Source organism: Musca domestica, unplaced genomic scaffold, assembly GCF_030504385.1.
Source record: "Musca domestica strain aabys unplaced genomic scaffold, Musca_domestica.polishedcontigs.V.1.1 7, whole genome shotgun sequence".
Classification (NCBI taxonomy): domain Eukaryota; kingdom Metazoa; phylum Arthropoda; class Insecta; order Diptera; family Muscidae; genus Musca; species Musca domestica.
In genome coordinates this window covers 10,088,873-10,160,961 of record NW_026712383.1, presented here as the reverse complement: position 1 = coordinate 10,160,961, position 72,089 = coordinate 10,088,873, and the positions used below count along the sequence as shown (strand labels likewise).

General features: G+C 34.0%; 1 protein-coding gene and 1 long non-coding RNA gene across 2 annotated transcripts; one reads left to right on the top strand and one right to left on the bottom strand.

Annotated features, from left to right (window-relative positions):
• The first annotated feature begins 10,327 nt into the window (after positions 1–10,327).
• LOC131806276 (uncharacterized) lies at positions 10,328–18,840 on the top strand. The gene is made up of 4 exons (XR_009343990.1): positions 10,328–10,667; positions 11,673–11,814; positions 18,472–18,547; positions 18,633–18,840. It is a non-coding gene; the product is annotated as an uncharacterized LOC131806276 (long non-coding RNA).
• A 24,783-nt stretch (positions 18,841–43,623) lies between these two features.
• LOC131806262 (uncharacterized) lies at positions 43,624–65,410 on the bottom strand. The gene is made up of 7 exons (XM_059130225.1): positions 63,905–65,410; positions 48,826–49,161; positions 48,658–48,738; positions 46,319–46,654; positions 46,151–46,231; positions 43,807–44,142; positions 43,624–43,719 (listed from the first exon to the last, which is right to left on the bottom strand). Exons 1-7 carry the CDS (start codon positions 65,408–65,410, stop codon positions 43,624–43,626), a joined length of 2,772 nt encoding a protein of 923 aa, XP_058986208.1.
• Between the last annotated feature and the right edge of the window lie 6,679 nt (positions 65,411–72,089).

Below are 72,089 nucleotides of genomic sequence, written 5' to 3'. Positions count from 1 at the left end.
AATTTGAGCTTGGGAGAGAGTTACCTTAGAAAATCTTCCAACCCCCATGTACAATTCACAAGGAAATGTAAAAGAGATCAAATACTGCACTACAAGTACTGGATGGGGCTGCGAATGTCATAATCCCCATGGACATATTTCCCATTACAATTATGGGGATTATGACCGTTTTTTCGGGCATAACTCTCACAATTGAGTAGGTATTATGTCAAAAAAAAAAGGTCATAATCCCCAAACAGTAGCGTATCGATTGCAGATATAAACCCTATTATGGGGTAGGTACTTTCAGCGTGGTTACAGCAAAGTTATTTTTAAGTGGGGATAATAGCCGGTTATTCGACCCGAAAGCACGGATACAAAATCCGGGTAGTACCCGGTTCTATGAAACTGATAGATAAATTTATCATTTGAAAGCATATGGAAATACATATCCAACAAGTGGTCATATAATGGGGATGTTTCCGAACAATACAAGAAAATTTATACTTTTGTATGTTTATACCAAAACGTAGACGAATATAGCCAATTTTCAGTCACATCAGTTCACATCTGAATGAAATTTTGTTCGAAAGTTAGAGTGAATTCCATGTATGTATATTTCGAGGTGTTACAAGCGGAATGACAAATTTTATATAACCTCCGTGTTATGGTGGCGGGTATACAAAAGCTTTTTTTGATAACTGCTCCTTTGGTTAAAGAAATCAAAGAAAATACTTCATACTACATAATTCGATCGATATATAGGTATGAACGTAGCAAACTAACCACAAGAAAAGTGACAAACTATCCTATGCAAATAAAATCGAAATAAAAAACCAGTTAAGAAAGTCCTAAAGTCGGGCGGGGCCGATTTTATGATACACTACAGCACTTTGCTAATTTAGTTGAGCTCCACATAACAATTAAAAGTTTTTATGGGAGAATGCAATCATGCACCCTATGATTATAATTATAATTTAAAATTCAAAGGACTAAATATGCCGAAAAATTTGTATCTTTTAAATTCGGACTTGTATTGCCCATTTGGTGAAAAATTAATTTGAAATCACATAAAGATATATATGGGAGCTATATCCAAATCTGAACCGATCTCGATAAAATTTGGCAAAGATATTTCTGAATATCGTTGTTACGGAGTGCATATTACGGTTGTGGGTAACAAATACAACAAATCGGATGAACAATATATATGGGAGCTATAGCTATATCTGAACCGATCTTCGCCAAATTTGATATACTACCTTCTAGACTCAATTCGGTAGTATGTGCCAAATTCCTTCCTAATTCGGGCTGATATTACACGTTTGGTGCACAATAAAAGGCAAATCGGACGAAGATATATATGGAAGCTTTATCTAAATTTTTACCGATTATCTCCTATTTCAATAGGGTTCGTCCTTGTGCCAAACAAATGTTGTTTGGAAAATTTCATCTCAATCGGATAATAAATGCGACCTGCATTTTGTTCACAAGAATACATGGACAGACGGATGGACGGACGGACAGACGGGCTGACATGCATAAATCAACTCAGAAAGTGATTCTATGTAGATCATCAAAAGGAACTATGGGTCTATCTTGTTTCCTTTTGCCTGTTACAAACAAATGCACAAAGACATAATACCCTGACCACCTTGTGGTGTAGGTTATAATGAAAGCATTTAAATGTAAGTTTGTGCAAAATTTTTTTCCGATTTCATTGACATTGAGTTAACCAAGGCTTAGGTTAGAAATGAACATTCCGTCTAACACAATGTGATTAGAACCACGCAGTGCTGATGGTGGTTTTGGTAACATAGAAAACCATTAGCTCTTTGCTCGACTACCATTGCTTCCTTCTATGGTTGGTGGATAATCGCCAAGTGTCGGCCACACTGTTGTTTTCCAGGAATGTTGTTGTTTTTTCTTTATTCTATTTCTTTTTTTAATATTTCCTTACACAATTTTCAATTTCCAATGTTATGGCCATAGCATGCCGTATGCAAATAATGTAATGAATTTGTTTTTCTTTTTGCTACACTGCAAATATTTCTTACAATTCTTAGCAGAAGTTGGCACTTTTGTGCCAACTTCTTTTATATTTACCACAGGAAAGTGGGGGCATTGTGAATGACATTTAATTGTTTGCAATAAATGCTCCTCATGCTGATTAGTATTCACAATGAGCATAAACACAACATAAAGGTACCTCCTGATTTTGCGTAGTCTTAATTTCTAACTGAATTAGCTGCAATTTTACATTTCGGGTTCCTATTAGGTATACCTTCTTTTCCTTGTATACAGGTTAATCTTTTTGAGTAAATCCAATATAACACTATCTCTCGATTTAGGCCATTTTTAAAGCAGAAGCCTCAAAAGTTAACAAAATATGCTGTGAATTCGAGTTCTCATAAAATATATTTATACCCTCCAACTACGGAGGTTATATTAACTTTCTCATTCTTTTTGTAACTCCCCTAAATACTTATGATAGACCCTACAAGGTCTGTATAATCTGGATGATTATACAATTTTAACTTTTTTAACGATTTGAATATATGTGTTTTTGTCAGTGGGCTGGGTAATATCGTAAATGGGTCATATTGGTCCACGTTTCATAAAGCCTCTGATGATTAGAGTCAAATATTTCCACAGAATTGTTAAACTTCGGTACCTAGAGTTTTTAATGTGTTCTGTTTCCAATGGCAGAAAAATTTGGTATATTTTGAGATTTTAGCAAATGTTTAACTGATTTTTCTTTTATATTTGGTATTTGCAAGTTAAAAAGTATCAATCGGTTCTGCCGACAGACGTATAACCTTAGCCAATGTTCGATTATTTAAATACTTGTTGACTTCTGTCATGATTATTTAAACGGATGACCCTCTATGGATGGATGGATGGAGTGGATCGTATTGGACCTAAATAAATACTATATATATATTGCGACGTGCCAGGTTTGGAGTAAATTGGTAATTTCCTTCACTTTACATAACATATGTGATAATTTTAAGAAAATGGTTACATGTGCGTGAGGTACAAGAAGTATTCCATTTTCAATTCGCAATTTTGAGCCTTTGTGAAGGAGGTGCCAGAAGAAGTGCGCCGATCTATCCCATCTTCACAACAGATCTTGTGTGCCAAGTCTAAATGGAATCCGATGTTAATTTCGCATTTTATGAGCTTAATGGATATTCAAAATTTCGACCTTTGTGGGTGAGGTACCAGAAGGAATGGACCGATATATTCCATCTTAACACCAGACCTTGGGTTAATAAAAATATAAGGATTTGTGAAATTTGAAGACAATCGGACTGCTACACCACATTATAAAAGGGTTGTAATTATTAAAATTTTTGACTCTTTGTGGGGAAGTACTTGATGGAGTGGACCGATATTGTCCATTTTCACACCTGACCTAGCACTGATGAAAATATTTGGAATTGCAAAGTTGGATTAAATAATTTTTTTGAAAATTTCGAACTATTGTGGGAGAGGTACCAGAAGGAGTGGACCGATATTGCCCCTCTCCGAACTCGATCTAAAATATAACTATGTACCAAGTTTGGACCAAATCGGATACTTCCTTCGATAGTTATCGTGCGCTTCAGCCAGCCAGACGGACGGACGGACGGACATCGCTGGATTGACTTCAAATATCCTGAAACGGATTTGGTCAAAAAAGAGATTTAGGGTCTAAAACTGTTATTTTAGACTAGGCACGTTTTGACCGCTTTAAATGATATATACCCTCTGTAGCCATATGACAGGGTATAGAAACTCGCAATAGATAATATCCACATTGATGTGGTCTCAATATTCACCGCCGATATATTATGATGGAGGGTATTAAATTTGGTAATGATTAACTGCCAAATAAATTTGATAAGTGTTTACTCATTTTGTAGATTTTGTTTTTATAAAAAAAATTGTACCGGTGCTAGACTCATATAAAAATAAACTCTGATTTAGAATTGCGTGGAAGTGTCACCCTCAATTGAAATGAGGGTATACTAAATTTGTATCGCGTTGAAATATTTTATTTGCAGTTTCAAGTTTTTAGCATCCAAATAATGGTACCTTACAATTGTTGGTATATTGGAATGGAATATTGAATCTCATTTATTTATAAAGGTGTACTTAACCTCATGCTGAAATCTAATACTTGTTAAGTATTTTTAGAGTCTTGGAGTAGCCCCCTATCTTCAGGTGTTTTGAAAGTCCCAAAAACATTTTTCAAATCAGCAGACAACAATTCAGAACTTTCACATGCTGTGGGATATAGTTAGACACCAAATTTTAGGGTCTTTAAAATTGATTACATTTTCGCATTGTGGGTAGTAAAACATGCCTGACAGACCGAACATAATGCTCTTTTTACATTCTTCATTATATCAAACTGAATAATATTGTCAAAATTCCAAAGCTACAATAAATATTGGTCTGAAATTTAATCTTATGCCCATTATAGTCACAATTTGTCATTTTTATTGCGTTTCAGCAAAGTAAGGAATGATTGTAATTTTTATATTGGTTTTCTGGCGGAACATTGCGACATTTGACAAACAAACATGACATGCGGAAAAATCATACACACAGAATGATTAATGATTTTAACTTTTGGGGTAAGTAAAGTAGCAAATAGACCCACTTATGCTAGGCAATATAATATTCATCAAAAAAAGAAAACAATTTGAATTTAAAATTGTTGCTTTTTATTTGCTTGCATTATTTATCACTAATGCAAAAATTAATGTAAAGGAAAAATTGATGTAAATTAATGTAAAATATGTATTTTTCTTATGTTTTAAAATAGTAGATGGAGAGTATACCATAACTTGGGGTGATATTACATATTACAACACATGCTGTAAATTGTGACTAAAACAAAAAAAAAAAAAAAAAACTGTAAAGGAAACCTTAAAGTCCGTCGGGTCCGACTTGATGATACCCTACACCACTTTGCATATTTAGTATAGAATCACATAACAAATTGAAGTTTTTACGGGGAACAAATCGGATGAATATACTATGGGAGCTATAGATAATTAGATTTTCACTAAATTTGATGCACTTTCTTCTAGACTGAATTCGGTCGAATGTGCCAAGATTTATGTGATTTGAACTGATATATGATTTGGTGCACAATTCACCCGAAATCGGTTGAAGATATGTATGAGAGCTATGTCCAAATATGATTCAATCTTGATAAAATTTTGCACAGGTATTTTTACTGGTTTTCTTTTGACATTCGTTTTTCTGTAACATTTTGTACAAAATGTGAAATATAATTTGGGGAAACCTTAATTGCAATATCGGATATATATGGTAGCAATATCTTATTCCGAACTGATCTCGACAACATTATCTGAACAGATTTTCAAGAAATTTGACATATTTACTTCTAGACTGAATGTGGTCTTATATACCACAATCCATCTTATCTGGGCTAATATAGTGCACAAAAAAATTGAACTTGAAATTTTTGATACATTTTGCACCGGAATGGTATAAAATTTGGCATTTGGAGTTTGTATCCATTATTTTGTATTTTCCTCTGATATAAAATTTATTATAGAGATCTACGTCTTTTCATAACCCACATGAAATTATATTCATATTCGGTGTTTTGATGATTTTAGGTACACTTTTACTCGAATTATTTAAAATATCGTTCATTTTCCAGCGCTTCTTTTTATACGCAACACCACACTGTGGTCTGGGTATTACATCTTTGTGCTTGTGTTGTAACATATAGAAGGAAGCGAGACAGACTCATAGTTACTTTTGATAGTTACATCGGAGTCGATTTATGCATGTCCGTCCGTCTGTCCATGTACTCTTGTAAACAAAGTACAGGTCCCGTCTATTGCCCCCCCGTCTATTGCCAATATATATATTATCCATATCCGATTTTGCATTTATGTCCCCCACACCCGAAAAATGCTCTACACAATAACAAATACCGTTATTATCAAATATAAGATTCAGCAGAGAAATATCTCTGCTTAATTTTATAGAGATCGGTTCAGATTTGGATATACCAGCTATATATATCTTCAACCCGACTTGACGTTTACTATGCCTATAAAGTATAATATCAGCTTAAATAGGGTGTATTTTGATTTTTATTGGTTCCGACACATATCCCTCCGACAAATTTAGTAGAAATCGATTCAGAGGAGGATATATCAAAGTGGTGTATGGTATCATAAAATCGGGTCCGCCCGACTTTTAGCCTTTCTTTATAGGTTCCTACTGGGAATATACAGATTGTAATACTCATTCATATGCAAAATCATTTTTCGACAATATCCATATTATGTTTTGCATAAATAATGCCTAAAGTATTAAAAATTGCAAACATTACAATGTATTGCATTGGTACGGTGAACAATATGATGACGAAACATCAAAAATGTTAACGATTTTTACATGCCGTCATAATTAAATATTTGACATAGCAAGAACGCAGTCCATGACTCAAAGGATAAAGACTACATAATTAAAATCGTCAAGCATCAGGTGTTTTTGAATGCAGCAGAAACCTACAATGAGCTTAATGAAAAATAACTATATTGTATTTGTATACAGATGTAGGTACGTATACACGACAGTACGTCTTGCGGAATTGATTATGTTCTTTTGGTACAGAAACACGATGAATACATACAGGCATGACAATAATTATTGCAGCTATTGCTTTATGAGTATAAGTACAAAAAAGACTTTAAACGATCGAAATGTTAATGGTTCTTTGCGTGTTTTTGATAGAAATAGACAAACATTTTCGTTCATTCGTAACTATTTTTAATACCAAAAGACAAATTCGGTCGAAATCACATGATTAGAACTCGGACACATTTTTTATGTATGCTTTGAATACGCTCCACTATTTGGTAGGTATGAGCAAATTTCACAGGAAAAAAATCCGTTGAAAATTACTGCTATAAACATAACAAGTAAAAATAGAATACCCTCCAACATTTAAAACAAATTAGGAAATGTTCAAAAAAAAATAAAATCCATTAAAAATTCTGTTAAAGTCTTAAAAACACCGAATATCGGAACGTTATGATTTATAGGGGATATACGATATTGCGGACCTATATATCAAAATACCGAATATCGGGGGGTACCGGTATATGGGGGCTATACGATATCGTGGACCTATAAATACAATTCTCTTTTAAGGACTAAAGTACTCACAAGGAACTCCTTGTGTGGAATTTCAGACAATTCCATTGAAAAATGTGGTTGAAATTAACAAAATATCGAAAATCGGGGATACCGTTATATGGGAGCTACACGATATCGTGGGCCGATATAGCCCATGTTCGAACTTGACATGCCTGCTGACAAAAGACAGATCTGTGCAAAATTTTAGATTCTTATCTTTATTCGTTTTGACTGTAGCGTGATTACTACAGACGGACTGATAAGGCTAAATCGTCTTAGAATTTACGCTGATCAAGAATATATGTACTTTGTTGGGTCTAAAATGGTTATTTCGATGAGTTACAAGCGGAATGACGAATGTATGGTGGACGGTATAAAAATACCGAATATACCGGTATATCCAATTTTTGTCATTGACCATTACGATATTGAAATACAAAACTTTAAATCGGTGAATAAAGTGGCTGAAATCATCAAAAACACTGACAATTGGGAAGTACCGTTTTTTGGGACCTACAAAAAATCGTGGACCGTCATAGGTAATTTCCGGTCACAGGCTGTAGCAGCTATTACGAACTTACAATACGAAATTTAAAACAACTCTGGTGGATATGTTCGTAAAACTTCAAAATACCGAATGTACGGAGTTGCCGTTGTATGGGGTCTATACGAAGACCTGGACCTGCATATGCAATTTGCTATGATAGACTGTATTACCTGTTTGGAACTTCAAATACGAAATAAAATCATCAAACTATCGATTATAGGGAGGTACCTTTTATTAGGGCCTATACGAAGATGTGGACAATTTTGTGTCACAGACTATATTAAATCTTAGACTTATATTGACAGTTCTATAAAAGGAGTTTTCTTCCATTATGAAAACACGTGCTTTCAACCAAATTCGGGTTAAAATTATGACTGAAACCAAAAAAATGTAACTATAATAAAGGGTGGCCCTAATTTTTCTCAATACCAAAAATCCTGCGAATCTGAGGCACATCTGACTGAAATTGTATCAACCTACTTTATTTCGTTCGGAAGCTAGAGTGATTTTCACAGACAGACAGACATAGAATTCGATGCTGATCAAGTATATATATATACTTTGTGAGATCCAAAACTTCTGATTATTAAGCTGGAAAGACCCGAAGTAGAAATAAAGAGACAACGGATTTTAGTTTGACCTAGTTTAAATTCGACTTACAATTTAAATTCGGTCATCGTATAGTACTTTGTTATTTTACGAGAAAATAGTTATGCGAGAAAATAAATTTTTTAAAACCATGGTACAATGAAGACAAGGTGGGGCATAATAATCACCAGTTGTGCAATTCTCTAACTGAGTTACCGACAAATGTCGGTCGGAAAGTTAGTGACGAAATAAAGTGGTCGCTATGGAGATTATCTGAACATGATAGATACCATCTTATCTTCTTTTTCAACCCTACACCACATAGCGGTAAGGGCATTATGTCTTTCTGCAATGATTTGCAACGTGGAGAAGGAGGCAAGATAGGACCATAGTTAGTTTTGAGGATCTTGATTGAATCACTTTCTGAGTCGATTTATGCATGTCTGTCGGTCTGTATGTGACCTGTATTTTTGTGAATAAAATTCAGGTCGCATATATTATTCGATTGAAATAAAATTTTCATAAATGTGTTTGGTCCAAGGACTAACCGTATTGAAATTGATGAGAACTGGTTCAAATTTAGATATAGATCCCATATATATTTTCAACCGGGTTAATTGTTCACCACTATCAGTCCAAATGACCTGAATTTCGGCAATTCCCACTGAATTCATCCTTGAAAATATTACTTCAAATCTGGTGAAAATCTTATTAGATCGGGGTTTTAAGCCCCTCACATGCGTAATATGCTCTATACAACGATAACTCTTGGTATCAGATATCAGATACATCTCATAAATAAGTGTTAAATTTTTTTTGAAGATTGGCTCACATTTGGATATAGCTCCCGTATATGCTCACCATATACATGTTGTCCGTGGTATGAGGCCAATAGGGAGAGGCTAAATGAGAAGCAGGTGAGTATGTTCCAACTACGCACTGATGGAGCAGAAAAACCCAAACTTCTTCCTAGAAGTTAAATGGTGCATTTATATTGTGTAGAGAGAGTTAAACACAACACTCTCACAAACCACATAAAAAAATAAGGGAAAGGGAAAAAGCTAAATATCTGATGAATATACGCTACGCTTAAAAAGGACACAATTCCTTTGTCCATTAAATGCCGGTATGTGATAGCAGCTAAACACAATAACAACAAAAATTACAAAAAAAGAGGAAAGGAATGAAAAGAGACATCCTTGTTAAATTTGCAAAATCTCAGTCCACTCTCTGTTTTTGTTTAAACTTTGGAATGAGTTTCACAGACTGAATAACAATAGGAGGAATTTCTTGTTTTTCTTTGCAGATAATCTCTTTAAACTGGGAGATGATTAATAAGTAGTTGTGAGTATATTATTGAAGAGTACAGAAGCAATAATGTTGAGAGAGAGTACCACATGGTACTGCCAGGTGTAAGCATGTAATGTAGACAATGTAATCAAGGACATCGACATAAATATCATGGAAAGAGGTAAGAGAGAATCAAAAGAGAATGCAAACTTTCTGAGCAACAAATGTGAACAAAAAGTGTGCGCAAACAGGGGTGTTTGTCTATGAACTATTAATATAAGAAATCACAAATATTTCACATTTTGCTCTGGTAAGAGACAAATAAACATGTGTCTGCCACTGGTACAAGGCAATAGGAGGAAAACAAATTTAATGTGGCTATTTGTGTATTTTGTGATTTTAGCTAGGTTAGAGAGAAATTATAGTTCTGGCGACAGTAGGCAAGGCACTCGAGAATATCGTGCAAAAAACACCTGCTGGAATTGTGAACTTTGGAAATTTCACGTGGAGACTGATATCACATGTTAATTGAGGCAAGGAAAGCTTTCTTTTATACAGCTGACTGTGGGAAGCTCTCTTCTGGATGGAAAATGTTACTTATAACGCATGACGCACATCAACAACTGTACACATTTGCAGAAAACAGCTGAAATGTAACTCTGCAAAGATTGTTTAAGTTTCATCGACAAAAGTAGGTTGAATTACAACTAACTAATTTCCGTACATTCAGTCACTTGATTCTAGTCGTCGGGTGAATTAGAAACATTGCATATAAATGCTGAAGCCCTTGGCGCTTTGTATGCCAAATAAGTCTTCTACCTCGAACAAGGCAAAAGCATTGAATAAACCGAATAAAATCTCGAACCCGCAATATTTGCTTTCGCAGCGTAAACAAATGAAATTATACAAAAGAAAACATAAAAGAAGAAGAAATAAAAAAGACAACAGAAAATTTCTTTGGAATACACAGCAATAAACAGTTGAAAACAGAATTGTGCAAACAAGAGAAAATAAAAATAAAGACCAGAAGGCCAAGACTAAAAATTTACATACAATTTAGGATACCCATCGAATCCTGCCTTTGGTTTGGAATTAATAGAAATTATTGTTATATTATCATTATCTATTTCTTCCGATTCTTTATGGATTTCTGTTTTTCTTTGGTTTGTTTTTATACCCTCCACCATACATGGAGGGTATATTAACTTTGTCATTCCGTTTGTAACTCCTCGAAATACTCATATCAGACCCAAAAAAGTATATATATTCTTGATCAGCGTAAAATTCTAAGTCGATTTAACGATGTCCGTCTGTCTGTCTGTCTGTCCGTCTGTCTGTCTATCTGTTGTAATCACGCTATCTTTCGAATGAATTGAGATAGGTGGCTAAAATTTTGCACACATGTTTATTTTTCCAGTAGGCAGGTTAAGTTCGTAAATGGGCCATGAAGGTCCACGTTTTCATATAGCCCCCATATAACGGTACCTCCCTATATTCGGTATTTTGATGATTTTAGCGACATTATTCACGGGAATTGTTTCAAATTTGGTATTTGAAGTTCAAAATGGATACTACACCCTAAGACGGAAAATTATCCGTGCAGTCCACGTCTTGGTATAGCCCCCATATAACGGTACCTCCCGATATTCGGTATTTTGATGATTTTAGCGACATTATTCACGGGAATTGTTTCAAATTTGGTATTTGTAGTTCGTTATGGGAACTACTGTCTGTGGCAGAAAATTGTCTGTGCGGGTCCAGGTCTTCGTATAGCCCCCATATAACGGTACCTCCCTATATTCGGTATTTTGATGATTTTAGCTACATTATTCACCGTTTATTTCAAGTTTCGAATTTGAATATGGTAATGGCTTATGACAAACAATGCCTATGTATGTCCACGTCGTATAGACCCCAAAACAACGGCTATATTCGGTATTTTTAAAATTTTAACAGAATTTTTTAAGGATTTTATTTTTTGAAAATTTCCAAATTCGTTGCAAATGGTGGAGGGTATTAAAAGTTCGGCCCGGCCGAACTTACTGCTTTTTAACTTGTTTAGTTTCTTGTTGTCCCGTTGATTTCAAAGCTACTCGCATTTTTGGTTTCTGCCGCTTGTTTATTGTTGTTTGTGATTCCCGATTTTACGAAAGGATACGAACGAAGAATCAAAACAAAAAACCATTTAATCACACCCTCTCAACAACTGAGGGGATGAATGAGTGTCTAAGGTAATATAATTTTTGACAATGATGAGAACAACAAACATAAGCAAGAAATGCTTTTGATGTTGTGTTACCAAGCGCCACTTAAGGACATTCGGCAATTATACTCTACTCCTGAAAATGTAATTTGCAAAAATTTGAAACATGCATTATAAACTAAAAATAAGGAACATATTTTTGACCAGCATAAAAAAGTGTATTTAAAAATGTCCGTCTGTCTTATCGAAAATGTTGGGTTACAAAGCAAAAAAAAAAATTCCTTTCTCATTACAAGTAACATGTAAACTGGGCACAAAGCCGACGGCAAAATCTCTTTGTAAAAACAAGTTGAATGTTTGATTTGCAAGTAGTTTCAATTGCCAAAAAAGTATTAAAAATTCACTATAAAAATTCACTATTCAAAAGCAAAAATAGAAAACAAAAATACACCCAAACACGTATTATGGTGCAAAGTTTCCTCGCATACTCTTAAACGTTTACCAATATCACATTATGTTAATATCATAAATATTATAAACAATATAATTTTGGGCCCGCCTGGCTACGTCGGTGCCTCCGCTACAGAATGGATGGTATACAGGGTGAGATGAAAAATCTGCAACCAACTTCAGACTGCTACCATTTCTAAACCACTCGTCTGACAACTGTTATTAATATTCCAGTGACAGCTCATTATATTGTTTACAAGCGTACAAAAGCATTTTGTGATTTTTTTATATTTGACTGGAAAACCACAAGTGGCTATCGTCAAAGCACTCCAGCATTTAAAATTTAATAATTCTATGGGTCTCGTACCATCGCTCGTTACCGTGATACTGGTAGCGTAGCCCGAAATAGTTTTAAAAAAATAAATAAAAATATTCCATTTTGCAAATATTGAAAAAATTGGCTGGGGGTAAAGCCATTGAAATTCCAAAAAGTGCAAGAACTTATGCCGCAACAGAAAGAAAATAGACTCAGAAGAGCTATGGAGTTCCTTCGCTTGACCGAAAGTGGCAAACTGCCGAATTTCTCCGATGAGAAAACATTTGTTTTACAGCAGTTTTGTAAACAAACAAAATGAATGATGATGGTGCTTACTTGCCAAAGAGGTCAGCTGAAAAAGGTTGGCCACCAGAACTCAAGCGCCAGCCATGGTGATGATGTAGGCCGTATTAATCGACCGTGACATCAGAATAAATGGCGAATATTATCGCGAAAATATTCTGGAAGGTGTAATAAAGCCATAAAATTTTGTGTCGATTTAACGATGTCTTGTTCCATAAAAAGGAAGAAATTTCTTTAATTTCGACTTTGACTTTTGCTTATCAAATGACTTAGGAAACATATATGTGTGTGTGTCTTAACTACCGGACAGTTTGTTTTACTTCGAGTTTTTCTTCTTATTAATTTTTGTCATTCGTATTCAAATTTTCTTATGTCTTGTTTTGTTCATTCTGTTTGCCAATATTGTTCAATGGTATGGGAAACGTACAAACATGTTGGAAAACTTTTATTGTTAGGACTGAGGTTACTTTCGATATTGAACTTCTGTGTTTTCAACTTGTTCTGAATTTTGGTGTGCTTATGAGATTTTTTTTAAGTTTTCTGTTTTGCAATAAGACCTTAAATAATTTTTTTTGAAGAATCGGAGATTTTTTTTTTTTTTTTGAAAAGAGGTTTAAAATTGACACACAATTAAGTCGGTGGTCAATGTCATGACAGTTTTTCCTCCATAGGCTCCAATTAAATTATTCGTCTCCGACTCCTGCATTGCATTCTTTTCGTCATTAATACAAATAAAAAACTATGTCGTTTTCTTTTGTAATAAAACATGTGTAAAATTAGTATGTTTATCGTAGTACCCAACATATCTAGATTGAGTACAAACAATGAGGTAAAAATGGAAAAAAAAAAGATTAACCTGCCGATACCTTTTATTACAAAGGTATACCAGCTGTTATGAATATAATATAAATTACTTAATATTTTTTTGTTTTGTTGTCCAACATTTTTGGGACATCATCTAGACTGTTTCTTACTTGGCAATTTGGGTAAATATTTATGGTTTATTGTGTTAAATACAACTTACATAAAAACCGTGGGGTACAATTATATGGGGGATACACGATATCGCGGGTCTATATAGAAAATTCTCTTCCAAACTTCTCAGAAGGAACTCTTGGTGTTTATTTTCAGACAATTTCATTCAAAAATTTAGCTACACGATATCGTATATCCCCCATATTACAGTAATTCCCAATATTCGGTATTTTATTGATTAGCGAATATTGGGAAGTACCGTAATATGGGGGATATACGATATCGTGGACCAATATAGACAATTCTCTTTCAGGGTTGAGTACTCAGAAGGAACTCGCTATGCGGATTTTCAGACAATAATACCAAATATCGGAATGTACCGTTATATGGTACCCCCAAAAGAACTCCTGGTGTAGAATTTTAGACATTTCCATTTAAAAACGTGCCTAAAATCATCAAAATATCGCATATCAAGGAGACCGTTATATAAGGTGTCATACGATAGTGGACCGATGTAACTCATCTTCGAACTTGACCTGACTGCAAAAGACTGATCTGTGCAAAATTGTAGTGATGTAAACGTAATGATGTAAACGTAACAGTTGCAATCATTGAGAAGCATATATATATGCTGAGCTCAACAAACCTCAAAGACTTACAAGTCAGTGCTCTACACTATTGTAGACTACAAAATTGTATCTCTCTGTGATACATACATCAACACACAAGCACCATGGCTATTGATGTTACCCTTGGATTAATAAAGTAGACAGAAGCGTAATTGTGTCGTATTTATTATCCGATTGAGATGAAATTTTCCAAACAATATTTGTTTCGGAAATACCTTTGCCAAATTTTATAAAGATCGGGTCAGTATTGGATATAGGTCCCATATATATATTCAACCGATTTCGGGATAATTGTGCACTAAGTGGCCACTATCTGTCAAAAAGTCCTGAATTTTGGTACATCCGATCGAATTCATCAAATTCGACAACAATGATATTTGGTACCAGATATCTTATAAAGCTCGGAAATACTTCCGGCAAATTTTATCTAGAACGGCTAAGATTTGGATATATCTCCCATACATATCCTTAATCCGATATTAGGTATATTGTGCAAATAGTGTCTAATATCAGCCCAAATGGAGTGAATTTCGGGACATATGTTTCCATTTTGTCCTACTTGATTCCGATATATATTTTTTTAATATGATCCTTCTCCATGCGATATCATGCACCCTATATCAAACTATTACTGCTCTAAAGTCAAGTGTTGATAGGTGGTATGATCTACTTCATATAAATTCATTGTTACGGGAGCTCTACTAAATATGCATAGTGGTGTAAGGTAACATAAAATCGGCCCCGCCCGACTTTTGATCTCTCCTTACTGATTCCTGTATGAAAACATTTTCAAGCTCGTTATTCTCTTCAACAGTTGGTGTAAAAAAAATTTTTAACATTTCAATTTCTTCACATTTTTTAGTTGACATTGACTCCATTGGAATTTATTTCTATTCTTATCTACGCAAATGACATTAAACTGTAGTATCAAAACGGGTAATATTTTCATGGCAAATTACTTTCGTTCCGAGAATAGATTTCCTCATTCTAAGAAAATATACAAAATTGTTATAATACTTAACATTCTTAAAAAGGAAAAACAGATAACGAAAGAGGCAAAAATAAACGATGAAAAATTTATTTTGTAACACATTGGATTTTATGATATAAAATAACTCTAAACTAAGAAAAGGTCAAATTGGAATTGCAAAATATTTTTTGTTTTCTTTCAGACTCACTGACCCTCTTCATATTAATGATCCTGAAATGACAGTGTATTAGTCAAAAGTCAATAAAATTAAGGGAATGCATTTTAATTTAAAGAAAGGGATTTCATCTTAGCTTCAAGACAAAAAACTATCCTGTAAGTAAATCGAATGCAATTTAAAGATAAAGTAATAAATACCATTTCACTTTTACGTATTATTTTTATACCCTACACCACATAGTGATAAGTATATTATGTCTTTGTACATTCGTTTGTAACAAGGAAAAGGAAGCGAGATAGACCCATAGTTACTTTTGAGGATCTTCATAGAATTATTTTCTGAGTCGATTTGACCCGAATTTTGACACATCCGACAGAATTCAGTCCAGAAAACAAGTAAGGAAAAGTTAAAAGTCAGGCGGGGCCGACAATATGATACCCTACAACACTATGCATATTTAGAAGAGCACCCGTAACAAAGGAATTTATTTGAAGTAGGTCATACCAACATTCAAAATTTGGCTTTAGAGCAGTTATAGTTTGGTTTCCAAGGGTAGTAATATATGGGAGGCATATCCAATTCTGAATCGATTTTCAATAAATTTGACCGACAGATTTTAATCCTTTATATCATATAACGTTGCTATAATGTACATGATAGCACTTCGAGTTCCAGAAAATGAAAACGTATGGGCTGATATTTGTCATAATTTGCACAATAAACCTGAAATCGGATTAAGAATATATTTGGGAGCTGTATCCAAATCCTAGCCGTTCTCGATAAAATTTGACAAAGGTTTTTCCGGGCTCTATATGTTATCTGGTACCAAATATCACTGTTGTCGAATGCATATTACGAATATATATATGGGAGCTATAGCTATATCTGAACCGATTTTCTCCAAATTTAATGTTCTTGCCTCTAGACCGACTTCGGTCGGGTGTACCAAAATTTAGGACTTTTTGACATATATTGGCCATTTGGCGCACAATTAACCCGAAATCGGTTGATGATATATATTGGAGCTATTTCCAAATCTGAACCGATCTTGATAAAATTTGGTAGAGGTATTTCTGGGCTGTATCTGATACCAAACATTATTCTTGAGGGGTGCATAGTACGAATGTGGGGGGACTTAAACACCAAATCGGGTGTAACCTATATAAGGTAGCTATAGCTATATCTGAATTGATTTTTATACCCTACTGCACATAGTGATACGGTTATTTTGCCTGTTTGGATTTGTTTGTAACAGGGAGAAGGAAGCGAGATAGACCCATAGCTACTTTTGAGGATCTTCATAGCATTTATTATACGATTGAAATGACATTTTACACACAAGATTTTTGTTTGGTCCAAGGACGAACCCTATTGAAATTGGTGATAATCGGATCAAATTTAGATATAGCTTCCATAAATCTTCAACCGATTTCAGGGTAATTGTGCACCAAATGGCCAATATAAGTCGTAATGACCTGAATTTAGGTGCATCCCACCGAATTCAATATAGAAGCAAGTACATCACATTTGGAGAGAATCGGTTAAGACATAGCTCCCATATATATGTTTCATCCCATTTTGGTGTTTTAAGTCCCCCAAGTGCGTTATATGCACTCCACGCGAATTTTATTTGGTACCGGACATCAGATACTGCTCGAAAATACCTCGGTCTAATTTTATCGAGTTCAGTTCAGATTAGGATATAGCTCCCATATACATCTTTATCCTATATCAGGTTTATGGTGCATCAAATGGCTAATATCAGCCCAAAAGGACTGAATTTTGGCCATTACGACTGAATTCATCCTAGAAACAAGTACCTCAAATTTGGTGTAAATCGGTTCAGAAAAAGCTGTAGCTCCAATATATATGTTTTATTCGATTTTGGGTTTTAAATCCTTTACATGGGTAATATGCATTCCTCAACAATGATCTTTTGTACCAGATATTAGATACAGCTCTGAAATAATGTATTAAATTTTGTCAAGATCGATTCAGATTTGGATATAGCTCCCATATATATCTTCAAACGTGTTAATCGGGTTATTTGTGCACCAAATAACCAATATCAGTCCAAATGGTCTGAATTTTGGCATATCCTACAGAATTCAGTCTAGAAGCAAGTACATCAAATTTAGTGAAAACCGGTTCAGATATAGCTAAACCTGTCATAAATATATTTCATCCGATTTTGTTTTTAATTTCCTTGATATTCGTAATATGCATTCAACAACAATGATTTTTGTTACCAGATATCTTGTATCCTCAAACCGATTTCAGGTTTATTGTGCAAATATTTTGATATATATTGATCTATGAGATTGTATAAATTTTGCTATATATACGTTTTCTTGTATATCAGCATCAATGTAACGGTCAGGACTGACATTTCCCCAGAATTAAAAATATTCGTCGTGTAGTGCACATTTTCGTATTTTTTACATAAAAGTTATCGTCTATTTTACCCGCTAAATATAGTCCGATAACCAAACAGAAGGTAGGTAGGCTTCTGGTCAGCCCTAAACTGTACTCCCGTGCTATGACGGACACACAAAGCTAGATGAGCTCAGTTCTGAGGTATAAGACGATCCATATATAATTTCCTATGTCGGGTACCAATAATACTGTTGTAGTCGTATAAAAACCGTATAAATCCAAAACTCAATTTGTATCTACTTTATACCGCACAAGATTGGTTTGAACAGCTTTTTTATATGCCACGGCTATGGCACGTTTAATTGAACCTTAAGAATTGGGAACCGATATTTTCAAACGATTTAATTTAATTTTTAGTTTTTCTTATTTTGATTGCCTTTACGAGTATATGCTGATATACATCTAACTTTAATTACATTTTCTTTTAGATTAGAACCGGCGCTGAAGCTTCATCAAGGTCATATATACATATTTTGGATTTGAAAAGGGTGGCGCAGATATAAGGTATATGTAACAAAAAGATTTATTAATATTCAAATTTATTATTTGTTCATCAGTGTTAATTTTTGCCTTTTTTGTCTCGTTTCAGGCGATATAAATCGGAAATAATAATAGAAAGCAATTGATAATGCTGTCAATTTCCGATTATTCAATGATTTGTGTAATATTTTATATTGAGTCAATGAGAGTTGAAACTTTAGCGTAAAAATTTCATAGTAAGATTATAAATTTGTAGCAATTTACAAATGTTTTTTTGATGCGTTCTATATTTCAAGATTCCAAAATATAAAGTTGCAACTAATTTGTCTGAATAAAACAAATAGGAACTTGAAAAAAAAAACTGTTTGTTTCAATGTGTGAACCGATGTTAAAATATATCGTTGTGTAATGAGAACACAAGATGTCGAACTGCCACGAATTTGTCTTAAAAATTTGGTCTGAAATCCGTAAGGCACCTAGAATGTGGAGTAACCATTATATAGGGTTTATAGTAAATAGTGGGAAAGTTCTTAGTATAGAGAAATTCTACCTAATAAGATGCCAAAACTATAAAGTACAGAAAATTGTATTCAAAATTATGGCAGGAACCTTTAAATGCCGAAAACGTTAATATTCATTGAAGAGGGAAAGATATATACAGGGTGAGATAAAAAACTGCAACAAAATCAAACACAATAATTTTTACATTTTTATACCCTCAGCCATATGGCTACAGAGGGTATATACAATTTGAAACGTTCAGAACGTGCCTAATTGAAATAACGGTTTTAGACCCTAGGTCTCTTTGGACCAAATCAGTTTAAGAACAATTAAAGTCGATCTAGCGATGTCCGTCCGTCCGTCTGTCTGGCTAGCTGATGCGCACGATAACTCTCGGAGGGAGTATCTAATTTGCTCCAAACTGCGTACATCGTAATATTTTTGTCAAACTTAGATCGAGTTCGGAGATGGGCAATATCGGTTCACTCGTTCTGGTACCTCCCCCACAAAACTTCGAAATTTTCAAAAAATATATTTTTCGATCAGAAAGAAAAAGGATAATCCGATTTTGCTCCAACTTTGTATATCCTAATATTTGCGTCAGTGCTAGGCCAGGTGTGAAAATCGACGATATCATTTCACTCCATCAAGTACCTCCCCCACAAATGGTCAAAATTTTGAATAATTACAACTCTCATAAAATGTGATGTAAGAGTCCGATTGTCTTCAAATTACACACATCCTACTATTTTTACATACATTTTCGCTAACATAAGATCTGTTGTGAAGATGCCATATATATGCGAACCCCTGTTGGTACTCACCCACAAAGGGACATTTTTAATACTTTTATCTGTCATAAATTGCGATTCTTTACAACTTGCTATATCTAAATATATGTCTCTCATCCAGAATTCTGAGATGAATATGCCATTTATTATTTCCCATAAATTGGGTATAAATGTTCGATTTTCGTATATATGCAAATACTTTAATGTACTAATGTAAGTTGAAGATTAAAAGTAGTAGTCTACTGTATATTAACAGTAGAGACTATCTTTTTGTTGTTCATTAATTACTGTTAAGGCCCTAATAATTTTTGGGAACATCCCCATTGTTTTTGAAGCAAACATTTAGTAATTGTGTGTTTTCTTCGATTTTTAAATGCGTATGTAAAGTTATTCTGAAACTTAAACTTATTCTAAAATTTAATGCTATTTCCGACATTTTTTGCTTTCATTAACAAAATTTAAAAAACAAGTAAAAAGTATCGGTAGGTTTTGCCGACTGATGTACACCCTCAGCCATTGATCGATTATTTAAAAATATTTTGACTTCTGTTATGAATTTTTTTTTTACTTGTTTTTTAAATTTTGTTAATGAAAGCAAAAAATGTCGGAAATAGCATCAAATTTTAGAATAAGTTTAAGTTTCAGAATAACTTTACATACGCATTTAAAAGTCGAAGAAAACACACAATTACTAAATGTTTGCTTCAAAAACATTGGGGATGTTCCCAAAACTATTAGGGCCTTAACAGTAATTAATGAACAACAAAAAGATAGTCTCTACTGTTAATATACAGTAGACTACTACTTTTAACCTTCAACTTACATTAGTACTTTAAAGTAGTTGCATTTATTATCCGATTTAAATGAAGCTCTTTAAACAATATCTGCTTGTCCCAACAACGAACTCTATTGAAATTGGAAAGAATGGGATCGCATTTAGATATAGCTCCCATATATGTTTGCATCCGTATTAATTGTGTACCAAATGGTCAATGTCAGTGCAAATGATTAAACGTCAAAGTCGAACGCCATAATTTTTTATTTTTTTTATTTTATTGAATGAAAGCAAAAAATGTCGGAGATAGCATCAAATTTTAGAATAATTTATAATTTGTTCGAATTGGTCAACTTTGGCACAAATTATGGCTTTCAAACGGTCAATGGAACCATCACACGCTGCCCGAGTGTTCCGCACCAAACGTCTAATATTTGTCCAAATAGAATGAAATTTGGCACTTACGACCGAATTGAGTCTAGAAGCTAGTATGTCAAATTTGGTGAAGATCGGTTCAAATATAGCTATAGCTCCCATGTACATTGTTCATCCGATTTGTCATACTTGTTACCCACAGCCGTAATATGCACTCCGAAATATATCAAATACAGCTCAGAAATATCTTTGCCAAATTTTATCGAGATCGGTTCCGATTTGGATATAGCTCCCATATATATTTTTAACCGATTTCAAATTAATTGTGCACCAAATGGGCAATATAAGTCCGAATTTAAAAGATACAAATGCTTCGGCATATTTAGTCCTTTGAACTTTAAATTATAATTATAATCATAGCGTGTATGATTGAATTCTCCCATAAAAACTTTTAATTGTTATGCTCAACTCTACTAAATTACCAAAGTGGTGTAGGGTATCATAAAGTCGGCCCCGCCCGACTTTAAGACTTTCTTTACTGGTTTTTCTTTTGCTTTGTCTTAATTTATTTTCTGTTGTATAATTTAAGCATACCAACGAGTAACAGATTAATTGCCGCATGACATCAGGATTCGGATCACTTTTAAAGCTTTTATAATTAATCTGATTACTATGCACATTCTTACCCTCAAAATTATTGCCCACTTCTAAAACAAATAGAAAGACTTTTTTGAAAAACAAAAGCAACAAGAGCGTAAAATATACAATAAAAAGACAAATAATTTGGTAAATTATTGCCAACATTTAAGGGTAATTTAACAAAGGTAATCCCAAAATGACTTCGTGAGACCGAAAACGCTGGGAAATTTATCGTAACAGTTACAATAACAGCAGTAACACACCGTAGCTTAGAGATTAAACATTAAACGATTCCTAATGTATATAAATATGTTTCGTGATGCGAATTTACTTTGACCAAGCGAACAGGGAATATGGTTGACACCACAGTTCCATTGGTTATAAATGACCAGTATTTTGTTTTTTATATTTTTTTTCGGATGTTCCAATATATTTATGTCTTGTCTTAAGATTTTATTAGAAGTCGTTTAGTTTTATTTATTTATGTGCTGGTAATATTTATGGGAATGTTTATCATATAGTGTTTGGGAATATTTCAAAAGTCTTCCTAATAAATTCATTTTTAAACCCCAGTTAGCTTGTAATAACAATACAAAATAAGGTATAAGATAAGGGTCTAGAAAATTTCTTCCATAAATTAAAACTTTTATAAAGGAATGAAGTGTCCATTGAAACAATGTAGAAAGGAACATTTTTTAACTCAAAATGATCATAGAGCCAGAATTCAACCCAAATAAATAATATCTTTTGTTTAGCAAAAAACGCTGTTTCAGATTGCATGTGGGACACCAGCCACATTTTTTCTGGACATTAATTTTCGTTAATAAATATTACAATAATATACGTCGCCCCTGAAATCGAAGGAAATTAGAATTAAAATCTTTACATTGCATTGAACCATGCGAAACTTTTGAGAGGCATTGGAACATGCGACAGCTTTCACATGTGCTATTGACCTGTGTTTGCACGTCATAACAAAAAAAAAAAACATAACCCCCAAAATTGTGCACAGTGTCGAAATTGAGCCAGGTGACCAAATGTATGTCCAAAACGATGTTGATTTTGGATATCGTAATGGTCCTGACCACAATTTCCATCCAATTTGAGGACCACCTCACGAAACCTTTTCCAATCTGTTATCGGAATAGCTGAATTAAAGAAAGAACTGAGCTCAAACATGTAACTTGTAATAGCCTCCACGATTTGGAAAATAAAATATATCTGCAAATACCGAAATTTCAAAATTTCAGTAAATTTTTGTGTCAGAAATTTAAAATCGTCAAAATACGGGAACATAGGGCTATATGAAAACGTGGACCTATAGACAATGTTATGTCACAGTATGTAGAACATACCAAATATAGACGGGTATAATTATATGGGGTCTATATGAAAACATTCACATATACTGCTCATCTTCGGACCTGCAGACAAAAGACAACTCTATACAAAATCTTCCTATCACATGCCATTTGGACCCTCGCGAATAAAAACAAGCATACAGACGGACGAACTCTGATCAAGAATTATACACTTTGTTGGGTCTAAAATGATTATTTCGGTGAATGACAAACTTAATATACCCTCCATATGATATGTGTTGTCTTGGGTATAAAAATTAATTTAATTCGAATTCAAGTATAATTCACTTTTGCCTATGCTATGTTAAGCATATTTATTAAGAGAATGCTTATGTAATACTTTATATAGAATTCTTCAAATTTGTCCAATTTATTTCTTTTAGGCAGCATTTACTGTTGCATTTTTTACACCCTCCGCCATAGTATGGAGGATCAGTATAAAATTCTATGTCGATATAACGATGTCCGTCCGTAAAAATCACTCTAGCTTCCGAACAAAATGAAGTAGCTTGATAAAATTTTACTCAGACGTGTGCTTGTTCTGCATGACTTTTAGTATAGTATATAGTATATATTCGGAAGTTTTACGCTTTTTATAGTATTTTTCAAAGCTTTTCATACCTTCCACCACACATAATTAGGTTCGTCATTTCGTCTGTAACTGCACAAATTTTGCGCAGATCAGTCTTTTGTTTGCAGACATGTCAATAATAGGGAGGGTATATTAAGTTCGTCATTCCGTTTGTAACTTATCGTAATAATCATTTTATACCCAAAAAAAGTATATATATTATAGATCAGGGTAAAATTCTAAGACGATTTAGACTTGTCCGTCCGTCTGTTGTAATCACGCTACAGTCAAAACGAATTAAGATAGGAAGCTAAATTTTGGCACAGATCTGTCTTTTGTCTGCAGGCAGGTCAAGTTCCAAGATGGCTATATCGGTCCACGATATCGTATGTCCCCCATATAACGGTACCCCAGCTATTCGGTATTTTGATGATTTAGCCACATGTTTTGACAGAATTGTCTGAAAATCCACACAAGGAGTTTCTTGTGGGTACTTCATTCCTTGGAAAATAAATATCTATATAGGTCCAGGATATCGTGTAGCCCCCATATAACGATACTTCCCGATATTCGGGAACGGAATTGTCTGAAAATCCCCACGAGGAGTTCCTTGTGAGTACTTTACCCCCTGAAAGAGAATTGTCTGTATAGATCCACGATATCGTATATCCCCCATATAACGGTACCCCCCGATATTCGGTATTTTGATGATTTTAGCCACATTTTTTAACGCAATTGTCGGAAATTCCACACAATGAGTTCTTTGTGAGCACTTTATTCCTTGGAAAAGAATTATCTATATAGGTCCACGATATCGTATAGCCCCCATATAACGATACCCCGCGATATTCGGTATTTTGATCATTTTAGCCACATTTTTCAACGGAATTGCTTGAAATTCTACACAAGGAGTTCTTTGTGAGCACTTTACCCCCTGACAGAGAATTCTCTTTATAGGTTAACGATATCGTAAAGCACCCATATAACGGTACCCTCGATATTCGGTATTTTGATGATTTTAGCCACATTTTCCAATGGTATTGTCTGAAATTCCACACAAGAAGTTCCTTGTGAGTACTTTATCCCCTGGAAGATACTTATCTATATCGGTCCCGATATGGTATAGCCCCAATATAACGGTACCCCTCGATATTCGGTATTTTGATGATTTTAACCACATTTTTTTAAGTAGTTTACCCCCTGAAAGAGAATTGTCTCTATAGATTCACGAGTTGAATTGTCTATATAGATATCCTCATATAACCGTACCTCCCGATATTCGGTATTTTGATGATTTTAGGGACATTATTCACTGAAATTGTTTCAAATTTCATATTTAATGTTCGTAATGCAAACTGTAGCCGCTGACAAAAATTTACTTATGGAGAACCACGTCTTCGTATAGCTCCCATACAATGGTATTTTCGACAGAATTTGTTGGAAATGTTTCAAGTTTCTTCAAAATGGTGAAGGGTATTAAAAGTTTGGCCCGGCATGCCGAGCTTGCTGCATTTTTACTTCTGATACTTACTTCACCAACCCTTTATAATTCTTCCATTTACTAGTCATTTGTTTTGATTAGAAACAATAAAAGAGCTGTCTACTTTTCTCAATATGTGTTCAATGCAGAAGGAAGAAGTGAGGAATATTTCGTGAAAAAAAAAAAATATTATTTAGGTAGACCTAAACCTAATCTGATTAGTTTGACAGTTTCATTATTGTTCGATGATGGTGGTAGTTAAGTTCAATGCTTTTGGTAAAGTATAGTGGAATTAGAAATCGATTTGTATTGGTTTCTTTCTTTAGGAAGTGAATTGAAAATACATCCTTTGTGGAGTTTCTTATGGCTCTGTTATGATTTAAGGGGCAAAAAATGGATACGACACATGTTGATCCGACAAATGTCGTGACACAAATTGAGATCAAAAAGATAAAGGGTGAGATGAAGAAACTGCAACCAATTTCAGACTGCTGTCGTTTCTAAACCACTCTTCCTACAGCTGTTAAAATTATTCCAATGTCAGCTCATTATATTGTTTACAAGCGTACAAAAACATATTGGTGAGCATTTTCCATTAAAAAAAAAAATATTCGTAATGGAATTCAAGCGTGATAGTGGGACTTCTTTATATTTGGCTGGAAAAATTCAAGTGGTTATCGTTAGAGCACTCCAGCATTTAAATGTGAATAAATCTTTTGTGTCTCGTACAATCGTAAGAAGCGACTTGATCGAAACCCGCATCGGAGTGGCCGAAAAATGGCTCGTGAGCTTAACATATCGCAATATTCCATTCGGCAAATACTGAAAAATGAGCTCGAGGTAAATCCATTGAAATTCCAAAAAGTGCAAGAACTTACACCGCCACAAATAGAAAATAGACTCAAAAGAGCTAAAGAGTTGCTTCGCTACCGAATTTGGGTTTTTCCGATGAGAAAACATTCGTTGTCCAGCAGTTTGTAAACAAGCTAAATTATCGTGTTTACTGGCCAAAGTGGTCAGCTGAAAATGAGCACTTTCGGTTACAAAATGAGGTTCCTCGCTTCATTTCCAGCGCACAATGGCCATCAAAATCTCCGTATACCAATCCGTTGGACTGTTGTGTTTGGAATATTTTGGAAAACAAGGTTGGTACTAAAAAGTACATTTATGTATTATTAACTGTAGGTTGTTTATTGTATGGACAACACAAACATTTAACATAATTAATAAATGTAAAATTATTAAAAATTAAATATCACAGTATTTCCTAATTGCTAATATCACAGATTGTTAAGTACGACTAAAATATTGCTAATCTAATATTTATTTTTTAATGATATATATTTTCATACACCATAGTATGGAGGGTATATTAAGTTTGTCATTCCGTTTGTAACACCTCGAAATATACATTTAAGACCCCACAAAGTATATATATATTCTTGAACAGCATAAAATTCTATGTCGATTTATTAATGTCCGTCCTTCGGTCCGTCTGTAGAAATCACTCTAGCTTCTGAACGACATGAAGTAGGTTGATAAAATTTTACTCAAATGTGTATCTTGTCTGCAGGACTTTTGGTATTGAAAATGGGCCATGTAGGTCCACGTCTTCGTTTAGCCGATATGCGGTAATTGTATGACTTTACCGGAATTGTTTCAAATTTAAGATATAAAGTTCGTAATTGATACTTCATCCTAAGACAGAAAATGAGTCATGAAGGTCCACGTCTTCGTATTGCCCCCATATAACATACCACCCGATATTGGGTATTCTGATGATCTTAGAGACATTATTTACCGAAACTATTTCAAATTTTGTATTTGAAGTTCATAATGAATACTACAGCCTATGACAGAAAATTGTCTGTGCAGGTCCACGTCTTCGTATGGCCCCCTTACAACGGTACCACCCCCCCCCCTCCCCCGATATTCCGTTTTTTGATGATTTTAGCGACATTATTTACCGAAATTGTTTCAAATTTGCTATTTAATTTCAAAATGAATAATGCATCCTATGACAGAAAATTGTCTGTGAGGTCCACGTCATCGTATAGCCTCCATATAACGGAACCTCCCGGTATTCGCTATTTTGATGATTTTAGCGACATTATTTGCCGGAATTATTTCTGATTTTGTATTTGAAGTTCGTAATGGACACTACTACCTGTGAGAGAAAATTGTCTGTGCAGGTCTACATTTTATAACCCCAATGGCACTTCCCTATATTCGGTATTTTGATCATTTTAGCTACATATTAAACAATTTTTAAAGTTTCGCATTTGAATATTGTAATAGCTAGTGACAAAAGTTGCCTATGCAGGTTATCGTCGTCGTATAGACCCTAATATACGGCAACATTCGGTATTTTTAAGTTTTTAACAGAATTTTTAACGGATTTTATTTATTTATTTTTTTTTTTTTTTGAAAATTGTTAAATTTGTATTCGGCCCGGCCGAACTTACATCTTTTTTACTTGTTTTATATAATATTTTTGTAATGATTTTTGGAAATATATTCTTTCTGTTTTGTCATTTAGAAAAAAATGTTATTTTTGATAATCACAAAAAAAGCAAGCTGTGGCTACATTCGAATGGGGTCGACCATGTGATATCCTACAACCCTCATGGTGCGTCTTGGATTGGATACAGTTTTAGAAAAAAACAAGTAAGCAAAGGCTACAGTCGAGCGGGGCCGACCGTTGAATACCCTACAACACTATAATAAACGATACAGTTTATATAGGCTAGATACTCGAAAGAATTCCACAAGATATTGTGACAAATAATAAAAGAAAACCATCAGGTTTCGTTCTCTAATTTTCAAATAATAGTAACTTAAACCAATTTGCTCATTTACGTACGTAAATGGTCTTCCCATCTGAAACCAATATTTCCCAAAGACCTATAATCTCTCAGAAGTGGCAAAAGATTAACATTTATTATTGGTTTTTGACTAAAACGCATCTATATGAGATACAGACATTTGACTATATTCTTCAACGAAATCAGCCTTAACGAAATAGTCAGAAGTGCGTCTTTCCTGTATTTGTGAATTCTCCAAAAAGTCACTGGAATGGATATTTTCATATTTTGTCTACAAAAGTTGGCAAACTCCATCACACATTGAATATTTTTGGATGGCCATCCAAAACTATTTGGCTTTTGCAATGTCCGGTAACCTCCATTCAAATGCGCGTGAGGATCGGGCGATAATTACGACTTGCTGACAATTTTGCAGTTTTTTTTTGTCCATTTCAACCCCTAACCTCTAACCTCTGACCCTCATCTTATCCCCATGCAAAATTTCATAAGGATCGGTCCATAAATGCGATCTGTATATGATATCCTGATATCCTAACTACTTAGTTTTGTTAGCTGTAGAAATATTACCAAATGTTTAATTCAAAATGAAAATATGCCAAAAATATGACAAAATTGAAAAAATATGAGAAAATTTTAGAAAATCAATATTTTCATCTTTAGAGAGATATTTTTATGCGATTTTTTAGACGTTTTTTCTTTCCTGCCAAGAGGCCATTCTGAATTAATGAGAACTGTTGAAATCAGTTCAGCCGTGTATATCCGATTTGTTGGATGTTAACATCAATGTAAAGATCAGAAGTAACCTTGTCATGGCTTTGTGATTTCGCCGGGATTTAAAATATTGGCGGTTTTATGAAAAAATTTGAATTTTTTCAACAAAAAAATATGGCCTTATTTTACCCGCTAAATATTATCCGATGACCACCCAAATTGGTAGGCTTCTTCCCCGCGCTAAACTCTAGCTACATGCGAAATTCCGCGTCGATTGTTCTATAATTGCGACCTGTATAGCTACTGCAAAATCCGACATTTTTTCAGTATTTGGTCCATTTTAACCTCTAAACATTTGGCGATCATCTCCAAAAGAAATAGGGTTCTATTCTGACCCACCTACATTCTAAATTTCGTGAAGATCGGGCCATAATTGCGACCTGTAGAGTGATTACAAATTAACATGGACAGACGGACAGACGGACGGACGGACATACATAGCTAGATCGACTCAGCTCGGCGAGCTAGGAAGATCCATATATACTTTCCTATGTGGGAAATCAATATTTCGTGGTGTTACATAATTTTTGGCCCAATCAAACTTATAAAACCCCCAACACATAGTGTTGCAGGGTATAATTATGTTCTTGAGTTCATCGGATGGACCCAGGAGGTCAGACAAGTAGCTACATCAGGAATTTCGTATATGGCAACCTCAAAAAAGTTACTCGATTTTATTCTCTTCAAAATGTTATTCAAAATGAGTAAAGCGTTCTTGACTTAGCAACAAATTTGGCCATTACTAAGTAAATTAGTCTGAATCTTATATCTTTGTATTCATATTGGAAAGGATTACTTCTTCCACTCCTTCAGATTTTTTATGTTTATCTCTATTTTATTGAATTCATTCATTGGCAATTTTAGTGTTGTGTCTACACCTTGGCATAAATTTAGAATCTGTCACCCTTAAAACTAAAAATTAAACCTTTCAATTACACAAACTTTTACTGTTGAGGGAAACGTTCGCATACTCTCTTATATATATATATATATATATATATATATATATATATATATATATATATATATATATATATATACATATATATATGAGCACAACCAGGGGATGGCATATCAAGGAACTAGTAAATGTTTCCAAATGTACTTTATTACGACAAATTAACTCCTCCTTGGCTAAGGAGTTTTCGTTGAAGGGATTAAAATGGAACTCAGAAAAATTTAACGAGACTTTGTGGGATGGTTACTTGGTTGAGTTGGTTTTGTCTCCGAACAACATACATATTTTAATTCATTTCATTTAATTCAAAACATGCTGCTACATTTGTCCTACTTTTTTCTGTTGAAGCACCAAGAAATATTATTTATCAATAAATCACATTCACAGAATTCCAAATATCTCTCTGGTCTAAGCTATGTGCCCAAGGGTATACACATTTCCCATTAACTGCAATGCTTCAATTTTGGTAATTATGGAATTATGTCGATAAGTTGGAGACGAAATTAAACTTGTCGCTAAGATCTGCGCATGGTGCAATAAAAAGGTAAGGTAGAGCTACCAGTTGATTACATTTTTTTTCTAACTGTTCCCGACTTCTGCCAATTTTGTGTATGTATTTATAGTGGAAATGGGACCTTTTTTTCTGTGCCAAAGGACGAATATAGGAGACATGCTTGGAGTCAACTATGTGGATTGAATTGTCAAAAAATCGTATGTATGCGAAGACTATTTCTCCCCCTTTTATATACTAAAAGAAGCTCAAAGGAAATTGTTATTAACTAATGTTGAGCCACGTTCTTATTTCAGTTCGATTAAATTACAAATTGAAGAGCGGGATGTGTGTATGGGTTGACCAATTTGCTATTTGGAACCCAGAAAAAAGTTCGATGACGAAAAAACCCTTCAATCAAAAAAGAGCGTGATGCACAAAGGAAACAATATTTATTGATGATATAGAAAATATGAAACTCGATTAAATTGGAATGCTATAGGCCGAAAATTAAATTTGGACGAATATGAAAGTAAAGAAAGTTAATATACATGGGTGGATCAAACATTTAAAGGATTCCTTAAAAAGCCACCTTCAAACTTTGTTGAACAAATTACAAAACTTGAAAAAGTTTTCATCCGTATGAATTTGCATGATATTTCTGGGATGAGAAATCCCCAAAATGAATTGGTTGATGCGAGTAATTTTGTCTCCCTACCGCAAAATGTCAAACATTTATTTTAAGTTGTATCCATCTTCGAATACGTCAATTAAACGCAACTTTTAAGAATGGAAAAGCAAAACAGAGGGCATTAGCCAATAAGAAATTTGTTAAAATTAATTTATAGTTTTTGTTGTTTGGTTTAAATATGTATCTATTAATACATATTTACGTTGTGTAAGACTTGTTGATTTTTAAACATTTAATATTACCCTCTCAACAAGATTATCTTCGCACCAAAATATATATTTAATACAAACAGAACTAGCATTACCTGAAGTATTAAAAAGGCTGATAGTGGTAGATTTAGGAAATTTGGACCAACTTATTTAAGAATCCTTGATTTTTAGAGTTAAGCATATCAAGTTACAATGATTACGTTCATCACGTCATGAAAATGAATGTTATCGAACACACAACAACAACAATTTAGTTTCCATAAGAACAATGTTGTTCTAATAATGTGTTTTTTGTTGTAGCTGATGCATACACCTTGCCATAAATGACAATCTTGTAACTTTAACTTCTCTTTTATATGAAAAGTTTACTATTGCAAGGGACCGAATTTTGTTATTAGTTGTAAAAACAAATTACGAGTTCATAATTTCGTTGGTTTACAAAACTCATGCCTATGTTTTCCTGGCCCTGATATTATTGTTTCAGTTATTTTAGTTAAGACGAATATCATGAGCCATATATATTGTTATTCTTAACGCTCTTTATTCTTATCAGAATTGACTTCAAAAAAACGTCGGACTTTATCGGTCGGATTTATAAAACTCTTAACACCATGTTTAATGTAGTTTTGTTTCAGTAATAACTGGAGTTTGTAAATTCCAAATTTGACAATAAACTGCCTATGAAGTACAGTTCAATTCCTAATAGAATAAATGTTTAAGTGAATTTCAATCAAATTTAATTTTATTGCTTTAGTTCTTCTGAAGAAAGCTCTTATTTTATTTTTTATATGCCATTATCAAAAACCAAATTAAAGATAATTTTTTTATGAGTAAACTGATCAAAATTAACTTAGTTGCTAAAGCGTGAAAAATCAGACATGTCTTTTACAACGCTTTGCGTGTATTGCCCTCATTACACTTGTTTGTATTTGGTACATTTAAAAAACATGAAATTGATTTGAAATTACCAAAGAATAGTATAACCAATAAAATGTAATAAATTAAATTATATTATCTCCATTTGATAATAGACGAATAAAGTGAATCTTTAGTGTAACAAATTGGATTTGTCACATATTTTTTTTTAGAACTCTAATTATGTTAAGGAGTCTATGGCTAGGTCATGATTATGATGGGGTTTCCACCTGTCAGGAAGATATATGATTAAAAGTTTATGTGGAGCGAGATTTTTTTGGAGCAATATATAATCGAGAGCCAGAACATCCAGTTTTAAAGTATAATCTCTCCTAAAGGTAAGAATACATAAAACGTTCGTAGAGGAACAAATGAGTTTTAGGTTGACTTAGTTCGATTTTGGCCCTTTTTTGGCCTTTGTTTTTTTACAAAGAAGCTAGCCGATGGCTTATGTCAGTCAAAAAAATCTCTTTATGTACTTCGAACTAACTCAAAAAAATTTAATGCAAACCCAAAGCCATGAATTTTTTCTTTTAGCCGCATGTATGATAATGAAGGCATACGTGAGTATATGTGTAATGCAGTATATCCTTTACACACAAACATTCTTAACGATCATAGTCAATGGTAAGGGTGTAATTGAATACACAAACTTATTGAGGAAATAACTACAGAAAATGTATGAAAACGAATATTGTTGGGAATACACTCAAAACTTTGCAAAAAAAAAAAAAAAAACATACAAATTTACAAATTCACGCTTTATTTTTATACCCACCACCGTACTATGGAGGGTATATTAATTTTGTCATTCCGTTTGTAACTCCTCGAAATACTCATGTCAGACCCAACAAAGTATATATATTCTTGATTAGGGTAAAATTTTAAGACGATTTAGCCATGTCCGTCCGTTTGTTTGTGTCTGTCTGACAGTCTGTCTGTTGTAATCACGCTATCTTTCGAACAAATTGAGATAGAAGGCTAAAATTTCGCACACATGTATATTTTGCCAGTAGGCAGGTTATGTTAGTAAATGGGTCATGTAGGTCCAAGTTATCATATAGCCCCCATATAACGGTACCTCCCGATATTTGGTATTTTGATGATTTAAGCGACATTATTCACCGGAATTGTTTCGAATTTGCTATTTGAAGTTCGTAATGGATACTACAGATTAAGACAGAAAATTGTCTGTACAGGTCCACGTATACGTGTAGCCCCCATATAACGGTAACCCCGATATTCAGTATTTTGATTATTTTAGCGACATTATTCACCGGAATTGTTTTAAATTTGGTATTTGAAGTTCGTAACGAATACTACAGTCTATGAGAGAAAATTTTTTTGTGCAGGACCAGGTCTTCGTATAAGCCCCATATATCAGTACCTCTCTAAATTCGGTATTTTGACGATTTTAGGTACAATACCCACCGAAATTGTTTGAGATGTGGTATTTGAAGTTCTTAATGGATGCTACAGCCTGTGACAGAAAATTGTCTATGCAGATCCGGGTCTTCGCACAGCTCCGATATAACAGTACCTCCCTATATACGATATTTTGATGATTTTTGCTACATTATTCACCGTTTATTTCAAGTTTCGAATTTGAATATGGTAATGGCTTATGAAAAACAATGCCTATGTATGTCCAAGCCGTATAGACCGCAATATAACGGCTATATTCGGTAATTTTTAAATTTTAACAGGATTTTTTAAAGATTTTATTATTTGAAAATTTTCAAATTCGTTCCAAATGTTGGTATTCAAGATTCGGCCCGGCCGAACTAACTGCTTTTTAACTTGTTACTATTTATCTACACACAACGTATGAGAATTGAAAAAAAAAAACTAGTCTTATCGTCAATGACAGAATCGAGCAAGAATTGTGTTTCTAATCAATTTAATAACAAATATCTACTTCAAAACCCTTCTGGTTTGGTAAGTTGATGGTAGAATTCACCCTTTTAAACTTCCAAACACTTTTGTGAGTGAGTCTATGCTCAGATAAGAAAAACGGCAAAAATTGTATTTCTCCTGGAAAAATAAAACAAAAAGAAGATTTGTCTTATACATCATTATGTGTTCATCGTTTACAACGGTTGTTGCTAATAAAAAATCAAACTAAGTTTTCACTAACAAATTTACTCCGAACAAAAACATCTTCGTAATAATTTTCGTTCACTATTCATAAAGGCCAACTTTTAACAAACAATAGTAATATATTGAAAATTTTTTTGGATCTATTGCTCACTGTTGAAGACCGGGTCTCTAACACAACAGACCAGCAGAGGCAAAATTGTCAAAAATATTTCTTCCCTACTTAGGCAATTAGTTTGTAGGATTATCCAATATTTTGTACAAAGTGTCTGATAACCCAAAAGTACAGTAAATGAGACTGAGGAAAAAAAAACAATTTTGACAGTTGAATTGCTGACCATTTTCCTACTCTTGATGGAAAAATTTACTCAATAATAATCATCACTTAATATCAGCTGATTGAAAAACAGCTGTATTGCTGCGGATGCAAAAATGTTTACAAATTTCAGCCAAAAATCTATTTATGTTTAGAACTTTTCAGAAAATAAGCTTTCAATCTTGTGTTATAACATTAATTAATCAATTTATCACTGTAAAAATTATGATTTTGATTCAAATTTTAAAAAAATGTAAAGGTGTAACGCTTTCATTTTTTCGAAACGTCTGTTTTCTTGAAAATGTTATTGAATGTTGCTTATTGACATTTTACATATATTAGACGCTAAGGAGAGAGAGAATTCTCTCTGTTAACTTTACTGATCAATTTTTACAATAATAGAAAATATATCGCTCATGCCTAACATAAAAGTACGTAATTCGAATTAATCAATTCTTACTGGTGAGAATATATAGGCGTATTACCAATGTCATTGTAATGTACAAATGTACGCATCACTTATACGCACAGTGTAACCACAACACTAATCACTGCACAATGAACACAGAATATGCAAGAATCATATAATTTAAAAAGATTAAATAGTTCTTAATACTATTTTCCGACTTCATTTTTGTTATTAGTTGTTTAATAACAAAATAACTCAGAAATTCTAATTTATGAACGCTCGGTGTGTAATTTGGGGAACAATGAAATTATTCAATATTTTGTGCAGGAAAACCAGGAATTTCGAAGCATGCGTTTATGCATCTTCAACTGCTGGGTTAAATCAATTCATCTGTCTCCAGATTCAATTTGATTGGTTGATCTATGCTTATAGAAGTGCAAAACTGGCCAAAAACGTACGTTAACGGATCTGGTTACGATAAAATTGTCAGAGGTATGTTCGAGCAGTTTCTGACATTTCTGTTTCTGATATCTGGTATCAAATATCATTGTTGTGGAGTGCATGTGAGGGACTTGAAATCAAAAATTGCCAAAATTCAGTACATTTGGACTGATAATAACCACTTGGTACACAATTCACTCAAAATCGGTTGAAGATATATATGGGAGATATATATAAATTTGAACCGATTCTCACCATTTCCAAAAAGGTTCGTCCTTGGGCCAAACAAAAATGGTTTGGAAAAATTTCATATAAATTGTATAATAAATCCGACCTGAATTTGTTCGCAAAAATACATGGACTGACAGACATACGGACGGACTGACATGAAAGTCCTCAAAAGTAACTATGGGTCTATTTCGCTTCCTTCTCCTTGTCACAAACAAATGCACCAAGATATTATACCCTTACCACTATGTGATGTAGGGTATAATGAAAGATTTTTAGCAACTTGTATGCACACATATACATATATAAAACATATGTTTCTACACCATGCAAAACGTGTAAGAGCTTTACAATATAATACGTGATATTCAGTATAAATATGTAGGTTAAAATGAGAACTCAGTTTCACAAAAAAAGGACCACATATTCAAGAACTTTCCCGCCAATAGAAGAATACAAAATACAACTTGTATTCGAATTGTCTGCAATCCTATGTGTCTTACAATTTCAAGCCAACATTCAAGATATAACTGAAAGCTGAAATGAAAAGAGGGAAAAAACGTTTTGCATTTTTCCAATCAACAACTTTGTAATTTGGATAGTTTAGTCTCTCATATCAGATTTCATTCCAATCCTAGCAAATGTATGCCTAGTTGCAGCAAGCGATTCTCCCAAGTTCTTTTACAAATGCAGGTCTGCTGCATATATGTCTTTAGTTCTCATACATTTGATTCAATATTTTAAAACTCCTTAATGCTTTTCCTTAATAATGTGTCTCACTTTCGTTCTGATGTCGATTTGCATACGGGATTTTGGCAAATCGACATACGAATACCCGCATAGCATTTTCTTAAAAATATTACTATTAAAAATGTACATGTGGTTGATTACATTAAAAAATATATATTTGTGGAGGCAAAAAATTACGAATAAACGAAAATAGAAATTGAATTTCAAAATGAAATCGACGAATTCATTCCAACCAAATTCTCCCATTCTCTATTTAAGTAGCTCAGACCCACATAACGCTGTATACAATAAAACAAAACCAAGGTTTTAAAGATGTTGATTGTACTCATCGCTATTTTAATAGTATGATTAAGAGAACTCCAAATATTTCCGTGGATAGAGCTGGAAAAGGGAAATAGTTTACACCATTCATTAACTGTTTGTTTATTTTATTGTGTTTTATTAACGTTTGCTGTAGTTGCGGAAATAGGCAATGTGTACATGGAGTAGTAGTTAAAGATAACTTCAATAAAAGGGAAATAAAAAGCACTGTATTGTTCATATTTTTAAGGTTAAACATGAAAACAGATTGCAACAAATAAAACAACAAGTAAAAAAGCAGTAAGTTCGGTCCGAACTTTGAATGCTTTACACCATTTGAAACGAACTTTTCAAAAGAATAAAATCCATTAAAAATTCCGTTAAAATCTTTAAAATATCGAATGTAGCAGTTATATTAGGTCTATGCGAGGATGTGGACCTGCATTTGCAACTTTTGTCATAAGCCATTACAATACACAAATGCGAAAATTTAAAAAAAAAATAATTCGGTGAATAAAGGAAGGTACCTTTCTTTGGGGGCTGGGTGGACCTGCACAGACATTTTTCTCTCATGCGATGGAGTATCCGTCACGAACTTCAAATTCTAAATTTGAAACAATTCCGATGAATAATGTCGTTGAAATACCGAATATCGGGAGGCACCGTTCTATGGAGGCTATACGAAGACGTAGGCCTGCGCAGACACAAAGTTTGAAATATTTTCGATGAATAATGTCGCTTAAACCGCCAAAAGACTGAAAATAGTTAGGTACCATTATATGGGGACTATACCAAAACGTGATCCTACATGGCTCATTTTCAATACCAAAAGTCCTGCAGGAATAATATAAATGTCGACATAGAATTTTATGCTGATGAAAAATATATATACACTGTGGGGTCTAAAATGATAAAATTAATATACCCTCCATACTATGGGGGAGGGTATAAAAACAATAGACAAAAAGATGCAAACTGGTGCTGTGGGACGCTATTCTGGAAGGATGTTTCAACCTAGGTAGAACTTTTTTTTAAGGAAAATGTTTTTGGTGTAGTATTACTATTACTTTTGAGGTATATGTTCTCTTTGTGTTCGGGACGCAACTGTGACAGGGTGCCACGGTGCCACGATACAAGGATTGTATTGAAATAAAGTACTGTAGCAGAGATTCAGGTAACGGTTTACCTCTGCAACATCAGCAAACTTTTTGCAGAGAAATCTTTCAGATGGTATAATGATTTTTGTCACATCACTATAATATATCTTTAACAAAATAGAATATGCAACATTTTTTTTTTTTTGCAATGCCTGAGAAAAGTTTAATATTTGTAGTATTGGATACTCATCACTAAAAATTTAGGCTTTAGATAGGATAACGTTTACATGCTTTCTTTATTTGATATGTGTTCTATTTCAAAATTATTTTGTATATAAGTCAAATAATTGCAATGTACAGTTGTAGGTTAATACATAAATTTTAGAAACTCATATTATCACAACATTATTTTTACAGGAATTTTAATATGAGCACAATTTATTAATAAGTCATATTTTTGCGAATATTGCGCGATTTATTAAAAACTTTGTCAATATTCGCTAGCTTAGTTCGATTTGCCCGATTACGCTTGCCTCTACTAGCTGATTTCGAAACAACTTCTCCCTTACCAAGTATTATTTAGTTTGAAAGTAACATTTTAAATTAATTACTACCACAGGTTCTCTTTTCAATTCTTTGAGTGACATTGAAACATCTTTCAAGATCACTTCATTATATCCATCCTTTTTCGCATTCCTAAAATAAGGTCATTGTCAAGATTGTATAGTGAAATCTCATTTAAATAACATTCCGATTGACAAGTAATAATAACTTTGATATAGAAAGTGAGGTATACGCTTTGTAGACCATTGCCTCTTCAGCCTAAAGGATTGTAAACTGTAAACGGAAACACAACCACCAATGTATCGAAAATGCTATTGACATTTCAAGAAAATGGAAAATAAACATTGTGAAAAGTCAAGAGCCAAAAGAGTAATGAATTAAACTGAAGTCCATTAAAAACTCTTGTCAAATGGGAACCACTGCCGACAGTTGTTACTGAGTTTCAAAGAATTGTTGAAAAGGGAAATGACAACAAGAATTTCTTCGGAAATAATAATCGTGTTCGAATGTTGTGTGACAAAAAATTGAAGTTCTTGAAAAAGTTTTGTAAGTCATTTCAATGCAATTCATTCATTCAACACTCCTTTTGACAGTGAAGAAAGTGATTAACGTTGCGGTCCGTTTGCCTTATTTTCATCCAAACTATATTCACAAAAATTAATGACCCAGTTATAATTGGCAATACTTACATTTCGTCTTAATGAATTTGGAATTATTGAAAACATTTATTTATTTTGTCTGCTTGTATTGAAATGAATTGAATGGAAAACTAAATGAATTAATATCGGTTTAACGTGAATATTTTAAGGCTGAAAGAGTAAATATAGTTTGCGACTTGTTCAACTTTCTCCCTAGTTATTATATAATAAGATTGACACTGTCTTCATTAATCTCCATTTGTTTGGGGACTACAGAAAAGTTTTTTTAAAGATTCGTCACTTGCCTTCCTTTTAAATAAAATCACGAAAAAAGAGATATCATTGCAAAAATTCTAAAATCGGGAAAATCGAGAAAAAATTTCAATGAAATCGAATTTTAAAGTAGACAGTAATTCTATTGTCAAACATGGAGAGGCCCTTTAAACATTTTCTGTAAAAAATTAGGGAACCAGATGTTTTTCTTTTTATACCCTCCACCATACTATACTATTCATTTTGTCGTTCCGTTTGTAACTCATCAAAATAATGATCTTAGACCCAACAAAATATATATATTCTTAATCAGCGTAAAATTCTAAGACGATTTAGCTATGTCAGTAGTCAGCTCAAGTTCGTAAATGGGTCATGTAGGTCTACGTTTTCATATAGCCCCCATATATCGGTACCTCACGATATTCGGTATTTTGATGATTTTAGCGACATTATTCACCGGAATTGTTTCAAATTTGGCATTTGAAGTTCGAAATGGATACTACAGCCTGAGACAGAAAATTGTCTGTGCAAGTCCACGTCTTGGTATAGCCCCCATATAACGGTACATCCCAATATTCGGAATTGTTTCAAATTACGTATTTAGAATTCGCAATGGGAACTACAGTCTGTGACAGAAAATTGCCTATGCAGGTCTGATATTACACGTTTGGTGCACAATAAAAAGCAAATCGGACGAAGATATATATGGGAGCTACATCTTAATTTTGACCGATTATCTCCAATTTCAATAGGGTTCGTCCTTGGGCCAAACAAATGATATGTGCATAATTTCATCTGGATAGGGCAATAAATGCGAACTGTACTTGGTTTACAAAAATAAATGGACAGACGGACGGACGGACATGCATAAATCGACTCAGAATGTGATTCTATGCAGATCATCAAAAGGAACTATGGGTCTATCTCTATTCCTTTTGCCTGTAACAAACAAATGCACAAAGACATAATACCCTGACCACCTTGTGGTGTAGGGTATAAAAAAAGTAGAAAAGCTGTGAGTTCGGCCGGGCCGAACTTTGAATACCCTCCACCATTTGGAACGAATTTGGCAATTCTCAAAAACAAAAAATTCCGTTAAAAATTCTGTTAAAATCTTAAAAATACCGAATGTAGCTGTTATATTACGGTCTATACGACGACATGAACCTGCGTAGGTGACATTTGTCAAAAGCCATTACAATATTCAAATGTAAAACTTAAAAAAATCGGTTATAATGTCGATAAAATCAAAATACAGAATATCGGAAGGTACCGTTAAATGGGGGTTATACGAAAACGTGGACCTGTACAGACAATTTTCTGTCGTAGGCTGTAGTATCCATTACGAACTGTAGTATCCATTACGAACACTAAAATCATCGAATATCGGGAGGTACCGTTATATGAGGGCTGTACGACGACGTGGACGTGCACAGACAATTTTCTGTCATAGGCTGTAGTATCCATTACGAACTTCAAATACCAAATTTGAAACAATTCTGGTGAAAAATAAAATCATTAAAATGCAAAGACAATTTTCTGTCTTAGGCTGTGGTATCCATTATGGACTTTCCGGTGAATAAATTCGCAAAAATCATCGGAGATTTTATTTTTTGAAAATTTCCAATTTCATTCCAATGGTGGAGGGTATTCAAAGTTCGGCCCGGCCGAACTTACTAATTTTTAACTTGTTAATATTTTAATATATTTAACGATCTCCTTTCTCAAATTAGTTTTGTCTACCATCCACATCAAAATAATTTCGATTGTGATCGATTTTTCTTCTTTTATCATTTTATTTGTGCTAAACTTAAATGCTTCGTTCTTTAATTTCCTCATTAAACTTTTTTCATTTCCCCACTCACTTCCACACGCATTATAGTAGCATAGTTTCTTTGCTTTCTTATGTTGCCACAAACAATGTTATATAAAGTAGTTGTAGCCATTTTTCTTCAAAATCCTCTATTTCCTATGGTTAAGACTGTGGTTCGGATTTCCATTCATTGCCAAAATGGCTATTTAGTTAAAAGCTTCTTTGAAAATTTCTTAGTTTGGAAAAACGGTGTAAAAATACATTGTTTAAAAGGCGAAGAAATAGGTTAGTTCTACTCTTTGGTGTTAATTTCAGCAGAAGTCGTAGTCTATTGTTTTTTTTTAATATTTCACAGCCAGTACATCTGTTCAAAGGGTTTTGGGATGTTGTTTGTTTCACATAACGGGTAATACCAACAATTGCTGTCATGCACATAAAATTAGAGGGGCAAAATGCGATGTAGCTCCACTTTTTATAGTTTTAGGTGCTTACTTTCTCAATGTTTGCAATAAATCGCATTTTAAACAATGGGTTCTGTTTCTCATTTTGCTTTCTTATTCTTGAGTTGTTATCTTTTCTTCCTCTTCCAAAATCTGAAAATACTTCTTTTATCTGATTTATGTTGACAACATCAGCAGCAATGCTGCTGTTAAAATTTTACAAAAACCATTTTAATTAAATTCAAGTCCAAAAGTCAAAAGTTTTCTTTCTTAGATAGTTATAATGGAGACAACGCAAGATTTAAGTGTTTTCTAGAGGGAAACATAAAATGGCTCACTGTGCAGCAATAAAAAATAGTGCACGCTTATGAATGGCACTGCAGGAAATGGCGTTAAAAGAGCTTTCTAAAACGCTATTACTTTGCAAAACCGATCGTGGAAAATTAGAGAAAAATTGATTTTTATTATTTTTCAAAAGTTATCAACGAGTCCCACTGTTCGAAAACTAAAAATAGTGCAAGCTCATGGAATAGCACGTTGGAAAGCCCATGAGGTGTACTTTCAATATATAAACACTCCTGAAAGATTTTCCCTAAAATCAAGTGTTTTCTAGAGGGAAACATAAAATGGCCCACTGGGCAGCAAGAGCTTTCCGTATTTATGAGAGAACATCCAGGCGTTTCATTCATCTTTTGCGTTATTTGACTCATTTTAGAAATGTACCAAAAATATCAATAAATGAAAACAACTTGTCGTCTGTAATTTTGAATAATTCTGACAGGAAGCGGGTATAGCCTTAAGGCTGTATTTCTGTAGTTTTACGAAGCTGTTCTACCTCCTTATTGCACCATGGTATAATCTGCGCACATTACCAAACTATCGCTAACATCGGTGCTTTTCTCGATAGTCTGGAAATGTGCCATTCAATTAGGCATGTGAAATATATTCGAAGGAACAAAGTATAATCTGCGCACATTACCAAACTATCGTTAACATCGACGTTGGAGGGAAATATTGTAATTGTTGATTTGTATTGAAGAACAAGACACCTGAAACTTGGGTAGGTATACATTTTTGTGAATTTTTATTGTTGAATTTTAATAAAATTCTTCAGCTTTTCAGATAGAAACTTGAATTGTACTGCCATGGATTTGAGAAAAGCTCTTGCCTTGAATGAAAGCCGACAAGAAAATGAAATCAAAATACGAAATATGCATCGGATTCTCTTTATTTTACGCATCCCAATATTGATGGCACATGATCGGTGTGAAGATGGGATATATATAACAAAACGGTAATAAAAGGCAAAATAAGCATTCGAATCTCTTCAAATTTTACACTTCGGAATATTTCTACTACAACAAGATGTGGTATGAAGATGATGGATATTGGTCTTATTCTGGCACCTCCGCCACAAATGATCACAATTTCAAATACTTATAGCTCTCATAACCAATGTTGTCAACTTTAAGTTATTGTTTATATCCACATTTTGGTTTTCGAAGTTAAAGATTTTTGTCAGTAACTCAAAAACTGAGAGAATCCCACTACTGATGTGAATATAAGATTTATCAGCCATTCGCTATCTCCACCACAAAAAAAATTAAATCTATAAATATAAGCATAAAATTGAAAATAAATGTTCATTTTTCTTTAAATTTTGCACTATTCTTATCGATATTGGATGAGGTGGGACACTTCGGCCAACTATGTATGTTACATCCAGTACATTTCAACATTTTCGAAAATTATCACATATCTTATATGTAGTAAAGGAAGTAGTCAATGTATGCTCTGTTACAGAAACGGAAGGATTTAAAACTATTTAATAAGATAACTAATTTTCCTTTAAGGTATTGAAGAAAAAGCAAAAACCAGTAAATGATTGCTGGGTATGGAACAGACAAAAAGTCCAAATTTGGAACGTTGTAAGGATAATATTGGTCCATTCTTTCGGAACCTTTCCAAGTCTAGCATGTCGAAATATGTATTTGAGTAAACGGAAATTGACTGAGGGTATACATCTGTCGATAGAACCGACTGATACTTTTTAGCTTGTTTTTTATATTGCACACAATTTTTTTCAATTTGATATACCAAATCGAATTGTACATTTTGTATTTTTTAAGTATTTTCGCAACAGTGTAGAAAATTAGTGTACACTTTAGTGTACACTTTATATTAACCTCTGTAGAACGAAATGAGTATTCTCTACTTATAATACCTCTGATAACATAATTAATCTTATTAACACGAAGAAACTATTACTAATTGTAGTAAAAAAATAAGAAAAACGCAAACTTAAAAATCGATGTAAAACATATGTAAAAAAACTAAAAAATAGATTAATTCAAAAAAAAAAACTCGCTTCTATAGAAAACCTTATGATGTACCACCTTCATAATTTTCCTCATTTTCATGGCTTGATTCCACACCTGTTACGCGATCACTGTCTTTACTCTGCCTCAAATTGAGATTCTCCAATTCGGTAGATAAATGATTAAAAGACGAGGGTTGTAGTGGATAACGCTTTCGTTGTGGCTATGGCTGTTGTTGAACATATACGGATTGGTGATTTTGTTCTTCCTGTTGTTGCTGAATATGATGTAAAACTGGCTGTTGTTGAATTTCTATAAAGTGGTGGTTTGTATGTTGCGACAGCTGTGGCTGAAAATGTAGTGCCACTGGCTGTTCGTGTTGTTGAGACTGCTGGTGCTGGATATGATGTGAAACTGGCTGTTGTTGGATTTGTACATAGTGGCGGTTTGTGTGTTCCGACAGCTGTGGCTGAAAATGTTGTGCCACTGGCTGTTGGCGTTGTTGCAAATGCTGGTGCTGTATATGCACTTGCTGTTGGTGAGTCTGCACTATGTGGTGTTGTTGTGCCTGTAAATGCATCGGCTGTTGTGGAGTGTGGACAAAATTAGGTTGGAATGTTGCAAAAAAAATTTGATGGAAAGTACTATGGCACAAACTGCTGAAAGTGTTGCTGGAATGTTGGTTCTGGATATTGTTTGCAGCGGTATTGTTGCACTTGATTATAATGCGAATGTTGTGGGCCATAACGTTCTTGTCTGCTGTGAGTATTCGGCCATGGATGGCCATAACGTTCTTGCCTGTTGCGCGTATCCGGCAGTTGCCTTTTTAATGCCTCGATTTTTTTCGAATTTTCTTATTAGTCTCTGCCTTTGGAGAAACTGATTTTTTCTCCTGTTACCTGGAGCCACGCTAACTTGTAAATTTAGCGGTATCTTAAATGGATACTAGATATTGCCAAAAACAGATTATATAATACAGGTTTTTTTAAAATATTATTATACAAAACTTACCATTTTTTAAATGAACGAATACAAAGGAGTTTCACGAATTCTTATTATTTTGTTGAGGCTTCACTTAAACTTTTTAGCTTTCTTTTGCCAAACTCCGTTAACCTTTTGGTGTTTGCTGACGGCGATAAAATAAGTACCCGATTGTTGTAACGTCTTAAATTGTTTTTCGCACAGACGTTTACGTCTAACGTTTATATTTATGATATTTTATTAAATACTATATAATGTACAACTCACACATACACAAACACATTTATCATAATTATATGTTAATGTAGGGCCCTAAGGGTTTGTAAGATGAAATGAACTCCTAAAAAAATTATAATATTAAGAAAAGGCATCTATACATCGGACATAACTTGCAGCTTTAATTAAATTAATATTTTTACTTTTAATGTTGCTTTGTTTTTTAATTTATGAACATATTGACTATATGTTGTTTTACGTTAAATACACTTTTCAAATAACTTATAAAGTTAACGGCACCGTAATTACACATATCGGCGTCTAAATTGAAGTGCAGCGTCGACATTTATTTTTCAGTTTGTTTCGAAAACGAAAAGCAAAAATGTTAAACGTTAAAAGAAAATTATTTTGTTATATATGTAGGCTTTTCTTTCTAAATTATAAAAGGAAGGGACAGTCTATAGATAGTTTTAGGAAGTTAAGTGACAACACTCTGTATGCAGAATTATTCGAATAGCTAAATAAGCAACTTAACTTATCCACGCACATTGAGCTACGGTAAAATTATTTGCGACAGCAGAGAACAAAGAAAGCGAGTTTTCTCTCGTTTTAAAGCTGCAGTAAGTACTACAAACTTTCCATGTGATGAATAAGATTGTTATATAAATATTTACTGACAATCATCTTATATGTAGTAAAGGAAGTAGTCAATGTATGCTCTGTTACAGAGATGCAATGATTTAAAACTATTTAATAAGATAACTAATTTTCCTTTAAGGTATTGAAAAAAAGCAAAAACCAGTAAATGATTGCTGGGTTTGGAACAGACAAAAAGTCAAAATCTGGAACGTTGTAAGGATAATATTGGCCCATTCTTTCGGAACCTTTCCAAGTCAATCATGTCGAAATATGTATTTGAGTAAACGCACATTGTCTGAGGGTATACATCTGTCGATAGAACCGGCTGATACTTTTTAACTTGTTTTTTATTTTGCACACAATTTTTTCAATTTGATATACCAAACCGATTTGTACATTTTGTATTTTTTAAGACTTCGCAACAGTGTAGAAAATCAAATTAGTGTACACTTTATAACAACCTCTGTAGAACCAAATTAGTATTATCTACTTATAATAGCTCTTATTTTAAAATGAAAATAGAGGGCAAATTACGAGTTATAATATATATATATCGTATCTTAAAAAATATTTATATCTAACATAATTAAACTTATTAAAACGAAAAAACGATTACTAATTGTAGTAAAAAAATAAGAAAAACGCAAACTTAAGAATCGATGTAAAAACATATGTAAAAAAAAAAAAAACTAAAAAATAGATTAATTCAAAAACAAAAAAACTCTCTTTTATAGAAAACCTTATGATGTACCAACTTCATCATTTTCCTCATTTTCATAGCTTGATTCCACACCCGTTACGCGATCACTGTCTTTACTCTGCCTCAAATTGAGATTCTCCAATTCGGTAGGTAAATGATTAAAAGACGAGGGTTGTAGTGGATAACGCTTTCGTTGTGGCTATGGCTGTTGTTGAACATATACGGATTGGTGATTTTGTTCTTCCTGTTGTTGCTGAATATGATGTAAAACTGGCTGTTGTTGAATTTCTATAAAGTGGTGGTTTGTATGTTGCGACAGCTGTGGCTGAAAATGTAGTGCCACTGGCTGTTGGTGTTGTTGAGACTGCTGGTGCTGGATATGATGTGAAACTGGCTGTTGTTGGATTTGTACATAGTGGCGGTTTGTGTGTTCCGACAGCAGTGGCTGAAAATGTTGTGCCACTGGCTGTTGGTGTTGTTGCAAATGCTGGTGCTGTATATGCACTTGCTGTAGGTGAGCCTGCACTATGTGGTGTTGTTGTGCCTGTAAATGCATCGGCTGTTGTGGAGTGTGGACAAAATTAGGTTGGAATGTTGCAAAAAAATTTGATGGAAAGTACTGTGGCACAAACTGCTGAAAGTGTTGCTGGAATGTTGGTTCTGGATATTGTTTGCAGCGGTATTGTTGCACTTGATTATAATGCAAATGTTGTGGGCCATAACATTCTTGTCTGCTGTGAGTATTCGGCCATGGATGGCCATAACGTTCTTGCCTGTTGCGCGTATCCGGCTGTTGCCTTTTTATAGCCTCGATTTTTTTCGAATTTTCTTATTAGTCTCTGCCTTTGGAGAAACTGATTTTTTCTCTTGTTACCTGGAGCCACGCTAACTTGTAAATTTAGCGGTATCTTAAATGGATACTAGATATTGCCAAAAACAGATTATATAATACAGGTTTTTTTAAAATATTATTATACAAAACTTACCATTTTTTAAATGAACGAATACAAAGGAGTTTCACGAATTCTTATTATTTTGTTGAGGCTTCACTTAAACTTTTTAGCTTTCTTTTGCCAAACTCCGTTAACCTTTTGGTGTTTGCTGACGGCGATAAAATAAGTACCCGATTGTTGTAACGTCTTAAATTGTTTTTCGCACAGACGTTTACGTCTAACGTTTATATTTATGATATTTTATTAAATACTATATAATGTACAACTCACACATACACAAACACATTTATCATAATTATATGTTAATGTAGGGCCCTAAGGGTTTGTAAGATGAAATGAACTCCTAAAAAAATTATAATATTAAGAAAAGGCATCTATACATCGGACATAACTTGCAGCTTTAATTAAATTAATATTTTTACTTTTAATGTTGCTTTGTTTTTTAATTTATGAACATATTGACTATATGTTGTTTTACGTTAAATACACTTTTCAAATAACTTATAAAGTTAACGGCACCGTAATTACACATATCGGCGTCTAAATTGAAGTGCAGCGTCGACATTTATTTTTCAGTTTGTTTCGAAAACGAAAAGCAAAAATGTTAAACGTTAAAAGAAAATTATTTTGTTATATATGTAGGCTTTTCTTTCTAAATTATAAAAGGAAGGGACAGTCTATAGATAGTTTTAGGAAGTTAAGTGACAACACTCTGTATGCAGAATTATTCGAATAGCTAAATAAGCAACTTAACTTATCCACGCACATTGAGCTACGGTAAATTATTTGCGACAGCAGAGAACAAAGAAAGCGAGTTTTCTCTCGTTTTAAAGCTGCAGTAAGTACTACAAACTTTCCATGTGATGAATAAGATTGTTATATAAATATTTACTGACAATCATCTTATATGTAGTAAAGGAAGTAGTCAATGTATGCTCTGTTACAGAGATGCAATGATTTAAAACTATTTAATAAGATAACTAATTTTCCTTTAAGGTATTGAAAAAAAGCAAAAACCAGTAAATGATTGCTGGGTTTGGAACAGACAAAAAGTCAAAATCTGGAACGTTGTAAGGATAATATTGGCCCATTCTTTCGGAACCTTTCCAAGTCAATCATGTCGAAATATGTATTTGAGTAAACGCACATTGTCTGAGGGTATACATCTGTCGATAGAACCGGCTGATACTTTTTAACTTGTTTTTTATATTGCACACAATTTTTTCAATTTGATATACCAAACCGATTTGTACATTTTGTATTTTTTAAGACTTCGCAACAGTGTAGAAAATCAAATTAGTGTACACTTTATAACAACCTCTGTAGAACCAAATTAGTATTATCTACTTATAATAGCTCTTATTTTAAAATGAAAATAGAGGGCAAATTACGAGTTATAATATATATATATCGTATCTTAAAAAATATTTATATCTAACATAATTAAACTTATTAAAACGAAAAAACGATTACTAATTGTAGTAAAAAAATAAGAAAAACGCAAACTTAAGAATCGATGTAAAAACATATGTAAAAAAAAAAACTAAAAAATAGATTAATTCAAAAACAAAAAAACTCTCTTTTATAGAAAACCTTATGATGTACCAACTTCATCATTTTCCTCATTTTCATAGCTTGATTCCACACCCGTTACGCGATCACTGTCTTTACTCTGCCTCAAATTGAGATTCTCCAATTCGGTAGGTAAATGATTAAAAGACGAGGGTTGTAGTGGATAACGCTTTCGTTGTGGCTATGGCTGTTGTTGAACATATACGGATTGGTGATTTTGTTCTTCCTGTTGTTGCTGAATATGATGTAAAACTGGCTGTTGTTGAATTTCTATAAAGTGGTGGTTTGTATGTTGCGACAGCTGTGGCTGAAAATGTAGTGCCACTGGCTGTTGGTGTTGTTGAGACTGCTGGTGCTGGATATGATGTGAAATTGGCTGTTGTTGGATTTGTACATAGTGGCGGTTTGTGTGTTCCGACAGCAGTGGCTGAAAATGTTGTGCCACTGGCTGTTGGCGTTGTTGCAAATGCTGGTGCTGTATATGCACTTGCTGTTGCTGAGTCTGCACTATGTGGTGTTGTTGTGCCTGTAAATGCATCGGCTGTTGTGGAGTGTGGACAAAATTAGGTTGGAATGTTGCAAAAAAAATTTGATGGAAAGTACTATGGCACAAACTGCTGAAAGTGTTGCTGGAATGTTGGTTCTGGATATTGTTTGCAGCGGTATTGTTGCACTTGATTATAATGCGAATGTTGTGGGCCATAACGTTCTTGTCTGCTGTGAGTATTCGGCCATGGATGGCCATAACGTTCTTGCCTGTTGCGCGTATCCGGCAGTTGCCTTTTTAATGCCTCGATTTTTTTCGAATTTTCTTATTAGTCTCTGCCTTTGGAGAAACTGATTTTTTCTCCTGTTACCTGGAGCCACGCTAACTTGTAAATTTAGCGGTATCTTAAATGGATACTAGATATTGCCAAAAACAGATTATATAATACAGGTTTTTTTAAAATATTATTATACAAAACTTACCATTTTTTAAATGAACGAATACAAAGGAGTTTCACGAATTCTTATTATTTTGTTGAGGCTTCACTTAAACTTTTTAGCTTTCTTTTGCCAAACTCCGTTAACCTTTTGGTGTTTGCTGACGGCGATAAAATAAGTACCCGATTGTTGTAACGTCTTAAATTGTTTTTCGCACAGACGTTTACGTCTAACGTTTATATTTATGATATTTTATTAAATACTATATAATGTACAACTTACACATACACAAACACATTTATCATAATTATATGTTAATGTAGGGCCCTAAGGGTACGTAAGATGTAATGAACTCTTAAAAAATTATAATATTAAGAAAAGGCATCTATACATCGGACATAACTTGCAGCTTTAATTAAATTAATATTTTTACTTTTAATGTTGCTTTGTTTTTTAATTTATGAACATATTGACTATATGTTGTTTTACGTTAAATACGCTTTTCAAATAACTTATAAAGTTAACGACACCGTAATTATTACACATATCGGCTTCTAAATTAAAGTGCAGCGTTGACATTTATTTTTCAGTTTGTTTCGAAAACGAAAAGCAAAAATGTTAAACGTTAAAAGAAAATTATTTTTTAAGTGTTTGTTTTCTCTTTCGAGACGAGCTAATGATCTGAAATTTGCAGTGAAAAGGAAAGCCAGATAGACACTACCACACACTCACCACTATGCGACGCGTTTCGCCGTTGGTTAAGCGGCTCATCAGGCATATTTGATGTGGATGATGGCTTACAAGGGCCGTTCTCTGGAAAGTAGTATATATTTCGAACTTATTGCAAATTAGCATATGCGAATTATACACTAGAAATTCTCCAGGTTCGACTCAAGTTCTATTGGCAGATCTTTTTCACAGCAACGTTTTGTTTTTGTAGTGATGGATTTTTTGTCCACAACAACTACATTGCTTCCAATGCATACACTTGTTTTAGTGCTGCTTTAGGAAGACGGGTTAATGGCTCTGAACGTAGAGACGGCAACTTCTAGTTGGCTGCACACAGAGGTCCGCGGTTCAAATCCCACAGCCAGGCTCGGCTGAATTTTTGAGTTTTGCCTTGTTAAGGCGAAGATCATATGTTTTATGATTTAAGTGTTTGTTTTCTCTTTCGAGACGAGCTAATGATCTGAAATTTGCAGTGAAAAGGAAAGCCAGATAGACACTATCACACACTCACCACTATGCGACGCGTTTCGCCGTTGGTTAAGCGGCTCATCAGGCATATTTGATGTGGATGATGGCTTACAAGGGCCGTTCTCTGGAAAGTAGTATATATTTCGAACTTATTGCAAATTAGCATATGCGAATTATACACTAGAAACTCTCCAGGTTCGACTCAAGTTCTATTGGCAGATCTTTTTTTCACAGAAACGTTTTTCGTTTTTTGTAGTGATGGATTTTTTGTCCACAACAACTACATTGCTTCCAATGCATACACTTGTTTTAGTGCTGCTTTAGGAAGACGGGTTAATGGCTCTGAACGTAGAGACGGCAACTTCTAGTTGGCTGCACACAGAGGTCCGCGGTTCAAATCCCACAGCCAGGCTCGGCTGAATTTTTGAGTTTTGCCTTGTTAAGGCGAAGATCATATGTTTTATGATTTAAGTGTTTGTTTTCTCTTTCGAGACGAGCTAATGATCTGAAATTTGCAGTGAAAAGGAAAGCCAGATAGACACTATCACACACTCACCACTATGCGACGCGTTTCGCCGTTGGTTAAGCGGCTCATCAGGCATATTTGATGTGGATGATGGCTTACAAAAAACGTTGCTGTGAAAAAAAGATCTGCCAATAGAACTTGAGTCGAACCTGGAGAGTTTCTAGTGTATAATTCGCATATGCTTATTTGCAATAAGTTCGAAATATATACTACTTTCCAGAGAACGGCCCTTGTAAGCCATCATCCACATCAAATATGCCTGATGAGACGCTTAACCAACGGCGAAACGCGTCGCATAGTGGTGAGTGTGTGATAGTGTCTATCTGGCTTTCCTTTTCACTGCAAATTTCAGATCATTAGCTCGTCTCGAAAGAGAAAACAAACACTTAAATCATAAAACATATGATCTTCGCCTTAACAAGGCAATACTCAGAAAATTATTTTGTTATATATGTAGGCTTTTCTTTCTTAATTGTAAAAGGAAGGGGAGTCTATATATAGTTTTAAGAAGTTAAGTGACAACACTCTGTATGCAGAATTATTCAAAAAGCTAAATAAGTGCAACTTAACTTATCCACGCATATTGGGCTACGGTAAAATTATTTGTGACAGCAGAGAACAAAGAATGCGAGCATTCCTTCGTTTTAAAGCTGCAGTAAGTACTACAAACTTTCCATGCGATGAATAATATTGTAATATAAATATTTACTGACAATTGATTCGAATATTTGTCACAATTCTAAAGCAAATTGTTTCCATGTTATGTTGATACGCCTCTTAATGAAACTATTTTCTATCTGATGCGTTCACAGTCGCATAAAGTATCGATGAAACTTCTATCGCTGTGCAGTTTCGGATTTTTCTTGCAAACTTGCACAATGCACATGCTTTTTTTGTATACATGAATAAGAATTATTGCAATTAATATTCCGCATTTTGATGAATATATTGACATTTTTCATCGAAGATGTTTTAAATTTGGTATTTCAAACTGTCAATACTTAACAGTCCATGAAGTAGAACATTTTAACTAAAATTCATTTTTGTGAATCGTTACCCCTAATATTGACCAGTCACAACCAATTTGAATTTGGGAAACATATGGTAAAAATTATTACCAATCTATTATAGTACATAACGTTAAATACGGAAAAATTAACAATAATTATAACGTATTGATTTCTACAAAATTAATCTTTTTAGGATTCAGAAAATTTAACATTCCATGATTTGCTACAAAATACAAAAACATTATGTTTCAAGAACAATCTAATGGATAGTTACGAGGAAATAATTCGCCATTTTGGATTTCCCGCCGATAATAGATCAACAGAATATCCTAATGAGATACCTGATAATTCAAAAAACCTTTCTGCGGAAAATGCTATAGTTAAACAGGTACATAGTATTAAAAAACCAAACATAGTTGATGAAAACATGAATACCAACATGGGTATAACATCTAACGAATTTGTTACTATTAATATCGAATCAAGCAACAAAAATATTATGGTATTGGGAAATGAAAATACAATTCAATATAAGAAATCATAAAAGTGAAGTACTTTCCTTTGATGAGTTCGTAGATATTTTTTTCAATGAAGACCAAAATATTGAATTTATCACTATATTCAATATTTTGGTCTTCATTGACAAAAATATCTACGAACTCATCAAAGAAAAGTACTTCACTTTCTCCAATCCTCCAAATAGTTTGGATAATGGTAAGGGTTCTGTATGTAATAGTGTGGACGCTCAAATAGAAAATAATGTAACTACCTCTAATGCTCCTGAAAGTATGCTTGAAACAAATTTACCCGAATGTCATGCAGACAATAAAGAAGAGGAAACACTAAAAACTTTAACAAAACCGGTATATTAAGTTCTACCCTATGTGACAATGTAACCGACGTTAAATCGAATGCAGACATCGTTCTTGAGGAGTGTAAAGTAGTAGATTTAAACGTTCCGGATAAAAGAAACTTTCAGCAATATTTTTCCAGAAAGTACTTTGCGATCTAATTTACGTCAACGATGGAGAAAGGAACACAACAACCATCGATAAAACTGATATTTTAGGCTCCACACAATGTGGTAATATTATCGATGTTACATCGAATACAGATGTTGTTCTTGAGGAGTATAAAGTAGTGAGAAAGAAAATGAAACTAGACGCGGTTCTTAACGTAGAAGTAAAAAGCGTTAAATCAAAATCTTCGGATAGTAATAGCTTAATATTAGGCGGTAAAATTATTATCTTAAATAGCGAAGAAGTGTATTTGACCAATATTTCAAATATTGATTCGAAAATATTTATAAAATAAATTCAAGACCTGGTATGTCAAAAATTTAAAGTTATTAATAATGTGTGTCCGTTAAATTATTATAATACACGTATAAATAAAAATAATATAATCAACATGTATGCCAATTGTGTGTACCATAATTACGGACGTGGAAAATATAAATTCAAAGTATACACAGGCGAGAGTAAGAAGTTCGACTATTTTTCGACACAAGGAGAAGTAGTACACCGACTGATATAGAAATACCACATCAAGTACGTGGTGTAGAACGCATACTGGCCACCCACCTGGGTTGATAGGAAAATATATCAAATGAAAGAAACTTTATGGGATCTGGGTAACAACCAAAACTTATTAACCCAGGAAGCCGCAAGAAAAATAAAAGGAGAGGCAATTAGTTAACATGATCGCGACAAAGACAAATTTTACGACCTTATTAAACAACAAAGGGACAAAAATTGGGATGAATACATACAATATGCTTCAATCCAAGATGTGTATTTATTTACAAAGGAACAGTCACAATTAACGAAAATAAAAGAAGAATGAATAATGCAATTAAGTAGAAATACATTATTCCTTGATAATACTTCAAGTATTTTACGAAAATTCGACAAAACATCCAAGCCAACTTAATTGTATAACATGTTAGCACATATCACAGAAAACGGGGGCACTAAAAGAGGTTTTGTGATTCCAATCGCTGAGGCATTTCTGAGTAGTAATTTCACTGGAGACGTCGTACGATTTTTGCAATATATTGAAACATATTCTCATAAACATCAAATAACATGGCCAATTGCAAAAAGTTTCTGTACGGACTGGAGACAAGCGAGCATAAATGCAATTCTGATAACATTCAATAAAAGACATAATATATGCACTGTGGACAGATATTTGCAGTGTTGCTATGCTAATAGTTTGACAAATAGACGACCATCATATACAATTGTCAAATTATGCTGTGCACATTTTATGAAGGTTGTCGTAACCGACATTAAGAAATGCAATTTCAATGAGGACATTGTCAAGTTTCTAAGATGGCAAATTTATGTAGCCATTAATATCAGTGATCTTTCCCAATTTTATGCACGGGTTTAAAATATATTCATTCTGTTACTTAGTCCGTCAAATTCCAAAATTGTGAAGGAGACATTAAAGTCTTTAGAGTCAATTGAAAAAGGAAATCCTGCCCTTGAACATATTATTCCAAAAGAAGACTGTGGCATTGATGATTTGATTGTCAATAGTGAGACTGCTGATGCTTCGGTAGTTGATACTTCTGCACTCGGAGCGGAGAATGCTGCACCTTCAGGAATTGAAAAATCTTTTGCAGAAAATTCTACTTTGGAATGTTCGACTATTGAAACGTCTAATGTAAACAATACCAGCTCTAAGAACAAACCACTTTCCTTATATAAAAAAAGTCCTTTTTATGTACGAGCATTATAATTATATTGTGACGAAAAAAATATCAGGGACGGAGGAAAAACGAATGCATATTTTAATGAAGACTTTGCTAAAACTATATTAAAACCCTTATGGTCCAACTTAATGTGTCGTTTTGTTGATAGCGAAAATACGAGCATAGCGTATAGCGAACAGCCCCGCAGAAACATACTTCAATATAATTAAAAATAGATTATTGAAAAAGACCAGAAATATTTGCGCTACTACATATACACAGAATGCTTATATTTATGCACAAACAAAACTAAAAAGAATAAGACACTTTCAGTTAAATCATTAAATAAATTGCCTTTGCCATTTTTTACATTTATTGAGGAGTATTTAAAAGGAGATTAAAAGTTTGCGAAATGCAGAAATGTTATTTAATAGCATTGTTGATATATTTTTAACAATATTAACACACCGCGACCAAGATAGGAAGTCATTCTCTACGGCTTCTCACGAAGGTGAAACAATATTTTACAGTTCAAGATATATTCCTCTCCCATTAGATAAGTATGAACAAGTTAAAAAGCAGTAAGTTCGGCCGGGCCAAACTTTGAATACCCTCCACCATTTGGAACGAATTTGGAAATTAGCCATTACCATATTCAAATTCGAAACTTGAAATAATCGGTGAATAATGTAGCTTAAATCATCAAAATATCGTATATAGGGAGGTACCATTATATCGGAGCTGTGCGAAGACCTGGACCTGCATAGACATTTTTCTGTCACAGACTGTAGTTCCAATTACGAACTCTAAATACGTAATTTGAAAGAATTCCGTTGAATAATGGCGCTGAAATCATCAGAATACCGAATTTTGGGAGGTACCGTTATATGGGGGCTATACGAAGACCTGGACCTGCATAGACATTTTTCTGTCACAGACTGTAGTTCCCATTACGAACTCTAAATACGTAATTTGAAACAATTCCGATAAATAATGTCGCTAATATCATCAAAATACCGAATATCGGGAGGTACCGTTATATGGGGGCTATACAAAGACGTGGACCTGCCCAGATAATTTTCTGTCATAGGCTGTAGTATCTATTTCGAATCTCAAATACCAAAGTTGAAACGATTCCGGTGAATAATGTCGCTAATATCATCAATATACCGAATATCGGGAGGTACCGTTATATGGGGGCTATATGAAAACGAGAACCTACATGGCCCATTTACAAACTTAACCTGCCTACTTGAAAAATAAACACGTGTGCAAAATTTTAGCCTTCTATCTCAATTCTTTCGAAAGATAGCGTGATTACAACAGACAGACAGACAGACGGACATGGCTAAATCGACTTAGAATTTTACGCTGATCAAGAATATATATATACTTTGTTGGGTCTGACATGAGTATTTCGAGGAGTTTCAAATGGAATGACAAAGTTAATATACCCTCCATAGTATGGTGGAGAGACAGACGGACATGGCTAAATCGACTTAGAATTTTACGCTGATCAAGAATATATATATACTTTGTTGGGTCTGACATGAGTATTTCGAGGAGTTTCAAATGGAATGACAAAGTTAATATACCCTCCATAGTATGGTGGAGGGTATAAAAAAATTTATCCCAATATTACATTCAATACACTATACACTAATTTACCTTCATACAAAAAATAAAGTACTTCACTACTTAAACTCTAGGAAAAGAGCAAATCATGTAAAATTGACAAATATTTTCTTTAACATATTTAAAAATAAATACAATGTTCGTAGCTGGACTACAAATTTATTACCACATGACTATCAGGTTGATTCCTATAATTGTGGAGTATTTATAGTGACCCAACCAAAACTATTTGCTTCCATTGCGATCGTTAGGGTTCACACTCAAATATATTTTGCAGTTGTACTCGATCCGTTTGTGAAGCCTGTTTTAAATTTTACTATGCTAGTGTTAATACACAATTTTTGTGTGAAATTTGTAATGCCAAATAAATTGTTTCTAAAAATGAGTGATAAATATAAATTTTTATTACCGCTTTGTTATTCAAAATGCTGACTCGTTGTGGAGGAGGTTGAACATATATCCCATTTTCACAACGATCATGTGTCATCAATATTGGAATGCGTAAAATTTGAAGAGAATCCGATGCATATTTCGCATTTTGTTTTTATTATCCAATTTTCATTTTCTTGTCGGCTTTCATTCAAGGCAAGAGCTTTTCTCCCATCCATGGCAATACAATTAGTGTTTCTGTCTGAAAAGGTGAAGAATTTTATTCAAATTAAACAATAAAAATTCACAAAAATGTATACCTATCCAAGCTTCTGGTGTCTTGTTCTTCAATTCAAATCAACAATTACAATATTTCCCTCCAACATCGATGTTAACGATAGTTTGGTAATGTAAGCAGATTATACATTGATCCCTCGAATATTTTTCATATGTCTACATGTACTGCACATTACCAGACTATCGAGACAAACATCGATGTTATCGATAGTTTGGTAATGTGCGCATGGTACAATAAGGAGGTAGAACAGCTTCGTAAAACTACAGAAATACAGCCTTAAGGCTATACCCGCTACCTGTCAGAATTATTCAAATTTATAGGCAACAAGTTGTTTTCATTTATTGAAATTTTTTGTCCATTTTTAAAATGAGTCAAATAAAGATGAAAGATGAATGAAATGCCTGGATGTTCTCTCATAAATATGACCCTAAGTGTTCAATATTTCAATTCCATGGCAAATCTGGTTAATATTATTAATGCGGGTCCAGCAATATAAGTTTCTTCCAATCATTTATTTTACAAACAAATACATACACAAATTTGGGAGAAGTCGGCCACACTTAGAAAACAAATTGTTATTAGCTGGGAGCTCTACCTTTCCTTATTATTGTACTGTGGATTATACTTTGTTCCCTCGAATATTTTTCACATGCCTAAATGAATGGCACATTACCAGACTATCGAGAAAAACCTTTTTTTTGTCAAATTTTTTGCTTGTTGATTTTTATAAAATTTGTACGAAAGTACATGAAATTCGTATTAATGATAATAGGGGAAAATATTGTTTTCAATTCAAAGATTTATTTTATCTTTTATTTAAAAATTTTCATTAATGTTCTGAACCTTTTGTATAAATATTGATGTTCAACATATATTTTTGTATTTTTCTGTTTTAAATTCGGTTGGGGAATCACTTGTCAAAAACTTATCCGTCTATACAATTATTTTGAAAATATTGCCTCTTTTATTTCCAATTTTCCTTTATTAATTTTGTGTCGAAAAAATAAATTACGACATTTCAAAATTCAAATTCGAAAATTTTAATGTAATTTGAAAATTTTTCATTCGTTAAAATTACGAATGATAGATATAATGTTGAATGGCGTTTTCTGTCGAAAATTAAATTAAAATATTATATTTGACATAACATTTAACATATATTAATATATAAATCTGTCCGAATATTCTTTCAGATCTTGAAAGTCTGTCTTTTCTTAAAGGTTGCACAATTTTTAGTTCAATTCTGCAAGTAATAGCGATTTAGAAAACTCTTGGAACGGCCTTTCCTGCAGTACCAGTCTTAAGCGTGCACTATTTTTTATTGCTGCACAGTGGGCCATTTATGTTTCCCTCTAGAAAAAACTTGATTTTAGGAAAAATATTAAAAAAAAATGCACGATTAATCTTTCAGGAGTGTTTATATATTGAAAGTACACCTCATGGGCTTTCCAACGTGCTATTCCATGAGCTTGCACTATTTTTAGTTTTCGCACAGTTGATAACTTTTGAAAAATAAGAAAAATCAATTTTTCTCTAAATTTCCATGATCGATTTGGCCAAGTAATAGCGTTTTAGAAAGCTGTTGGAACGGCCTTTTCTGCAGGAAAAAACTTGAATTCAGATACTTTTAACATTAAAGTTCGGTCCGGACGAACTTAATTTTTTACCTGTTTTAATTATCTTTTGTCCTCCGACTAAAAAAATCGTTGTCTGGAAAAACTTGTTTCACAGGGGCTTCGGCACGTAGTTTCGCAGGAGCTCCTACATAGCTCAAACATAAAATATTAGAGGCAGTCATATGTAACAACCGGGGTTTATTATGTAAACGGAATACCGCAAATGTGTGTCTTCGAGTGGCGTTGCCGGTATGCTGGCGTTTTGCGTGGCTATGGCTCGTCGGATGAGGTGTGGTTCTTGCCACTCTGGGACATTTCGGTTGACAAAAGAAAAAAATTCATACCGGTCTGACTCCAACTGAATGATTTTATTTATGTGGTGGAGAACCTAGAATATGTCTAAAAAAAAAAAACGAACAAAAACTACATGACCGTAACATTTACAGTGAACTCATTATTAACACTTTTATTTATCCAAATATCTTCCTAATTTGAACCAGGTTTCCCCTAGCGGCTATCCGGCTAGGGAAACTACCCACCCACCGAGATTACCTCTCACCATGACACCCCTATCCACAGGGTGCCCCATATTCGAAACCTTCACTTACCCCTCTATCTCATCCCTACCACCTTTTTAAACAGTTTTAAGCCGAAGACATTGTTTTCAGTTTAAATTCCACAAATTTATTCATACTCAAGCTTAACAAAGGATCTTTAGTAAAAATTATATGGACAACAAGAATAAGATCAAAACAAAATACATCGTACAAAAAATGATTTTTTTATTTCATTAATTCAGTAATTCCTTAATATTCTTTAATCTCTCTTCGTTTCAGGCAATCTAATAATAATTCATTTTTCTTTCTTTCACTTTCTTTCCAGGAAATCTCTTTCTTTTCAGGCACCCTCTTTCTTTTTAGGAAATTTCTTATCTTTCCGGCAATTTCTTTCTTTTCAGGCAATTTCTTTCTTTTCAGGAAATTTCTTTTCTTTCAGGTAATTTCTTTCTTTTCAGGAAATGTCTTTCTTTTCAGGAAATTTCTTTTCTTTCAGGCAATTTCTTTCCTTTCAGGAAATATCTGGCGGCTGATAAATGTAGTTTAGGCTTTATCTGGAGGTGGCTCTTCCCAATGTATAAGTAAAAAGTTCAAGTTTATGGTGTTAGCGTTGTAATTACATTCCAGAACCTTTTTACGACATCACTTTATTTTTTTTTTTAGAAAAAGTCAAACAAGGCAAATTGGGGCCGTACAAATATTCGCCGAAGTAGGACAAAACAATATTCCTAACCCTGGCTTGAGCACAACCCTGAGTGGAATCCTGTACCCATTGTGGTAAGTAGACTCTAAACATAACTGCTTGTTGTCCCTTCTATTGACTTTTTCTATTTTTCTCTTTTCTTGCTATGTAATGTTCGTGGAATCTAATTTGTTTGCTGTCGTCCGTCCTGCCGTCCAAGTAAAAGGTACAATGTCTATGGGAATACCAAGGGCTTGCCAGAGTGACAAAGCCGCAAATCTGCGCCTCCCACGTTGGATTGGATGGTGTTGGTGTGGCTCCCGAGGTTAATTTTAAGATGATTTCTTATTTTTTTTTTTTTTTTGTTTTGATATTTGTATAGTTTGTTTAAACTTTGTTTGGGTTTAGTTTTTTTCCTTTAATTAATTATTTTTAATATTTCTTTAAATTCCTTTTTTTGTTTAAAAGCAGAAAGGAAATTTTAATAAATGTTAAAAGAAAAATAACAATTCGGGTTTTCTTGTTGGTCTTGCTGTTGTCGGTTGGCTGGAGCCACACATCCAATCTTCTTACCAGTGCAAATCAAAAATAGGGCCTATTTTCCTGCGAAAATTTGCCTGGAAATTTCGGATTGTCATCCTTCTTTTCCTTTGTTGTTCTTCCCCTCCGTCTTGACATTTCTGGATGTGATTGCAACAAAACAGCTGTTTTTGCAGCTAGTTGGCAATATTATTATTCTTCTTCTTTTTATACCCTCCACCTTGGAAAGGAGGGTATATTAACTTTGTCATTCCGTTTGTAACATCCTTAAATATTCGTCTTTGACCCCATAAAGTATATATATTCATGATCAGCATAAAATTCTAAGTCGATTTAATGATGTCCGTCTGTCTGTCTGTCTGTCCGTCTGTCTGTCTGTCTGTTGAAATCACGATACAGCCCACATTATTTGACGTAGAGCGCCAAAATTTAGCAGAGCTATTTGCATTGTGTCTAGGATGGTTGGTATTGAAAATGAGATATATCGGTCCACGTTCTGGTATAGTCCCCATATAACGGTACCTCCCGATATTCGGTATTTTGATAATTTATGCCACATTTTTTCACGGATTTGTCTGGAAATTTGTATTTGTAGGTCATAACGGGTCCCTGAGCGTGTGGCAAAACATTGCATGTATAGGTCCACGTTGTCGTATAGCCCCATATAAAGGTACCTTCCGATATTCGGTATTTTGAAGATTTGCGCCACATTTTTTCACGGATTTGTCTGAAAATTGGTATTTGTTGGTCATAAAAGGTTCCAGCTTCGGTGGCGAAACATTGCATGAATGGGTCCATGATTTGACATAGCCCCCATATAACGGTACCTCCCGATATTCGGCATTTTTATGGTTTTTGCCACATTTCTTCTAATGTTTCTTTTACCCTAAGGTGGAGGGTATTAAAAGTTTGGCCCGGCCGAACTTAATGTTTTTTACTTGTTTTTATTTACTCATTTTTAGACTTAACCCTCTATAAGACGCACCCCACAAAGCCAACTATCCTGCCGATATTCTTATCAAGGGATAGGAGGGAAAAAGTGCGACATTTGATACATTAATTTAGATACAAATCTGCTTAATATGCGTTACCTACAACAGGAATCTTTATTTGGCAACTCTAAGCCTTCTCGATCTGCCAACTCTATCAACAACTTTCCAATTTTTCATACACCAATATTGTTAACTTATGAAGTTTTAATTCATCACGCTTTGACTGAAGTCTTACGCATGGTGTAAATGATGTATACGACGTACGCAAGGCGTCGCGCTGTAAGTATTTAGTCAAATCTAAACTGTCATTGAATGAAACTGACTTTTATGAATGGCAACCGGCGTTAGCGTCGTTTATTGTAATTCTAATTGGATGTCGATGAGTACATGCAAATCTGTGTGATTCTCGGTGTCGTCGAAAATTGATAGAATAAAGATAAGTACAGTGTAAAATATTTTTAGTGGATAAGAAAAAGTGTTTAATTAAACTTCTCGCGTCGTGTAATTGATGATGTAGTGTTTTGTGTGTGAAAAGTGTAAAAAAGTGAATGAAAAATTAACCACGCAATTACAAACAGTGAGTGTGTGTGAGCAAATATTGCAAGGCAATTATATTGTGGGGTTTGATAAAGAATATGCCAAAAAAATTAAAATATATATTAAAATATTTATTACAAAATGTTTTATGAAAAGGAATAAGTCAATGGCAAAAATAAATTGAAAGCAAAAAAAGGCATGGGAATATTCCTGACCTTCGAAAGCTAACGGAAAAAATTATATGCATGTGTATGTGTGTGTGGCGCAACTAGTGGCTGAATGAATGAGATGCATTTACAATAGGTAATAGAAAAAAATACACTCATTCAAAAAAGTGAAGATCAATCATTAATTCGCCGTGAGTGAGTTATGTGGGTGAAAAAAAAGAAGAAGAACAAAAAAAGAAGGAAAAAGAAAAAGAAGAAGAAGAAAAAAGTCAAAATATTGTGAATATCGAAACCAAAACAAAAGGGAATTGAGAGTTAAGAAAAATAATTATTAAAAAAAAAAAAAAGAAATGAAGAAAAGGTTGATGATGGTGAATGTGAATTGAGAGTTTAGAAAAATAATTATTAAAAAAAGAAAAGAAATGTAGAAAAGGTGGATGATGGAGGGGAAAAATTGTGAAAATTGAAACCTATAAAAATTACTAAAAATATATTGATCAAATGGAAACAGAAGTGAATGGAAATTGAAATCGGTGAGTTTTGAAATTTCGTATCGCAGCTAATTCAAAATATATCTTGGTCTGTCTTGCGTTTCTACTATTTTTTTTTTATTTCTGATTCGGTTGAGAAATTGTTGGCCAGCAGCAATGTCACTTTAGTCCCCGAATATCGCTAGTAATTCAGGTTAATTCATTCTGAGCGAACTACAGGGATAGTACAATGAACTTTCTATATTCTAATAAAAAAATATATTCTTGAAAAACTTCAGTTTAAAATTTAATGTTTAAAATTTTCATTACTGTGAATAAGGTAATACTGAAAAGAACTTTAGAACGAGCAAATTTAAAATCCAATTTTAAAGCCTTTTTCTAAACTATTCGACTCTTTAAAATTTTAAATAAATGTGGGCTAAATGTAATCAAAGTTGAGGATATTACTGTTTCAAATCCTTGGCGTGGAAAATGCGAATAGGATTACCTTTAAGATCTTCGACCTCGTAAAGGCAATTTCCAACAGGTTTAACTATACGACATCTAAAAAATTTCTTAACAAGTTTGGCATTGTAATTACTTTTAAAATCGCTCTGCTTAAAACTTCTACGGAAAACCTCTTGTCCTGGAATGAATTTGACAAGGCGACTCCGCATATTGTATGATTTTTCATTTCTTAGGTAGGCTTGGTGTAGGCTATTTCGGATCTTTTCCCTAATTAAATCTTGCTTCACGATATTTGGAGTTATTCTTGCTTCTGGGTCATTGAGAAGTTTTATTTTTCGGGCTAGTTGGTAGAAGCTACCATGAGTTACCATATTTGTGTTTTCTGGGCTTAGACTGGGGTTGACCTCACCTGCCCAGACTGAGGTGGGTTCTTGGGCCGGTTTCCCTGACACCTAGTGCAATCTGGAACGGTAACACCCTCCTGGCCACATTTGTAACAAAAAGTCTTTCTGGGCTCTCTACACTCCATCCAGCTGTGTCCCATCACTCCACAGTTCCAGCATCTATATCTAGATGTAACGCATATTGCACCTACTTCCGCTGAAAATTCTTCATTTTGTTGCCAATCAAGCTCATGAACTCTCTGGGGCACGGCATACCTCTGCTGCCTATGGCTCGCAATTAAGGTTTCAGCTCGTTTCACCTGTCTATAGAACTCCCCCAAATCTTGAATTTGCGCCGAAAATATCATCTGGGCAAGGGCTGGCTTAAGATTTCCTCTCATAATTTCAACCATTTCTTGCTCTTTATAAGGCGTCTCTTGCTGAGTACGGAGTTTAAGAACGGCATTGTAAAACTCATCAAAGGTCTCCTGCGGTAACTGTCGCCGGTTAAGGATCTGCATTTGGATTTGAAATTCATTTTCAAAGCGCTGGTATTGCATCAAGAGTGCTCTCTCTATCTCGCGCCACGTCCGGAACGGCATGAACTTCCGGCTATTCCAGTACCAGTCTAATGCGGGTGGGTCTAACAGCTGGTGAAACTTGGTCACGAACTCCTCCTCGGGACAATTGTAGTCTTTCATGAGCGCTCCTTCTCGAAAAATGAATTCCTGGACATTCATAGTCTTGTCCGTTCCATCGAAACGCACTCCCCATTTTTCGAGATTGCACCGTCCCGAAGGCTCTGCACGTAAATTTCCTGGCTGTCTAATGTTATAGCTGTTCGGTAATCTTTCTGGTGGCTGCGTACTCCGTGCTGAATGCAATGCGAAATTTGGCGGAGGTACTGCAAGATTTGGTGGTGGCTGGTTAAACGCAGATACTGGTACACTCGTCACAGGTTGTTGTGGGTTTACCATCGGAACTGGAGGATAACCAAAGTTTGATTGTTGTGACAAGGGCGGTGGATGTCCCATGGCCACATGTGAATGTTGCGCTCTTAAGCCTGACGCCAACGCTGCTGAAGTGACGATGGCTGACTCCAACGAGGAGCGGTCCGGTGCATGTGTCGCTGCCGACATCGTCAAGTGGGATGGTGGAAACAAATTGTTTCCTGGATCGTTACCCATTATCAATGAACACCTGGTGGCTTCGGCAATACGAGGTATAAGAGCTCTCAACCTCTCTTCTTCTTGCTGACGGTACTGCAGCTGTGACAAGGCGATGGCCGAGTTGATGATCTCTTTGACCCCTGCACTGACTACTGGATCTGCTGGCGGAATTCCAGGCCTGCTCTGCAGTTTTTGCAGTCCTGTCAAGACACTGTAACTTGGAGATGCAACACTTCCATGCGACCATAATGAGGTGTTAAAAGAGTTTGAGGCTTCTTGTATGCCGGAGGGAAGTGGTGGCGCAGCTGATGACAAGGCGGAAGTTGCTGGTATGTTCAGGTCTGACGGAGGAGCGTTTGTGGCTCCTGTAATGACACTATGGGTGGTAAGGGGTACATTATGAGCGGTTGTCATAATATTTGATGTGGAAGTTAGAATGCTGGCGGCTGTAGTAGTGACATTGCTAACAGTTACAGCTGTGGTAGTGAGTACTGCCCCACTATGCCCTAGGATAGGTCTACCTGCTGCACTGGCCGATCTTGTCTGCATATTGCTATTTCTTTTAGCTGATTTCAAAAAACTGAAAAACCTTTTCAAGCAATTAGAAAAGAAGTAAGTCAATATACATCATTGAAGATACAAGGGAAATTTCAAAGTATTTTTAAAGCATGCGGTAATACTTCGAGAATAATCCACAAACAATAATAACTAGCAATGATGACAATAATTGTCTAAAGAAGCTAATAAAATTCAATGTAATGCGTCGTTCGGTGGTGGGATAATAGATAAAAAACGGTAAGTGAAAGTCAAATTCCTGATTCAAAATTTTCAATACAAGGTTATGGTGAGTTACTGTCAAAACAAAAATTGATGAAAAATGTAATAAGAAGCAGAAACAGACATCCCTGGAGGAGTGCCATTGCAATACGATCCTGGCCTGGAGCCAAACACGTCGCAGACCAATGGAACTCAGTTGTATATCCGTACTTTAAATCTACTCTTACTTTGCGTATTGAAACTAAAAACTAAATTTGTAAAAAAATCCCCTAAAGGAGGTATTGCCAACAAGCTCCAAATTCTAACAAGTTTTGCCATTCCCATTCGTTTAGTAGCGCATCTCCAAGCCCACCATGGCTCTGTTAGATGGGACTCCACGAACGAGGCTGGATAACCTTGAAAAATTGAAAAATATTGGTAAGGCCTATTCAAAAGCTAAATAAATTAATACGGAATCTGAAACGATTTCTAACGACTAGTGCGATTAGAAGTCACCAAGGAAATAACTACTAAGACACTAGTAAAATTTAACTGCTTCATAGTGACTAATCAATGACAGACTGTTTCTTACCGAATCTTCGATAAAGCGACGCGTCAGGGACTCTTGTGTTACCTTTACGGGGCTTATCACAAACTCACAGAAAGAAAACCAATCTAATCCTAAAAACTATTGAAACTAAACAGACATATTTCAGGCCCCACGTTCTGGGCGCCATTTTGTAACAACCGGGGTTTATTATGTAAACGGAATACCGCAAATGTGTGTCTCCGAGTGGCGTTGCCGGTATGCTGGCGTTTTGCGCGGCTATGGCTCGTCGGATGAGGTGTGGTTCGTGCCACTCTGGGACATTTCGGTTGACAAAAGAAAAAAAATCATACCGGTCTGATTCCAACTGAATGATTTTATTTGTGTGGTGGAGAACCTCGAATATGTCTAAAAAAACGAACACAAACTACATGACCGTAACATTTACAGTGAACTCACCATTAACACTTTTATTTATCCAAATATCTTCCTAATTTGAACCAGGTTTCCCCTAGCGGCTATGCGGCTAGGGAAACTACCCACCCACCGAGATTACCTCTCGCCATGACACCCCTATCCACAGGGTGCCCCATATTCGAAACCTTCACTTACCCCTCCATCTCATCCCTACCACCTTTTTAAACAGTTTTAAGCCGAAGACATTGTTTTCAGTTTAAATTCCACAAATTTATTCATACTCAAGCTTAACAAAGGATCTTTAGTAAAAATTATATGGACAACAAGAATAAGATCAAGCAAAATACATCGTACAAAAAAATGATTTTTTGATTTCATTAATTCAGTAATTCCGTAATATTCTTTAATTTCTCTTCGTTTCAGGCAATCTAATAATAATTCATTTTTCTTTTTTTCACTTTCTTTCCAGGAAATCTCTTTCTTTTCAGGCACCCTCTTTCTTTTCAGGAAATTTCTTATCTTTCCGGCAATTTCTTTCTTTTCAGGCAATTTCTTTCATTTCAGGAAATTTCTTTTCTTTCAGGGAATTTCTTTCTTTTCAGGAAATGTCTTTCTTTTCAGGAAATTTCTTTCTTTTCAGGAAATATCTGGCGGCTGATAAATGTAGTTTAGGCCTTATCTGAAGGTGGCTCTTCCCAATGTATAAGTAAAAAGTTCAAGTTCATGGTGTTAGCGTTGTAATTACATTCCAGAACCTTTTTACGACATCACTTTATTTTTAGAAAAAGTCAAACAAGGCAGATTGGGGCCTTACAAATATTCGCCGAAGTAGGACAAAACAATATTCCTAACCCTGGCTTGAGCACAACCCTAAGTGGAATCCTGTACCCATTGTGGTAAGTAGACTCTAAACTTAACTGCTTGTTGTCCCTTCTATTGACTTTTTCTATTTTTCTCTTTTCTTGATATGTAATGTTCGTGGAATCTAATTTGCTTGCTGTCGTCCGTCCTGCCGTCCAAGTAAAAGGTACAATGTCTATGGGAATTACCAAGGGCTTGCCAGAGTGACAAAGCCGCAAATCTGCGCCTCCCACGTTGGATTGGATGGTGTTGGTGTGGCTCCCGAGGTTAATTTTAAGATGATTTCTTATTTTTTTTTTTTTTGTTTTGATATTTGTATAGTTTGGTTAAACATTGTTTGGGTTTAGTTTTTTCCTTTAATTAATTATTTTTAATATTTCTTTAAATTCCTTTTTTTGTTTAAAAGCAGAAAGGAAATTTTAATAAATGCCAAAAGAAACATAACAATTCGGGTTTTCTTGTTGGTCTTGCTGTTGTCGGTTGGCTGGAGCCACACATCCAATCTTCTTACCAGTGCAAATCAAAAAAGGGCCTATTTTCCTGCGAAAATTTGCCAGGAAATTTCGGATTGTCATCCTTCTTTTCCTTTATTTTTCTTCCCCTTCGTCTTGACATTTCTGCATGTGATTGCAACAAAACAGCTGTTTTTGCAGATAGTTGGCAATATTATTATTCTTCTTCTTTTTTTATTTATTCATTTTTAGACTTAACCCTCTATAAGACGCACCCCACACATAAGTCTTAGACAACCTAAATAGCTAAGCCCGAGCATACCGACTGTGAGCTGCCGAGCCCAAACGAACCTCGATCCATCTGCAAACGCCTAGACATAGATACTCGAGCATATCCACAGTGAGCTGCCGAACTCGAAGAAATCTCGATCCATCTGCAAAGGCGTGCTGCCGAGTATATCTACAGTGACTGACCTGTCCTGAACCACATGGCATGTGCAAAATTCCATCCCATTAGGGCAATTATTAGACGTTTGGTGCACAATAAAACGTAAATCGGACGAAGTTATATAAGGGAGCTATATCCAAATCTGAACCGATGTCGATAAAATTTAGCAAAGGTATTTCTGCGCTGCATTTGATATATTTCCCCAAATATTGTTGTTACAGAGTACATATTACGGCTACGGAGGACAAAAAAAAAAAAAAAAAAAAAAACAACAAATCGGATGAACATATATATGGGAGCTATTGCTATATCTGAACCGATCTTCACCAAATTTGGCATAATACCTTCTAGACGCAGTTCGGTATGTGCCAAATTCCATCCCAGTTGGGCTGATATTACGGGTTTGGTGCACAATAAAAGCCAAATCGGACGAAGATATATAGCTATATCTGAACCGATTTCGACCAAATTTGGCATACTCATTTTCATGTCCAATCTGATCGTATGTGCGAAATTCCATACTATTCGGTCTGATAATACACGTTTGGTGTACAATAAAAAACAAATTGGAAGAAGATATATGTGGGAGCTATATCTAAATTTTTTTACCGATTATCTCCAATTTTAATAGGGTTCGTTCTTGGGCCAAACAAATATTGGTTGAAAAATTTCATCTCAATCGGATAATAAATGCGACCTGCATTTTGTTCACAAGAATACATGGACAGACGGACTGACATGCAATAAATCACCCATGAGGGGTGTATTGTAAATGAAGCTGTGTGAAAGCGTACATTTAGGTTTGTAGTAACTATTTGTAAATAATTTTGTATGTGAAGTCTTAGATTTGACGTAAAGAAGAAACCCTCTCTACTATCCTTTATATAGTTGGTAGAAAATAATGGAGGTGGTGAAACATCTACTTTTCATGTGCTCTATTCATATTCAATTAGTTTGAAACAATTGAAAAATAAGCAGTCAAATACCTTTCCAAAATTATTTAATATATTTAAATTTTTTGCTTGAGATGAAATTGACATTATTTTCAAATAATGTAAAATTAAATATGAAATAAGCAATAATACTAACACTGGAACGGCAGGGGCCTTATGGGCTAGGCACATCGATATGACCAGAAAATACTTAAAAAGATAGACATATTATAACTCACATGGGAGAGTAATTACATCTATTGTCCAGCCTAATTGAAAAAAAAAAAACACAAATAAAAATAAAAAATAATTATCAATTATCGTTGAAAAGATTTATTTGAACTTTTATCTAATTAATAATTTCTATATATACACCAGAAAATGCTTTGAGTATTGCAATCCCTTTATTCACATTCGTATTAATTTTAGTTTTTCTTTAAATGTTTGCAAATAATCAAAATTCAAAACAACATGAACTTTTTGTTGAGTATTTGCATTTGTAAATTGTTTTTCTATGTTTTAGGGCTCCTATTTTTTTTTTTTTTTTTTTTTTTTGGGTAGTGATGAGTAAATTTCTATGTGTTTTTCATTGTTAAATTTAAACGATTTTTGTTTACTTATATGTCGACTTTTATTGTCAATAAAATTTTGTATCAGCTTTGAGTTATGTATGTGCAGTTTGAATTTAATTGTTAATTCCCAAAAAAGTATGCTATGTATTTTCATTTAAATAATAAATATTTAACATAATTTTTCATTCAAAATATTTACTATTTACAACAGCAACACTCGTACACATTTTATGTTGTTTATTCATGCAGAACACAAGAGAATTAGGATTAATTTAGTGAATTTTTGTAGTTATTATGTGATTCAATTCTGCAAGGTAAATATAATTTTAAACATACTGCAAATACTAATTTTTAAAATTTAATATTACTTAACAAAACTTTAAATTAAAATAGAGAAACACTCTGCTATGATATTTCTACAACAGAATATTATATCGTCAAAATAGGAAGACATGATCCTTAATAGGACTCGAATTTTATTAATATGTCTGTATGAAATTGTTATTTATAACAAATTGTTATGTGATTTTATTTTCACGTTGTCTGTTAAATTCTCTTTAAAATACTGCAGATTCACTTTTATTTATTTTTTTCTTTTTTGATAATTGTTATAACAATATTTCACGGCCGATAAGCATTCACGCATTTTTAGAGCAATCGCAATGATGAAAGCCATGCAATATGATATTAAGCATAATATAAGCGGCGTTGTTTTCAAATGAGCATCAATGCTCATATATTAAACAATTCGTAAAATATATGTAAATTAGCTGGCCTGGTCCGCGTTGCCAGCCCGTACTTTTTTTCTTTAATGCATATTTTTTAAAGCATAATAAATCACAAAACTGAGTTATGTAAGCAGCACAATTTTTATTATAGGTAAGACTCCATAGTAATTTCTAAAAATAAATAAATATTCATGGCAAAAATTATAATAGATGTTCAACTACCGTCGGTTCTAAATATTTTGAATAGTCTGATCTTATTTTTCAGCGTTAGGCTTTAATTTGAGTGTTAAAAAGCTATATGATATAGAGCATCTATAATAGATCCATATACTCAGCTGAATTTTGGGTATTTCATTCCATTCAAATGAGTTGTAATTTGGAATGCGAGGTATTTAGTTTCGTCCACTTTTTAATTTAGGGCAGAATGATTTCAGAATAGTCAAAGATAATTACTCTTTTACACCCATTACCATAAGAATATAATCATTAATTTTATTTTTTGTCATTTGAATTGTGCTTTGGAGAGCCCATAAATTCCATATTTTTTATCAGAGTATAATGCAATGACGATTGAACGAATGTTCGGTTCAGTGTGTCTCAGTTGGACATTTCGGGGTTTGGTTCATATAGGCGTACAATGTTTTCTTGGGGGTTACAAATTCAATTGAATAAACAATTTTCTTTTCTGACCACACATTGGTTGGCGTACACTAAAGTGGGGACTTAAATAAATGGCTATGTGGACAATTATCTATAAGTTGGTTCTCTACCCCAGAATATCTTAAATACTATTATTTGGCCAAACCAATTGATGAATGTGGTAAAAACTGAGATGGGCTCTACTTCGAAAATTGAACATTTTATGCGAATAGGTTTTTTACCCCCCTTAAAAAGAAAAATGCCAAATAAGGACCAATAAAATTCATAAAGTGGCCAAGACCCCGTAAATAGCTTAAACCATATGATAGTTATATTACCAACATTTACTCAAATTAGTACGAAAAATGTGCTTAAAACGTAAAATATATTTGAAATCGGGTTGTACCCTCATCCGGGAGTTATGACCCATACCATGACCATATCGTATTGCGTACCATCCGAAATTGTATGAATTCTTAAAATCCGTCAAGCCATTCTTGAGTTATAAGCGTAGTTACTGACATAACATTCTTTTATATGGCGAAAATAATTCTTTATTTTGTTCACAAAAAAAAAAGAATGAAATCAATATTTTAAGAAGAATTGAAAAAATCTTACACTATATAAAATTGACAAAAAAAAAAAAAAGAAAAGCAAATTGAACCAGCAAAGAAAGTCTTAAAGTCAGGCGGGGCCGACCTTATGATACCCTACACCACTTTGCTAATTTAGTAGAGCAGTAGAGTAACAATTAAAAGTTTTTATGGGAGAATTCAATCATACACGCTATTATTATAATTATAATTTAAAGTTCAAAGAACTAAATATGCCGAAGCATTTGTATCTTTTAAATTCGGACTTGTATTGTCCATTTGG

Coding starts and splice junctions, on each gene's coding strand:
- LOC131806262 (XM_059130225.1), bottom strand. CDS start 65,410: ATGCAGACAAGATCGGCCAGTGCAGCAGGTAGACCTATCCTAGGGCAT. Junction 49,162..63,904: donor ATGAAGAATTTTCAGCGGAA/GTAGGTGCAATA, acceptor ACTCCACAACAG/CCGATGCATTTACAGGCACA. Junction 46,232..46,318: donor AAGAACAAAATCACCAATCC/GTATATGTTCAA, acceptor ACCGAATTGGAG/AATCTCAATTTGAGGCAGAG.